This window comes from Pseudophryne corroboree, chromosome 4 (assembly GCF_028390025.1).
Source record: "Pseudophryne corroboree isolate aPseCor3 chromosome 4, aPseCor3.hap2, whole genome shotgun sequence".
In the NCBI taxonomy this organism is placed as follows: domain Eukaryota; kingdom Metazoa; phylum Chordata; class Amphibia; order Anura; family Myobatrachidae; genus Pseudophryne; species Pseudophryne corroboree.
In genome coordinates, this window is record NC_086447.1 from 412,336,020 (window position 1) to 412,408,108 (window position 72,089).

General features: G+C 45.5%; 3 pseudogenes; 2 read left to right on the forward strand and 1 right to left on the reverse strand.

The window, feature by feature from the left end:
• The first annotated feature begins 27,207 nt into the window (after positions 1-27,207).
• Positions 27,208-27,325, forward strand: LOC134912860 (5S ribosomal RNA; annotated as a pseudogene).
• A 151-nt stretch (positions 27,326-27,476) lies between these two features.
• On the forward strand, positions 27,477-27,594 carry LOC134912537 (5S ribosomal RNA; annotated as a pseudogene).
• Positions 27,595-34,431: 6,837 nt separating this feature from the next.
• On the reverse strand, positions 34,432-34,550 carry LOC134912422 (5S ribosomal RNA; annotated as a pseudogene).
• Positions 34,551-72,089: the final 37,539 nt, after the last annotated feature.

Consider the following 72,089-nt stretch of genomic DNA (forward strand, 5'->3'; position numbering starts at 1 on the left):
GGGCTTTAGTGTTGGATCTTGATCCGAGGAACCAACAGGCTAAAACTTTGACTGTTCCCAGGATGCATTGCACTGCCTCCTCTATAACCCCGCCTCCGGACACTGGAGCTCCGTTTCGTTAACCAGTCCAATGCAGTAGCAGGTAAAAGAGACGGCAGATGTTAATCACATAGAACCACATTCTCACAACAGGATAAGGGACCAGCGGCTAATGCTATACAAACCCAACGAAGCTAAGTGCGTTAGGGTAGGCATCCTGTGGAACCCAGTGTACCTCGCAGAGATTTAACTATGGCAAGTCTACCATAAATCTCCTTTTCTTCAGCGGGGTACACTGTGTTTCACAGGGAATACATCGGGGATGTCCTAAAGCAGTTCCTCATGGGAGGGGATGCACCGTAGCGGGCACAAGAACCCGGCATCCAAAGGAAGCATCCTGGGATGCAGAAGTATCAAAGGCATAAAACCTAATGAACGTGTAGAATGGGCCTTGATAGCAGCAGGAGCTGGAAGACCAGCCTGTGCATATGCTTGTGCAATCACCATTCTAATCAATCTGGCCAAGGTTTGCTTATTCGCAGGCCAGCCATGTTTATGAAAACCAAAAAGTGCAAAAAGGGTATCTGATCTCCTGATAGAGACAGTCCTCTCCACATAGATACGGAGAGCCCGTACCACATCCAAAGACCATTCTGTGGAAGACAAACCAAAATAGATAAAAGCCGGAACCCCAATCTCTTGGTTAAGATGGAAAGAAGATACCACTTTTGGTAGATAACCGGGGCGAGTTCCGAGAACTGCCCGGTCACGGTGAAAAATAAAAAGGGTGGACGACAGGACAAAGCGCCTAAGTCCGACACCCTCCTAGCAGAGGCAATAGCCAGCAGGAACTCGACCTTAAGTGTAAGGAATTTAAGGTCCACAGACTCAAGAGGTTCAAATGGAGACTCTTGTAGGGCATTTAAGACAATGGACAGATCCCATGGAGCCACAGAAGGGACATAGGGAGGCTGAATCCATAAAACACCCTGAGTGAAAGTATGAACATCAGGAATAGATATAATTTTTCTCTGAAACCACACCGACAAGGCAGCTATATGAACCTTGAGGGAGGCCAGACAAAGGCCTAAATCTAGGCCTTGCTGCAGAAAAGCCAAAAGCCTGGAAGTTCTGAACGAATAGGCATCATAATTCTTAGCAGCACACCATGTGAAGTAAGAATTCCAGACCCTGTAATAAATTCGTGCAGAAGCCGGTTTGCGGGTTGAATAACCACCTCGGAGAATCCTTTGGCCCTCAGGCGTGAAGCTTCAAGAGCCACACCATCAAAGCCAGTCTGGCCAGGTCCGGGTAGACACAATGGCCCTGAAGAAGGAGGTCTGGGCGTTGAGGAAGTAGAAGAGGACACTCTATCGATAGACCTTGCAGGTCTGAGAACCAATGCCATCTGGGCCATGCTGGAGTGACTAGAAGAAGTATTCCTCTTTCTTGCTTGAACTTCCATAGTACCCTGGACAGGAGTGACACTGGAGGGAACACATATGGCAGCCGAAAGTTCCATGGAATTGCCAGTGCGTCCACGAATGCTGCTTGAGGATCCCTTGACCTTGATCCGAAGACCGAAACCTTGTGATTGTGTTGAGACCATCAGGTCTACATCTGGTAGGCCCCACTTGTCCAATAGGAGTTGAAAGACTTCCAGATGAAGACTCAACTCTCCAGGGTGAATGTCCTGATAACTGAGGAAATCCGCTTCCCAGTTGAGGACTCCGGGAATGAACACTGCCGATATTGCTGGCAGATGGCGTTCTGCCCAACGGAGGATTTTTGTTACTTCCAGCATTGCCATGTGGCTTCTAGTGCCACCTTGATGATTTATGTATGCCACCGTGGTGGCGTTGTTTGATTGTACTTGAACAGGCCTGTTCTGTACCAGAGACAGGGCAAGCGTCAACGCATTGAACACTGCCCGCAATTCCAGAATGTTTATCAGGAGGAGAGATTCCTCCCTGGTCCACCGACCCTGGAGAGAGTGTTGCTCCAACACCGCGCCCCAACCCTGCAGACTGTCAACCGTTGTCAGGAGGACCCAGTTGCAGATCCAGAAGGGACGGCCTCTGCTCAACTGTTGGTCCTGTAGCCACCAGCTCAGTGACAGACAAACCTCTGGAGTCAAGGAGATCATTTAAGACTTGATCCGATAGGGCAAGCCATCCCACTTGGATAGGATTAACCTCTGCAGAGGGTGGGAATGAAATTGAGCGTACTCTACCATGTCAAAAGCCGACACCATGAGGCCTAGTACTTGCATCTCCGAGTGTATCGACACTCTTGGGTGAGAGAGGAAGTATCTGATCCTGTCCTGAAGTTTCAGGACATTCTCTGGAGACAGAAACAATCTCTGGCTGTGTGTGTCCAGCAGTGCCCCCAGGTGCACCATGCTCTGAGCAGGGACAATTGAGGACATTTTCCAGTTGATGAGCCACCCGTGGGCCTGTAGGAATTGGACCGTCAGTTCCAGATGACTGAGGAAAACATCTTGGGAGTTCGCCAGGATCAGCAAGTCGTCCAGACACAGCAGGATCCTAATTCCCTGATGACGGAGAAGGGCCGTCATCACGGCCATGACCTTGGTGAAGATCCGAGGGGCCATGGCCAGTCCAAATGGCAGAGCCTGGAACTGATAATGGAGGTTGCCAATAGCAAACCGCAGATATTGTTGATGCAATACGGCAATAGGTATATGTAGGTAAGCATCCTGTATGTCCAGGGATACCATATAGACGTCGGGTTCCATGGCCAGTACAATAGAGCACAGAGTTTCCATACGGAATTTGGACACTCTCACAAATTTGTTCAATGCTTTGAGGTTGAGTATAGCCAGAAGGACTCATTTGGTTTCGGAACTAGAAACAGGGTCAAATAGTATCCCCTGCCTCTCTGGGACAGAGGTACCGGCACTACCACTCCTGTGTCCAGGAGGGATTGCACAACCAAGTGTAGAGCTTGCGCTTTCAACGAATCCAAAGGGATAACTGTCGAGCAGAACTGGCGAGGTGGACGTCTCTTGAAAGATTGCATACCCGTGAGAGACAACTTCCCGCACCCAGGCATCCGAAGTGGTCTTTAACCAGGCCTGGGCAAACTGCAGAAGTCGGCCTCCTACCCTGGGGTCCCCCAGGGAGAGGCCCGCCCCGTCATGCAGCAGGCTTGTCTTGTTTAGAAGCAGGCTGATGGGCGGCCCAGGATTGTTTAGGTTTGGGCTTAGTGGATTTGGAAGTATGAGCCTATCTCTGGTACGCCTGACCCTTTGCTTTCCCTGGAAGTTTAAAGGAACGAAAAAAGTGGTATTCTTTGCCTTCAGTGCAGCAGGATTAGTACTTGGGAGAAACGCAGTCTTAGCAGTTGCCAAGTCAGTCACAATCTTAATCAGATCCTCCCCAAAAAGGATGTCTCCCTTAAAAGGGAGCACCTCTTAGGTCTTTTTGGAGTCTAGGTCCACCTTCCAGTACCTCAACCACAGAATTCGGCGAGCCAGTATAGGCGGAGTAGACACATTGGCTGCCATTACACCTGCCTCAGAAGCCGCCTCCTGAATATAGTGGGAGGCTGTGGTAATGAGACAGATATTGTCTGGCAGTGTCAGAAATATCCTGAGGTAGCTCATCCTCAATTGCCTGAAACCATGCTTCAATTCCTTTTCACTGCCCAGGAGGCTGCTATAGTGGGTCTATGTACAGCACCAGTAAGAGAGTAAATAGACTTCAGGCATTCCTCCACACGCTTATCTGTCAGTTCCTTCAGTGAGGTGACAGTGGTGACAGGCAGAGTAGAGGACACCACAAGACGGGCGACATGAGAGTCCACCGACGGTGGAGTTTCCCACTTGTTACTCAACTCCACAGGGATAGGATAATGAGCTAGCATCTTTTTAGACAGGGAAAATTTATTTCCTGGAAACAACCAGGATTCCTGACGTATGTCAATTAATTGGTCAGAATGTGGTAAGACTACTTTAGTAACCTTCTGACGTTTGAACTTATCAGGTTTCTTATACGCAGTAGTGGGATCGATCTCATCATCAATTTGGAGAATCAGCATAATAGCCTCCACTAGGTCAGGAACATCAACCTGAGTTGTAGATTCCTCATCAGACGCGACCGTATCAGTGTCTGACGGATCAGTATATTCCCCATCCTTATCAGAAGTATTATCCAAAATATTAGTGGATTGTGAGGAAGAAATGGCCCGCTTAGATGACCCCTTGACCCCAGAGGGGCGCAGGGTAGACTTTTGTCTAACCAAAGATTAATTTAATTGTTGTAACTGGGTAGACATAGTGTCCGCCCAGGGTGGATTAACTACAGGGACAATATGTGGCTGCAATGACACAGGAGGTCCCATAGGGGGCGTAAGACTTGTCACAAGCATATTCAGCATACTTGAGAATGCTGCCCAAGGTAGTTCCTGATTGGCCACAGGTGCTGCGGGCTGACTGGGAGATGTATGGCACCCAGTGCTTGAACAATCAGCTAAAACTTCCCCCTCAGGGAAATCCTTGGTGCCAGCACTGCATGATGCAGAAGCGTCTGCGGATTTCCCACCCTGTGTGGCAGACATTATAGGGAATGTAGCCTTAGAGCGTAACAGTACAATATAGCCAGACAAACACAATACCTGCAAATAACCCCCTAATTTATGTGACAGTAAATACAGGACACAAACAGACGATTAAAGCGGTATGAGGTGACTGAAATACACAGTAAGAAATACAAAACAGTATATACTGTGTAGCACTATATATATATATATATATATATATATATATATCCCAGGGTACAGAATATAGTGATAGCAAGCAGTGTGATACACAAAAATGTAATCCACACAGCAGCTACAGGCACACTCAGTCACAGGTACAATGCAGAAGTTATTACAGATAAACAATAATACTGCACTGGACAAGTAAAACTTCATATATATGTGTATATAGATATAACAATGCACAGTAGATACTGGATATCTATCTCAGAATACTTGTACTAAATATTCAGGTAGAAGTACACTTGTTCTTAACGAACACTTTCTAAAATGACATGTAGAATACTTAAGTGTCTGTAAAATCACATCACCGATGAGACAGGCGGATTAACAGAGGAGACAATGCCCTGCAGTACCGGAGACCAGCCGCAGGTACTTGTAAAGATGGTGCCAAAATCTCTTCAGGGAGTGAGGGAGAGTGAAATGCCGCTCCAGGGCGGGAACACCAGCAGTAGATAGCGTCCGGAGCTGGGGAGCGCTTTATCCCCTATGCTGGTCCTCACCATGGGTACTGTGGAGCCTATGTAAAACGGATCTTTGTTAAATCTGACCTGTGCTCCCTGCCCTGGTGGATATAGTGGGGTCCTTGTGCAGTACAGTGTCCACGCCAGCGGCGCGGTCCATCTCCTGGGACCGCGACCGGACCGCGATTTACTGGCGGGTCGCACTTGGGGGACCCTCTTACCTCCACCCTGATGTGCAGTCACGCGATCCAGGAGAGCGTCAGCTGTGGTGTGCCTGAAGACGAGTGCGCCTCCGCTGCACGTACCCGGTAACTTGGCCGCGGGAGTATGCAGCGCTGCTGGGGAGGTGATGGAGCCGCACCACAGAATGTCAGAATGACAAACAGTGCTGTAGCCCTTGAAGTCTTCTTAAAAAGCTCTTTTCAGGGCTACCTAGTGCAGCTCCACCTGTTAGTGACGTGCTCTGCAGGCACCAACTTACAAACTGAGCTCCAGTGTCCAGAGGCGGGGTTATAGAGGAGTCGGTGCAATGCATCCTGGGAACAGTGAAAGCTTTAGCCTGTTGGTGCCTCGGATCAAGATCCAACTCTACACCCTGATGTATTCCCTGTGGAACACAGTGTACCCCGCTGCAGAAAGAATGGTCACCGCTGTAAATTTTACTTGGTTAAGCTTAGTAAGAACTGCTGGCATATAATTAACCGTCAAACAGTAACAATAAAAAGATACCTTCAAAGCAAATTACATAACATGCAAATCACAGTACTGCAAATAAAATATGCACGTTCAGTTACAATGGTACTGTCATACCCTAAACTGTCCATAGGGTGGCACACTAAGTAACTGTGTCCTTAATGTCCACAGGGTGGCTATTAAAGCTGTCACAATAGCTCAGTTTCTGATCCTGTAAAACCTTTCCACATGAGAATGTTCCTCACAAATAAAGTCTATGGCCTATGGGAAGAAGGCACTGTTCCTTTGTAGTTAGTTTAACAAGGAGTGAGACAGTAGTTAGGATAGAGTTAGTGGCACCCTATCCATATTATCTGAATATAGGTTCCAATAAACTATTTGTAGATACCAATTCTGTCTCTGTTTCCTTTCTTGTGTAAAGTTCTTGAGTATAACCTCTCCCAAGGTACTGGCAAAGTAGCACGGCTTTGGTAGTAAAAGTAATCAATCACCCACTCCAAGTGTCACTGACTTAGAAAACTTCACTGTGATTCCTCTGGCTGATCACTAGAGGGCAGGATGAGTTTGCACTGCAGATTAGAACAGGCAGCTTGCACACTGCCTAATGCCTGACTGCAAAGTGAGTACTACAGTTCTCTCTGCCGGTTGTATAGTAAATACAGTTCTCTCTGCTTGCTGGCTGGGATGCAGGTAATACAGTTCTCTCTGCTGGCTGGCTGGGAAGCAGGTAATACAGTTCTCTCTGCTGGCTGTAAGCTGGCTGGCTGGGAAGCAAGTAATACAGTTCTCTCTGCTGGCTGTAAGCTGGCTGGCTGGCTGGCTGACTGGGAAGCAGGTAATACAGTTCTCTCTGCTGGCTGTAAGCTGGCTGGCTGGGAAGCAGGTAATACAGTTCTCTCTGCTGGCTGTAGGCTGGCTCGGAAGCAGGTAATACAGTTTGCTCTGCCGGCTGTAAGCCAGTTCTCTCTGCTGGCTGCTATGTGGCTGGCTGGGAAGCAGGTAATACAGTTCTTTCTGCTGGCTGTAAGCTGGCTGGCTGGGAAGCAGGTAATACAGTTCTCTCTGCTGGCTGTAAGCTGGCTGGCTGGGAAGCAGGTAATACAGTTCTCTCTGCTGGCAGCAAGCTGGCTGGCTGGGAAGCAGGTAATACAGTTCTTTCTGCTGGCTGGCTGGGAAGCAGGTAATACAGTTCTCTCTGCTGGCTGTAAGCTGGCTGGCTGGGAAGCAGGTAATACAGTTCTCTCTGCTGGCTGTAAGCTGGCTGGCTGGGAAGCAGGTAATACAGTTCTCTCTGCTGGCTGTAAGCTGGCTGGCTGGCTGACTGGGAAGCAGGTAATACAGTTCTCTCTGCTGGCTGTAAGCTGGCTGGCTGGGAAGCAGGTAATACAGTTCTCTCTGCTGGCTGTAGGCTGGCTCGGAAGCAGGTAATACAGTTTGCTCTGCCGGCTGTAAGCTGGCTGGCTGGGAAGCAGGTAATACAGTTCTCTCTGCTGGCAGCAAGCTGGCTGGCTGGGAAGCAGGTAATACAGTTCTTTCTGCTGGCTGGCTGGGAAGCAGGTAATACAGTTCTCTCTGCTGGCTGTAAGCTGGCTGGCTGGGAAGCAGGTAATACAGTTCTCTCTGCTGGCTGTAAGCTGGCTGGCTGGGAAGCAGGTAATACAGTTCTCTCTGCTGGCTGTGAGATGGTTGAGCTGGCTGGTGCTGTTTGGGGTGAACCCCCTCACACACCTTGGGGCTAGTCTGGGGTATTAGGCTGCCTTTTATCAGTGTCCTCAGCTGGGGGCTAGGTGGCTTCTTCTGGCTGGCAATTCATGACTGAATTCTCTTCATTCTCTTGTAGGCTTACCCTCCAGTCACACAGCACAGGTGCTCCCAGGTCCCGCTCTCAGATCCCTCTTAGGGCAGCAGCTCCCCGGCGAGTCTCCTCAGGGCTTCTCCGCAGCTGCACCGTCCATCTTTCTCACAGGCGTTTCATCACACTTCCTGACTCTGTCTCCTCAGAGCTCTCTGCTCTCTCCTAGTGTCTGACAATGCTAAATTCCTTTGTCGTATAACAACCCTTTATGAAGTCTAAGAACACTGTACGCTGTTTACTTAAGAAGTACCGTAATGGTACGCTATTTGCGTAACGATCGCTCAGCAGTAAGCGAGACGCTCAAGCGTCACGTTCGCTCACGGCCCAGTGATCACAGGACACGTTATTGGCTATGACTAGGGGAATGATTCGCTGTAGCGTAGCGTGCGCTCGAGACCACGAGGAGGTCACCAGCGATGCAGACGCTCACAACACTATACCTTTATGATAAAACCTTATACCAATGAAATACACTGAATACCTTAATGTGAGTACAGGGTGTAAGTGCAACCTTGTGTAACCTGACTAACTACAAAGCTGCTTGAGCGTCACCGACGCTCAAGTGAACACTTAACACTATAGGAAATACACAGATGCTGGTTTAGGTTCCAAAGCCTATTAACTGTATTATATCTAATATACTTGTAAAAGGGGATAACAGTACAAATGATACACTACAATATAACAGAGACTTCCTAACCACAGAACTAAAATACAAAAAGACAATACTACTCTGACCTAAATGAAATACAATACAATACTATAATACTATGGGAGATATAAGAGAAAAGAGGAGAGAGAGGGAGAGAGAGAGAGAGAGAAAGATAGAGAGAAGTTGGCTCACAGAAAGACAATGATTACGGAGAGAAACTTACGCACAAAGGGTATGATCGCCTGCGCCTCGATATCCAGCTCCCGGCTATCAGCAGATAACCGTTGATGAGAGAGTGAGAGCTGGATGTGGTCGGCCTGCCTATTTATGCCCCACACACAATGCAATCTCCTGGTCCTACAATCCCATTGTCCATTGGCCGAAGGAATTCGGCCCTGCATCATAACAAAAGGTCATAGGGTGATTCATACAGGTGGGCTGTGACGATTTCCAACAGCTCAGGTGGGTGGGAAACTGGGTTTCCCGCCGCATACCTGAGTATGTGTAAATAATAGAAATGGACATAAACTTCTTATGTCCATAACTATTCGCACGAGCGATTAATACGCTCCAAACCAACACCGGAATATTGCTAATTAAATACTCTTCCGATGGGTACCAAACACTGCTGTATGATTCCTGTTAGACCCTTCGTACGATATAAAGAGGGATTCCTCAGCTCTGGGACATTGTATTTTAACCAAACTTTCAGAATCTATCAAAGGGACCATGATCTATAAACTACATTAATTGTGAAAATATGTAACGAATGAGTCGCACGCTACGACTATATAAACTCTACCGTAAATACGCATACCGCGCCTGCGAGTGCACGCTATTGCGGGTATGCGCCTCCACGGGAGAGCGTACGCACGCGCAGTGCGGACCAGTGTGCGGTGCAAATATGGCAACGTGCATTGAGACATTTTTCTGACTTTGACATGTCTGACAGTGTGTGTCATGATCACTGCTCCCTTCAGCGCAGTCTCTCTCCACAGGGCTCTGAGTTAACTCTGAGGTAACTGTCCTTCCCGCCCAACAGGCTCCTCCTCCCAGTTCAGGGGTCTGCCAATCCTCCATGACCCAGACTTCTCACTCTGCCTGGCTGTGGTCATCCACTCCAGGGTCCTAGTGCCTGTCAGATGGCTGTCACTGCTGATGCTGCTGCCGACATCACCCAGCAGCTGGGCAAGGTAATACCCCACAGTTTTAGGACAGTTTGTTGCAGGGTCCTGCGGATAGCGTTGGCTTCCATAGGGGCTCACTTGTGGGGTGCCATACAAGGACATAGCAAACACCAGAACAAGATCTCTGCTATGTGGATGGAACACATTCTTGTCCATTTCTGATGTATGTCAAACCTTTGTCTCTTTCTCCTTTAGAAAATTCCTCTTCTGCTACTGAGGATTACATACCTCGCAACTTCTGTGACAGCCGAGGAGGGACACTAATGCGCTCCAAAGGTGCGCATCTGAAATTGGGGGCATGGCCTCGCGGTAAGGTGGCATGGCCTTGTGGCAAGCACCGCAATTGCAAGCCACACCCCCATTTTTGTCACTATGGGGGCATGGACAGTGCTCAGTGAGCTGCTGGCCATGCGCACAGCATCTACTCACCTCTGCTCTGCTAATGGCAGTGAGTGATGGGGGATCTCCCAACTACCCCCCTCCACCGTGGGACACTGCGACCAGCAGGTGGGACAGCAGGACAGACCATGAAAAATGGAACTCTCCCGTCAAAATTGGGACAATTGGGAGGTATGGGATTATGTTGATCTGCCAGCACTGGTTATACTAGTTCTAATAAGGGGTGTAGTATGGCTGACCGGCGGTCTCCTGACCGCCGGTCAGCTTACCGACGCCGGGACCGGCAGCATACCGACACCAGGATCCCGGCGGGGAGGGGCGAGTGCAGCAAGCCCCTTGCGGGCTCGGTGGATTCTATTCCCACTCTATGGGTGTCGTGGACACCCACGAGTGGAAATAGTCCCTGTTGGTCGGCATGCCGACCATCGGGAAAGTGAGCCGTCGGGCTCGTGGAGGAGGTCATGTGACTGTCGGTCAGCTGACCGGCGGTCACATGAATACCACCCCTAATAAGAGCACATTTTGAACCTGAAAATGAAAATAATTATTTTACTTACTTTCCAAGTCCGTCCTGGTAACTTGTGAGAAGTGGTGCTTATCATGGGCTGAGAAGCTGGTAAAGTATTTATCCATTGGACACAAGAGCCTCATGCAGGAGCAAGGTTTCCACATTATTGGAGCACTTGAATGACAGCATACAGTATATACCCATTTCACCATACACGATGTATAAAAAGGTTTCACACATAAGGGGGTACACAATTACCTGCAATGAAACATCAGGAGCAAAAAAACAGGACTTTTTCGTGATTTTTCCTGATTTTCTTTACGGGGTATTTAATTAGATCTCTTGTAAAAAAATATTTTTCTTGTGCGAAAACACACAGGTTCAGTAAAACCTGTGTGTTTTCACAATCGTAACTCTGAAAAGCTGGCGCTTATCAGAGATTTTGATCCGTCTGCCTGAGGCATGTGAAACAAAATCCCTGATAAACTGCGGCTCATGCCAGCTTATGGAGGCTATCACCAACACATTTATTGATATATTATAGAGATAATACTCTATGCATGCATGAGACCTTTCTCATATGTTAATGAACCACACTGTAAACCCAGAGTGCCCAATCAGCTGTAAGAGAATTAGGGGTATGCGTACTAAAGGGTTTTGGGGTTCTTGGGCATATAAATGTGGCTTCAGCTGTGCCATTTTTCTAGCATAGGTCCTGGTTCAGAGGTAGATGCAGTGCAGATGTTTGTGCAGTTGAGTGATTTTGTTTGTAAACAGTGGACACATAGCGGATTCATTCGCAAGTGAGTGACATGTAGGGGTAAATGTAATAGGGTGTGAGAAGCTGGAGATGCGGGAGTTTGTGCGAAAATGCCAACCTGTTTTTTCCTTTCAAATGATTTTGACTTTAAAAATACAGGCATTCTCACACAAACTCCCGCACCTCCAGCTTCTCGCACCCTATTACATTTACCCCATAGTAACCATTTGGGAGGAGGATTTAAGGTGCCTACCGCATCATTTTTTATTGTCACAGTAAACGGTGGCACACCACTTAACATATTCGCCTACTCCAAAATAGCTACTAAAGGCCCATATAGACGGGCCGATGCAGGAGAGATGTGTGCTGAGCGAACCGCTCAGCACACATCTCTCCCGCCGCTCAGCACAGCGCAATCTGTGCTGAGCGTGCGGGGGGAGACGGGGTGGGGGCGCTCACTTCAACCAGCGGGTGAAGTGAGCGACCCGCTAGATTGGCCTGCATGCAGCCCAATCTAGCACCAGCGATAGCGATACGTGTGGCTGCGCATCGCTATCGCTGTTAGGGCTACACACGGAGCGATCTTGCTGAAAATCTAAGCAATCTAGTCAGATTGCTTAGATTATCGCTCCGTGTGTACCCCCCTTAAGAGAGTGTCTGACTTTTGAGTGTGATGGGTTACCATCAGGCACTGTGAATTGAAGGACCGCACAACCAGGCTGCATGAGATTAGCTTATGTATATTCATCTAACACTTACAGGAAGCAGTGGAGAGGACCATTGGGTGGCTTGGACAAAATTTATAGCATAAAACTGTGCTCTTGTAGCAGTTGTTAGTGGAAGATATGGGACTAGACAAAAACTGTACATACTGTATGTACATAGGGAGATTTGGTGGGAATCATGGGATCAGATGACAGAGCAGTCATAAAGGGGTTCTCAGCTCTTGGTTGGGTTATTGCACCCATTTGGAATATAGCCACCTGGATAGATGTAGCATCAGGCGGCTGGTGAATGGGTACGATTAGCATTATCCTTAGATTATGGATGATATGACGACGTGGTACGTGACCTGTAGGCAATGTCGGACTGGGGCATGAAGGGCCCACCGGGGAATGCAGACGTAGCTATCCAGTTTTAGGGGTGTGGCCTGTCTCCAAAGGGGGTGTGACCAGCCTCCATATTAGTTTGCCTAACCATCAGAAAGTGCATGTTCCTTCGTAAACGTATCTAGTAAATACTACTACTGCATGCATGATAATATACCAGATTAATAACAGAAATGCACTGAGGAGAATACACCATAGTCTTGTTTAATATATAATTCAAGTGCACAGTCTGGAACCTGATCCCTAGAGGAGTAGGTGGGGGCCCTGGCAGTGGGGCCCACCGGGGTTTGCCCCTGTGGGCCAGTCCAACCCTGCCTGTAGGACAAAAACATTTGTGCTGATAGGCTTCTCCATTTATGGATTTAGAATCTGAATTTATAAATAAAAGGTAATTTTTTTCTTCAGTGTTTGGAGTAATGTATATAAAAGTGGAGTTATTCTTTAAACCAAGATTACATTATGTCAGCACATGTACCAATTCAACACTGCAGCTTTTCTTTATACAGTATGCTATGGGTACATCTTAGTAATGCGAGACATGAGCTGGAAAATGTTTTTTTGTCAGACATGGTGTAAATAAGATTATTGGGTGGCAATTTGCTATTCCACTAACTGGTTAACAATTTTAATTAGTCTGTGTGCACAGCAGATGCTGCTGTTGATCTGCTCAGCATGTTTAGCAGCTGAGTGATAAATTGCAATTTTTTTGTGCTGAACATGATTTTATATTGAAGCTGTGCTCAACAATAAATAAGCCTTCCATTTTATTATATGTGTGTAATTTGTAACCGGAATACAGAATTATGTGTCATTTCTTGACTGGTTTTGACAGTATTGCAGGATAAGATGCATAATTGTCAGTGAAAGTAAAAAAAAACCTATATGTGAATGTCATGTCTTATTCACTGACTATCTGAGTGTACTATACAAGAGAGATGGCAAAATATAAGTGATACACTAATCTCTTTGCAAATCAATCCAGTTTTACCCACAATAATAATCTACACTGCATAGGAATAAGGCAAAGTGTAGTGCATGGAGCACAAAGAGGTCATATTCAATCAGTAAGCATCAACTAATGTCACACGCCTATAATGTTAGTAAAGGACCACTCTTGCCCAGGCACTTTATCTTCCAGGATTGCTCTAGGGGAAAATGTCTGTGAAGGATAAAATTTGTGAATGCGACCTGAGAGTTGTGACATCAATATCTTGGTCTCTACATTATGTAGTCATCTTTACTCCTGTTCTGTGTATACTTGGTACATAGCAGCATTGCCAAATTTGTCTTAATTTATTTTCACTAACGTCCTAGTGGATGCTGGGGACTCCGTAAGGACCATGGGGAATAGATGGGCTCCGCAGGAGACTGGGCACTCTAAGAAAGATTTAGTACTACTGGTGTGCACTGGCTCCTCCCTCTATGCCCCTCCTCCAGACCTCAGTTAGAATCTGTGCCCGGACAGAGCTGGGTGCATTTAAGTGAGCTCTCCTGAGCTTGCTAATTATTTTCAGAGAGCTTCTGCTGGCAACAGACTCTGCTACGTGGGACTGAGGTGAGAGAAGCAAACCTACTAACTGCGGATAGGTTGCGCTTCTTAGGCTACTGGACACCATTAGCTCCAGAGGGATCGAACACAGGAAGCTGACCTTGTCGTCCGTTCCCGGAGCCGCGCCGCCGTCCCCCTCGCAGAGCCAGAGAAGCCGGCTGGTTGAAGCAAGAAGACGTCAAAATCGGCGGCAGAAGACTCCTGTCTTCATATGAGGTAGCGCACAGCACTGCAGCTGTGCGCCGTTGCGCCCACACTAACCCACACACTCCGGTCACTGTAGGGTGCAGGGCGCAGGGGGGGGGCGCCCTGGGCAGCAATTAAGTACCTCCTGGCAAAAGCAGCATATATACAGTTGGACACTGTTATATGCATGAGCCCCCGCCATTAATTTTACACAAAATCGCGGGACAGAAGCCCGCCGCTGAGGGGGCGGGGCCTTCTTCCTCAGCACTCACCAGCGCCATTTTCTCTCCACAGCTCCGCTGAGAGGAAGCTCCCCAGGCTCTCCCCTGCAGACTCACGGTAGAAAGGGTAAAAAGAGAGGGGGGGCACATAAATTTAGCGCATTAATTATATATACAGCAGCTACTGGGTGAACACTAAGTAACTGTGTGATTCCTGGGTCATATAGCGCTGGGGTGTGTGCTGGCATACTCTCTCTCTGTCTCTCCAAAAGGCCTTGTGGGGGTCCTGTCCTCATATAGAGCATCCCCTGTGTGTGTGGTGTGTCGGTACGCGTGTGTCGATATGTTTGACGAAGAGGGCTATGTGGAGGCAGAGCAAGTGCAGATGAATGACGTGTCTCCGCCGACGGCGCCGACACCTGATTGGATGGATATGTGGAAGGTGCTAAATGATAATGTAAACTCCTTACATAAAAGGTTGGATAAAGCTGATGCCTTGGGACAGTCGGAGTCTCAGCCCATGCCTGATCCTACAGCGCAGAGGCCGTCAGGGTCTCAGAAGCGCCCACTATCCAAAATTGTTGACACAGATATCGACACGGATTCTGACTCCAGTGTCGATGACGATGATGCAAAATTGCAGCCTAAAATGGCTAAAGCCATCCGCTACATGATTATAGCAATGAAGGATGTTTTGCACATATCAGAGGTAAACCCTGTCCCTGACAAGAGGGTTTATATGTATGGGGAGAAAAAGCAAGAGGTGACTTTTCCCCCTTCACATGAGTTAAATGAATTCCCCCGATAAGAAAGTGCTGATTTCCAAAAGGTTACTTATGGCGTACCCTTTCCCGCCAACGGACAGGATGCGCTGGGAATCCTCCACTAGGGTAGATAAAGCTTTGACACGCTTATCTAAGAAGGTTGCCCTGCCATCACAGGATACGGCCGCCCTGATTGATCCTGCAGATAGGAAGCAGGAAAGTATCCTGAAGTCTGTTTATACACATTCAGGTACTCTACTGAGGCCAGCAATTGCGTCGGCCTGGATGTGTAGTGCTGTAGCAGCATGGACAGATAATCTGTCTGAGGAAATGGATACCTTAGACAAGGATACCATTTTATTGACCCTGAGGCATATAAAAGACGCTGTCCTATATATGAGGGATGCCCAGAGGGACATTTGCCTACTGGGCTCTAGAATAAATGCAATGTCAATTTCTGCCAGAAGGGTCCTGTGGACTCGGCAATGGACAGGTGATGCTGACTCCAAAAAGCACATGGAGGTGTTACCTTACAAGGGTGAGGAATTGTTTGGGGACGGTCTCTCGGACCTAGTTTCCACAGCTACGGCTGGGAAGTCAAAGTTTTTGCCATATATTCCCTCACAGCCTAAGAAAGCACCGTATTACCAAATGCAGTCCTTTCGATCACAAAGAAGCAAGAAGGTCAGAGGTGCGTCCTTTCTTGCCAGAGGCAGGGGTAGAGGAAAGAAGCTGCACCATACAGCTAGTTCCCAGGAACAGAAGTCCTCCCCGGCTTCCACTAAATCCACCGCATGATGCTGGGGCTCCACAGGAGCCAGGAGCGGTGGGGGCGCGTCTCCGAAATTTCAGCCACCAGTGGGTTCGCTCACAGGTGGATCCCTGGGCTATACAGATTGTGTCTCAGGGATACAAGCTGGAATTCGACGTGATGCCCCCTCACCGTTACCTCAGATCGGCCCTGCCAGCTTCCCCCATGGAACGGGAAGTAGTGTTAGAGGCAATTCAGTAGTTATATCTCCAGCAGGTGGTGGTAAAGGTTCCCCTCCTTCAACAGGGAAGAGGATACTATTCCACAATGTTTGTGGTACCGAAACCGGACGGTTCGGTCAGACCCATATTGAATTTAAAATCCCTGAACATTTATCTGAAAAGATTCAAGTTCAAAATGGAATCGCTCAGAGCGGTCATTGCAAGCCTGGAAGAGGGGGATTTTATGGTGTCTCTGGACATCAAGGATGCTTACTTGCATGTCCCCATTTATCCACCTCATCAGGAGTACCTCAGATTTGTGGTACAGAACTGTCATTACCAATTCCAGACGTTGCCGTTTGGGCTCTCCACGGCACCGAGAATATTTACCAAGGTAATGGCGGAATGATGGTGCTCCTTCGAAAGCAAGGAGTCACAATTATCCCATACTTGGACGATCTCCTCATAAAGGCGAGGTCCAGAGAGCAGTTGCTAATCAGCGTAGCACACTCTCAGGAAGTGTTGCAACAGCACGGCTGGATTCTGAATATCCCAAAGTCGCAGCTGATTCCTACAACGCGTCTGCCTTTTCTGGGCATGATTCTGGACACGGACCATAAGAAGGTATTTCTCCCGGCGGAGAAGGCTCAAGAGCTCGTGACTCTAGTCAGAGACCTCTTAAGACCAAAACAGGTGTCGGTGCATCGCTGCACGCGAGTCCTGGGAAAGATGGTGGCATCATACGAAGCCATTCCCTTCGGCAGGTTCCATGCGAGGATCTTTCAATGGGATCTGTTGGACAAGTGGTCCGGATCGCATTTTCAGATGCATCGGCTGATCACCCTGTCCCCGAGGGCCAGGGTGTCTCTTCTGTGGTGGCTACAGAGTGCTCACCTTCTCGAAGGCCGCAGGTTCGGCATACAGGACTGGGTCCTGGTGACCACGGATGCGAGCCTCCGAGGGTGGGGGGCAGTCACTCAGGGAAGAAACTTCCAAGGGTTGTGGACAAGTCAGGAGGCTTGTCTGCACATAAATATCCTGGAACTAAGGGCCATATACAACGCCCTGAGTCAAGCGGAGCCTCTGCTTCGAAACCAACTGGTGCTGATTCAGTCAGACAACATCACCGCAGTGGCTAATGTAAACCGCCAGGGCGGTACAAGAAGCAGAGTGGCGATGGCGGAAGCCACCAGGATTCTTCGTTGGGCGGAGAATCACGTGCAAGCACTGTCAGCAGTGTTCATTCCGGGAGTGGACAACTGGGAAGCAGCCTTCCTCAGCAGGCCCGACCTCCACCCGGGAGAATGGGGACTTCATCACGAAGTCTTCACTCAGATTACAAATCGATGGGAACTGCCACAGGTAGACATGATGGCGTCCCGTCTCAACAAAAAGCTACAAAGGTATTGCGCCAGGTCAAGAGACCCTCAGGCGATAGCTGTGGACGCACTGGTAACACCGTGGGTGTTCCAGTCGGTCTATGTGTTTCCTCCTCTTCCTCTCATACCCAAGGTGCTGAGAATCGTAAGAAGAAGAGGAGTGAGAACAATACTCATTGTTACGGATTGGCCAAAAAGGACTTTGTACCCGGAACTGCAAGAAATGCTCACAGAGGACCCGTGGCATCTGCCTCTCAGACAGGACCTGTTGCAACAGGAGCCCTGTCTGTTCCAAGACTTACCGCGGCTGCGTTTGACGGCATGGCGGTTGAACGCAGGATCCTAGCGGAAAAAGGCATTCCGGAGGAAGTTATTCCTACGCTGATAAAGGCTAGGAAGGACGTGACAGCAAAGCATTATCACCGCATATGGCGAAAATATGTTGCCTGGTGTGAGGCCAGGAAGGCCCCTACAGAGGAATTCCAGCTGGGTCGGTTCCTGCACTTCCTACAGTCTGGAGTGACTATGGGCCTGAAGTTTGGGTCCATAAAGGTCTAGATTTCGGCCCTATCCATTTTCTTTCAAAAGGAACTGGCTTCTCTTCCTGAAGTCCAGACGTTTGTTAAGGGAGTGCTGCATATTCAGCCCCCTTTTGTGCCACCAATGGCACCTTGGGATCTCAACGTGGTGTTGGGTTTCCTGAAATCCCACTGGTTTGAGCCACTTAAGACAGTGGAGCTAAAGTATCTCACGTGGAAGGTGGTCATGTTATTGGCCTTAGCTTCGGCTAGGCGTGTGTCAGAATTGGCGGCTTTGTCATGTAAAAGCCCCTATCTGGTTTTCCATATGGACAGGGCAGAATTACGGACTCGTCCGCAATTTCTGCCGAAGGTGGTGTCATCTTTTCATTTGAACCAACCTATTGTGGTGCCTGCGGCTACTCGTGACTTGGAGGATTCCAAGTTGCTTGATGTAGTCAGGGCTTTGAAGATCTATGTAGCCAGGACGGCTGGAGTCAGGAAGACTGACTCGCTGTTTATCCTGTATGCATCCAACAAGCTGGGTGCTCCTGCTTCAAAGCAAACCATTGCTCGCTGGATCTGTAGCACGATTCAGCAGTCTCATTCTGCGGCTGGTTTGCCGCATCCAAAATCAGTGAAAGCCCATTCCACTAGGAAGGTGGGCTCTTCTTGGGCGGCTGCCCGAGGGATCTCGGCATTACAGCTTTGCCGAGCAGCTACTTGGTCGGGTACAAACACATTTGCTAAGTTCTACAAGTTTGATACCCTGGCTGAGGAGGACCTTGTGTTTGCCCATTCGGTGCTGCAGAGTCATCCGCACTCTCCCGCCCGTTTGGGAGCTTTGGTATAATCCCCATGGTCCTTACGAAGTCCCCAGCATCCACTAGGACGTTAGAGAAAATAAGATTTTACTCACCGGTAAATCTATTTCTCGTAGTCCGTAGTGGATGCTGGGCGCCCGTCCCAAGTGCGGATTTTCTGCAATACGTGTACATAGTTATTGCTTAATAAAGGGTTATGTTATGTGGGCATCCATTGGTTAATGCTCTGTTGTTGTTCATACTGTTGACTGGGTAAGTTTATCACAAGTTATACGGTGTGATTGGTGTGGCTGGTATGAGTCTTACCCTGGATTCCAAAATCCTTTCCTTATAATGTCAGCTCTTCCGGGCACAGTTTCCTTAACTGAGGTCTGGAGGAGGGGCATAGAGGGAGGAGCCAATGCACACCAGTAGTACTAAATCTTTCTTAGAGTGCCCAGTCTCCTGCGGAGCCCGTCTATTCCCCATGGTCCTTACGGAGTCCCCAGCATCCACTACGGACTACGAGAAATAGATTTACCGGTGAGTAAAATCTTATTTTATATACTACTTATATCCCTATAGAAGCTTATTACTGGTTATTACACGTGCACAAACAGCAACCCTGGATTTTTTCTTAGTGTGAAAGCAAACAACCTGATGACCCTGCTCTTACCATGGTCGGGACTGAGACCCGGGTGTTTGCTGCCTCCTAGCTCCTGCAAATTCCCGGTTCTGAGTCTGAAAGAAGCATTAACCATCTCCATAGTGACTCACAATCTACTGGATCCCAATTTATGCTGGGATCAACCATCAGGCTGAGTACAGTCAGCGGCGGCAGCTACCCCAGAGGAAAAGACACATGTGAAGATACGGGGTTGCAGATCACTCGGACACAGCAGGAGATGAAAATCAATGGTGGTTTATTGAACAGAACGGGTGATAAACAGCACAGCACACATTGGTAATACAAGCCAATAATTTCACACAATAGTTCCCACAACAAATCCCTGGCAGAGTATCACCTCTTAGCAGAGGCGGATGGGCCTACAGGGAAGATTCCCGGTGGGCCGACGCACCCGTGGGGCCTGTTTTGTTTGAGGACATGTGGTCCTATTTATAGACATAATGAATAAGATGCAAAACAATTTGCATATATGAAAGTTACTTTGCCACTTATCCTGTGATTGCAGATGATCTAGTGTATGCTCTGTCTGCCTGCTTGGCTGACATATAAGATTGAGTGAATAGTGATTGGGATACGGTTGGTGTAATAAGCAAGAAAATATATCTTTCTAAAGAATGATATAGTTTCCTAAATTCTGAAGGTGTATCATATAATGTGCTCATAACATTTTATTTTATTTCCTTTTAACTTCCACTTTGATGCTGGACATGCCCACTATCTGGAAAGTCTTGGGAAGAGACCTTACACCTCTGGTGCTGCCCATGTGGGGCCACTAGTACAAATTTTTCCAGGGCCGCTTTTTGTTCCCAATCCGGCCCTGCCTCTTAGCCTAGGGTTAGTGTCTAACATAGGTAAATAAAGAGGGTGGGAAGGCGCACTGGTTTTCACCTACTATTACGGTGAGTCAAAATGACACAAAGACTGGCATACTGTGGAACTGTATAACTACATTCAGGTAATGCAAAAGCTGTTTTTGCGGTCAATAAGAGGGAAAATTGACAATGTGGCCAGTGATTCTCCCAAGAGCACCTCTACTTTTTTATCCTTTATCACCTTCCTAATACCACTATGGGAAGGATCTGCCCATTAAAGTTACAAAAGTTCAAATTGGTGAGGTCTTCACACTATCCACTACCTCCCACAAGTGTCATCTCTCAGATGACTCCCTACTGGGTTACAACTCCTTGCTGTCTCGCAATGCTCACTTTTGGGCAATAGGGAGTAAATAGAAAGGACAATGATACCTTAATTCACTCAACCCTTGAGTGACCACTGTGGAGCGAGAATTTAACCCGTGAGGTGCTTTTTCCAGGGAGATGTCACTTATCCCTCACAGGTACTTCTGGTATGGTCAATTTCTAAGGGCAGGGGAACACACCCAGATCATCAGGGAGAGAAATGTAACCCCCTCTAGGGGTTAAATGAGATATTATATATAAATACAGTATCACCCAAATGGCGAGCGCAGTAGATTCCTGTATGTGTATAATAGGGTTAATTTCTAATTGGCCCATTTGTGATCATAGCTCTCTCATGGACCCCTTTCTAAGTTAGTTGGCAGGTGAGCTCTAAACCAGGTAAGCACATTTGTGGAGTGACTGGGAGAACATTCTAGCAATTCCTCTCACTCCTAGCTGTCAATCACTTAGTGGGGTGATTGCCAGTGGGAGGGGCTTGAGATGGAGCTGTCAGTTACAGCTAACAGCCAGTCCGGTGATCCCTCCCTCTAGTGCTTGCCTCCCCTGTGACCTGGCTGCCATAGCTGTAAACATTTGGGAAGGAAACATGCAGTCGGGCACAGGGAGGTTAAAGCCAGAGAGGGAGAAGGGAATCGTGGCTGGAGCCACAGGTGGCAGCCTGCAGTCTCCCTATGCTCACTTCTCGCTCATAGTGCTGCTTCAGTAGAGCTGGAAACAGGTAACAGCAGTGAGCAGTGGGAGAGTGGTGCCAGGATGGGTGCTGGCTGCCTGAGTGGAGGTGACAGCTGGTGCAGCTGCGGCAGAGAGTGTCCCAGTGCTAACAGTGAAAGGAGAGATCTGTTGATGAAAAAAAACCCGGCTTCAGTGACAGGAGTGAGAAAGAGCATCTACTGGCCACCAGTGGCGTGCGGGGAGGTCAGTGGCTGGGGAGGCACAAGCAGCTACCCATCCCCCCCATAGAGTGGGGGGGGGGAGTGTAGCCCCCCAAATACATTGGTAAAACCAGCACCAGGCAGAACCAGCCAGGGTGATAATGCCTTAGCAGGGGAGACATTCGGTATGGGGTCCCCCTGCCATAGCATTAATCTGCCCCCCCCCCCACCCCCGCCCCCCAAACTAGTCAGCCCAGGGCTGGAATTCCTCAGAAGTAGGGACCCAAAGAATTAAAATGGGGTCTCCCTCCCGAGCAATAACCAGCACTGGGCTGATAGCCCAGTGCTATGCCCCGCACCCCTGGTGGCGGTGGGTGCAGGGTTCATTGTTAATATTGTTCTTTACAGGTGGCCTACCGGTCCCAGCAAGCCTGCCCCTGCATGATGGCACTTGGAGAACCACAAGTGCCAGCATGCCCGGACATAAATGGCCCGTTGGCACCTGTAGTCTACCTGTAAAGAATAGTAATATTGTTCTTTAAAATGAAAAGGGAGAGTACACTGCTTTCTGTACTTCACAATCAACCAAGGCCACAGATAGTCTCAAATTGGTATTTCCAGACAAAGGTGTGTCAGTATGATTCTGAGTGTCTGGGATTGATAGAGGTGTAGTGTGGTAGGTAAAGTTTGGCAGATAGTGAACTCTCATGAAAATGCTGAAAAATGATATGTGTGGTGTGTGTGTATATCTTAATCCTTTGGACTGAGAGAAAATATAATAACTGATAAATAAAAAATAATAAAAAATAAAAAATTAAATAAAAATCCGAGCTCAGAAAAAGGCTTATAGATGGTTCAATGATAGTAAGCACAATACTTACTGGCCCCCTGAAGGGAACTCAGATTAGTAATCATAGAACAGAGTTAAGAAATAACTCAAAGATAATTAGATGACAATTAACACAATAATTGCTGGTCCCCTGAAGGAAAACCAGGTGAGTGATCATATGCTGGTAAGGAGCTCAAGGCTGGCTCACAAATGGTACTATTAACCTTATATTCAGAGTGGAAATGATTAATACCAAATATCAAATAATCAATGATTAATGCCAACAATTAGAAAATGCTACCATAAATACACTTGTGTGTTGAAATCACAACAAATAGAAAATGCTACCATAAATACACTTGTGTGTTGAAATCACGGTTGAATACCTAAATCTAATAAATAAACCTTGGAGGCATGGGCGGGTATTAGGACAAAATTGTGCAGATTTTTATCCGCAAATATAGTGTAATTGCTGCAGATAGAACGCAGTTCTAAAACAGAGGAGAGTGTGGTGGTACACAGAGATCTAGTATCTGTTACCACTGCCACTGTGTATGCGGACAAACCTTTTTATAAAATTGGTAATGTGTATAAGCACAGACTTAAATCCTGGTGGTCTAATGAAAATTACCACAGCGCTGAAATCAAATATAGCAAAAAACGGGTATATGCTCGAGTATACAGTCGGTGTTAGGCAACGGATTAATTCCCATTGTGCCCTATTGGTTCCCGCTGCACATTTGAAACCCTGGTGGTCTAGTGTCAGTTACCGCGGCTGCAAGGTATGCGGCGAACGTTGTCCAGGTCTCCTCTGTTCACAGTCCCGCTACAGTGATGAGCGCGGCCGCCCGCTTCCGGACTGGGCGTGGCCGCGATGACGTCACTACGGACGTTCTCTCGATGTACGTTTCACCTGATTGGGCTTGGTCACGAGAGCCTCTCTCTACTACTCTCCTGTGGCCAGTACTTAAATGTTGAGATGACCAATGAATTTGTCACTTAGATTTGACTGACTGATGGTTGAACCTATCAGATCTCGAGTAGGATGACCAGTGGAATCCATATTGGAAAAGGGAAAAGGGAAGGGAAAAAAGGAGAAGGATGGGGAATGTAATGGAGGAATGTGAGTGTGGTCATTGTAAATGTGAGTGAAAGTAGGAGGAAAATAAATAAATGAATGAAGAAATGAAAAATGGAAATGAGATAGATAAGAGATGAATATAGAATTGAGAAATAAGGAGATGATATTTGAATTAAAAATAAAGTGAATGTGGATAAAAATAAATAAATGTAAATATAAAATAAATATAAATTATAAAAATAAATAAATATAAAAATGGAAAAAGTAATAATAAAATGTAATGAATATAAAAAATATAAAAAATATATATATAAAAAATATATGAAATAATGAAATTAAATAAATGGATAGATTGAGTTGGTGAAATGAGGATGAACTGAAATGGATGATTGTGAATGAAATAGAAAATAGAAAAGGGGGGTGAGTGAGGGTGTGCTACATAGATATATGAGAATAGCGCTGTTAGTAGGTGAAAAAGGGGAAGGGGTTGTAGCTTAGGTGTGAGGATTATAGTGCGGAAAAAGGGGTGTGATGTGTAGAAGGAGTGGAGGATGGAATGATACTATGAATGTGGGTGTGTAGATGGGAGAGTGCGTGAGTATTGTGTTGAGTGTTGTCTGAAGAGAGGTATTGAGTGTGAGGGGGAAATGTAAGCAGAATTAACGGGGTCTGGAGGGCCATGGAGGAATTGTGGCAAGTGAAGGGAGGGAGTGGGGTTACGGGCTGTCGGGAAAGTGAAAAAGAGGGAATGAGCAAAGGGACACACAAAACGTTTATGTGCTGTGAATGACTGAGATGAAAGGAGGGGGGGGAAAGGGAGGAAAGGGGTAGATAGGAAGAAGAGAAAGAAAAAAGAAGGAAAGGAGAAAGAGGGAAAAAGAGTGGGTGGGTGGTTTGGAATGTGATGGGGAGTTGTGAAAAAGGAAAAGAAAAGGAAGCAGGAAAAGGGGAAAGAAAGAATGAGTAGTAGAAAGAAAAGGAGAGAAGGGGAAGAAAAAGAAGGAGAAGGAGAGGGAAAAGGAGAGTGAAAAAGGGGGGTTGGAAAGAAAAGGAAAGGAAAAGGTGGGGGTTGGGGTAAGGGTGTGGAAGAGGAACAGGGAGGGGATGGGGGATGGACAGGAATTCCTGTCAATCCCCCATCCCCTCCTTGTGGAAGAGGAACAGGGGGGGGGATGGGGGATGGACAGGAATTCCTGTCAATCCCCCATCCCCTCCTTGTTCCTCTTCCACACCCTTACCCCAACCCCCACCTTTTCCTTTCCTTTTCTTTCCAACCCCCCTTTTTCCCTCTCCTTTTCCCTCTCCTTCTCCTTCTTTTTCTTCCCCTTCTCTCCTTTTCTTTCTACTACTCATTCTTTCTTTCCCCTTTTCCTCCTCCCTTTTCTTTTCCTTTTTCACAACTCCCCATCACATTCCAAACCACCCACCCACTCTTTTCCCTCTTTCTCCTTTCCTTCTTTTTTCTTTCTCTTCTTCCTATCTACCCCTTTCCTCCCTTCCCCCCCCCCCCCCCTCCTTTCATCTCAGTCATTCACAGCACATAAACGTTTTGTGTGTCCCTTTGCTCATTCCCTCTTTTTCACTTTCCCCACAGCCCGTAACCCCACTCCCTCCCTTCACTTGCCACAATTCCTCCATGGCCCTCCAGACCCCGTTAATTCTGCTTACATTTCCCCCTCACACTCAATACCTCTCTTCAGACAACACTCAACACAATACTCACGCACTCTCCCATCTACACACCCACATTCATAGTATCATTCCATCCTCCACTCCTTCTACACGTCACACCCCTTTTTCCGCACTATAATCCTCACACCTAAGCTACAACCCCTTCCCCTTTTTCACCTACTAACAGCGCTATTCTTATATATCTATGTAGCACACCCTCACTCACCACCCTTTTCTATTTTCTATTTCATTCACAATCATCCATTTCAGTTCATCCTCATTTCACCAACTCAATCTATCCATTTATTTAATTTCATTATTTCATATATTTTTTTATATATATATTTTTTATATTTTTTATATTCATTACATTTTATTATTACTTTTTCCATTTTATATTTATTTATTTTTATAATTTATATTTATTTTATATTTACATTTATTTATTTTTATCCACATTCACTTTATTTTTAATTCAAATGTCATCTCCTTATTTCTCAATTCTATATTCACCTCTTATCTATCTCGTTTCCATTTTTCATTTCTTCATTCATTTATTTATTTTCCTCCTACTTTCACTCACATTTACAATGACCACACTCACATTCCTCCATTACATTCCCCATCCTTCTCCTTTTTTCCCTTCCCTTTTCCCTTTTCCAATATGGATTCCACTGGTCATCCTACTCGAGATCTGATAGGTTCAACCATCAGTCAGTCAAATCTAAGTGACAAATTCATTGGTCATCTCAACATTTAAGTACTGGCCACAGGAGAGTAGTAGAGAGAGGCTCTCGTGACCAAGCCCAATCAGGTGAAACGTACGTCGAGAGAACGTCCGTAGTGACGTCATCGCGGCCACGCCCAGTCCGGAAGCGGGCGGCCGCGCTCATCACTGTAGCGGGACTGTGAACAGAGGAGACCTGGACAACGTTCACCGCATACCTTGCGGCCGCGGTAACTGACACTAGACCACCAGGGTTTCAAATGTGCAGCGGGAACCAATAGGGCACAATGGGAATTAATCCGTTGCCTAACACCGACTGTATACTCGAGCATATACCCGTTTTTTGCTATATTTGATTTCAGCGCTGTGGTAATTTTCATTAGACCACCAGGATTTAAGTCTGTGCTTATACACATTACCAATTTTATAAAAAGGTTTGTCCGCATACACAGTGGCAGTGGTAACAGATACTAGATCTCTGTGTACCACCACACTCTCCTCTGTTTTAGAACTGCGTTCTATCTGCAGCAATTACACTATATTTGCGGATAAAAATCTGCACAATTTTGTCCTAATACCCGCCCATGCCTCCAAGGTTTATTTATTAGATTTAAGTATTCAACCGTGATTTCAACACACAAGTGTATTTATGGTAGCATTTTCTATTTGTTGTGATTTCAACACACACGTGTATTTATGGTAGCATTTTCTAATTGTTGGCATTAATCATTGATTATTTGATATTTGGTATTAATCATTTCCACTCTGAATATAAGGTTAATAGTACCATTTGTGAGCCAGCCTTGAGCTCCTTACCAGCATATGATCACTCACCTGGTTTTCCTTCAGGGGACCAGCAATTATTGTGTTAATTGTCATCTAATTATCTTTGAGTTATTTCTTAACTCTGTTCTATGATTACTAATCTGATTTCCCTTCAGGGGGCCAGTAAGTATTGTGCTTACTATCATTGAACCATCTATAAGCCTTTTTCTGAGCTCGGATTTTTATTTTTATTTTTTATTATTTTTTATTTATCAGTTATTATATTTTCTCTCAGTCCAAAGGATTAAGATATACACACACACCACACATATCATTTTTCAGCATTTTCATGAGAGTTCACTATCTGCCAAACTTTACCTACCACACTACACCTCTATCAATCCCAGACACTCAGAATCATACTGACACACCTCTGTCTGGAAATACCAATTTGAGACTATCTGTGGCCTTGGTTGATTGTGAAGTACAGAAAGCAGTGTACTCTCCCTTTTCATTCATATTTTCCTCTATACTGGCCCACGGCCATACTATCCTGAATACGCCCGTTCTTGTCCAATCTCGGAAGCTAAGCAGGCATGGCCTGGTCAGTACTAGGAAGGAGAACCTCCTGAGAATACCAGGTGCAGTGGGCCCCCTTTTAAAGGAAAAATCTTATCTAACGCTTTCCATACTTCTGCTTCTGGAAAAACACTCCCGGACTATTCATGGTTTTGATTTATGTACAGTACAGACAATAGGAGTGGATTTCCTCTCTCATCTCTTTTCTCACATTTCCAACGACAGGCCCACGGCCATACTACCCTGAATGCGCCCGATCTTGTCCAATCTCGGAAGCTAAGCAGGTATGGCCTGGTCAGTATCAGGAAGGGAAACCCCCTGAGAATACCAGGTGCAGTGGGCCCCCTCTTCTTTCTCAAGAGATTCTGTTTGCCAACTCAACCTTGCTACCACATCACGCTTCTATTGAAACCTTAATTCCAAGGCATGTACAGTGACTGCTCTGGATACACCTATTTCATCAGAACATTACGGTATCCATCAAACACATTTCTTCTGATATTTTCACCTTCTTTTAATAACTTGTACCTCATTTGCTAAAAAGGTTAAACAAGTTCCTTATTTCAAATATTAGACACAAGTCTCAAAATTATTTCACATTTATTTCTTTTTATTCAAGAAACAATTAAAGGTTAAGTTTTATTTCATTTCATCACTTATTCTACTTACATTATACCAATCATTACAAACGAGTGCTTCCAAACAAGGTTTTTTTGTCTTTTCTCTCTTTTTCAATTGTCTTCCAGCGTCTTCACCTGGTGGGCGGCGGCTGCTAAGCTCTTTTGCATAGCCGCAGCCCATCCAGGACTTCCGGCGTCTTCTGCCTTCAGGAGCTCTTCTCTGCTCTTCCTCCGCAGAGGGACTGACGCGCCATTGCCTCGCGCTGACTTATATGTCAGCCGGAGGGGGCGGGGCGATGATGCAACGAGCCGTGATTGGCTTGCAGCGGCCATCTTGAATTTAACAAATTACGCTGAGGCGCCATTTTTGAAATTGGTACCACTACGCTGCTAAACTCTGCACCAACACCCGCACCTCCACCGCCGCCCGCACCTCCGCCGCGCCCACACAGTGATGGATTTGCTGGCCAATCACTGTGGCCTCACTGACAGGGGCGTGCTTTCATGGGTTGAAAGCACATCCCTGTATGAAAGCGGCACCTCTAATGGTGCCACTTTCCCATGTATTTTCACTGGCCCCGCCAGTGCCCACCCCCTGCTCCCATACCTTTCCCCATTCACATGTGCCTCCCAACCCCATTTAGGCAGGGATAATGATTACATTAATATAAAGGAGATACTTATATGACACAGAATATGTGTCATAAGTATCTTCTTTATATTATTTTAATCTTTAATGACAGGGGAAGCGCTGCCTCCCCTGACTGCACGTCCCTGCTGGCCACCAATAGGAGAGTGCACGGTGGAGTCGGGGGAGTGGCTACAGGCAGCAGCAGCTAGCAGAATGAGCAGCTGAGAGAAATGAGGGACTGAATAGCTGGAGGGTGAGTTCTAGGCAAGCACACTGCACCCCTCACTTGTAACCAGAGTCTAGGGATAAGGCTGCCAGTACTTAACATTTCAAGCAAGGTCAGCCATCCTGCATACACATACAGAGGCTTAATACAAGCCTCCATGAATGGAAGAAGTTCATTCTAGAGCTGCCGACAACAGACTTAACTCTTAGCAAACCAGCGCCATTTATTGGCCACATGCAGCTTTGCTGGATAGTGGTTATCTCTGCTACAGATTCTCCAATATAGTTATATAACGGTTAGGGAAATCAGAGAGAGTGAGGGACCCAGTGCGTTCCCTGTGAGAACTGTAACAATACAGACAGCTGTACCTAGGAAGGCTACCAAGGAGTTGGAAAGAGGACACTTAGGGTCGAATTCAATTGTCTGAAAAGTCGGTTGGGTGTCTGTTTTTTCCTGTCTATTAGATTTTATCCCAACTGACATTTCAAACAATTGCATACCCTCATTTATGTTTAGTCCAAGATTGTTCATCAGTATCCACTAAAGGATAAGTGAATGCGACCTACTGGTGGAAACTTTCATTCATGGTTAACAATTATTTGGAACTAGCTACATAGATCTTCCCTCTAATGATAGCGCCCATGGATGTTTATTTGCTTCAAAGGACAGGAGTGCTATTAAATAATACAAACCAGCTGGATCTATTATTTATATATATATATATATATATATATATATATATATATACCCTCCAATTTGTATTTCTGCCTGAGGAAGGGGCTGAGACCCTGAAACAGCTGTTGCTGTGAATACAAGTTTTCTACCAGCTAAAAGTGCTCTCAGTGCCGTTCTTCATTGGAGGGTGTATTTGTCTATATGAACTGGCACGGGGGCCCATTGTTGCTTTTGTACCGAGGAGTGCCGACTGATGTGTATATATATATATATATATATATATATATATATATATATAGGCACTCCAGGACTTTAAATGGTCAAATTTCGTGTATTTGCAGCATCAGAAGATACAGCTCAAACCTTGAAAAGGGGGCTACGCGCCCCGAAACGTCGGTTTGAGCTGTATCTTCTGATGCTGCAAATACACGAAATTTGACCATTTAAAGTCCTGGAGTGCCGCTGTCTTTTTCCATTGCTATACACATCGTCTCCACGGAAGGCACCTGGGCCGTTTACTCTCTTAGATAGAGTGCCGGACTATACACTGCATTATATATATATATATATATATATATATATATATATATATATATATATATATATAATATATATATATATACCCACACCACACCACACCACACCACACCCCACACATACATATTACGGTCATTGAGGACTAATATACTGTAACTGTGCTTATGGAAAAGGACCACTTTATTCTTTGGAAGACACATATGAGCTCATACAGTAAATGTGATACCATGTACATATTTACAGGGAAAGTGTTTCTCATTCATGATGGGGGGGTATTAACTAGGGGATTGGTACGAGATCCTGGCGGTCGGGATGCCGGCGGTCAGGGGGCCGACGCCGGGAGCCCGACAGCTGGGATCCCGGTGGTGAGCGCAGCGTGTCCCCTTGTGCGCTCGCTATGCTTCGGGCCCAGTGGCAACCTTCGTTGCCACAGGGTTCTATTCCCCTCTGGGTGGTGGCGTAGACAACCACCCAAGAGGGGTAACCAGCCAGCGGTCGGGATTCCGACCACTGGTATTTCAGCTGGTGTAGGGATTCCAGCATCGGTATCCTGACCGCCGGGATCCCAACAGGCGGTAAAGTGACTGCCTCCCTTAACTAGTTTGGAAACTATGGACCCTCCCCGGGATTCATAGGTACCTAAGGTTACTAGTGGACTTTGTCCTAAGTAGCATTCACTGTACATCTAGCCTACAGTGCCTTGCTAAAGTATTCACCCCCTTTGCATTTTTCATGTTTTGTTGCCTCACAACCTGGAATTAAAATGGATTGTTTGAAGGTTTGCATCATTTCATTCACAGAACATGGCTACAACTTTGAAAATGTTTTTTTTATTGTGAAACAAACAACAAATAGGACAAAATAACAGAAAACTTCAGCGTGCATAACTATTCACCTCCCTAAAGTCAGTACTTTGTAGTCAATACTTTTGCGGCAATTACAGCTGCAAGTCACTTTGGATAAGTCTCTATGAGCCTGCCACATCTTGCCACTTGAAATTTTTTACCCATTCCTCAAGGCAAAACTGCTCCAGCTCCTTTATGTTGGATGGTTTCCGCTTGTGAACAGCAATCTTCAAGTCTGACCACAGATTCTCAATTGGATTGAGATCTAGGCTTTAACTAGCCATTCCAACACATTTAAATGTTTCCGCTTAAACCACTCAAGTGTTGCTTTAGCAGTATGCTTCGGGTCATTGTCCTGCTGGAAGGTGAACCTGTCCCAGTATCAAATCACAGGCAGACTTAAACAGGTTTTGCTCAAGAATATCCCTGTATTTAGCACCATCCATCTTTCCCTCGACAGTTTCCCAGTCCCTGTTGCTGAAAAACATCCACAGAGCATGATGCTGCCACCACCATGTTTCACTGTGGGGATGGTGTTCTTGGGATGATGGGATGTGTTGGGTGTGCACCAGACATAACGTTTTCCTTGGTGGCCGATAAGTTAAATTTTAGTCTCATCTGATCAGAGCACCTTCCTCCATACATTTGGGTAGTTGTCCACATGCCTTTTGGCAAACTCAAAACGTGCCTTCTTATTTTTAACAATAGTTTACAACAATTGTCTCACGGCACTAGTGATGGATTACTTATTTCAAAAACTTAGAATAGAAAACATGTACTCATTTGTTTTTCAGCTGCTGAGTGTTATTATGCTTATGTGGGCATAAACTAACCGGGTCTCCAATTACATAGGAGAACCAATTGAAGAAATACTGCAAGACACTCTGCGCTTATCAAATCTAGCAGGCTTGAAAAATTAGAGTGAATTCACATGTGTAAAAGTAAAAAACATTTATTCAATAAGTTGATCATATAGACCTTTAAATGACCTTTATATAGACCTTTATATATACACTCACCAAATACAATTCATTAAAAACTGTATACATACACAAATAACCATATATGAACCTAATTGGATCCTATTTCTAATAGCCGGCTATATAGTAAAAATCCGTATGAAGGAGGATCAGATAATGAATATAAACCGTGTCCACAGTCTTATCATGTGAAGAATATCCTCATTCTTAGTATATCCTCATGGTGGTTATCAAATATACTAAGAATGAGGATATTCTTCACGATAAGACTGTGGACACGGTTTATACTCATTATCTGATCCTCAGATAATCTTTCAAGCCTGCTAGATTTGATTAGTGCAGAGTGTCTTGCAGTATTTCTTATTTTTAACACTAAGTAATGGCTTTTTTTCTGGCTACTCTTCCATAAAGCCCAGCTGTATGGCGTGTACGGCTTATTGTGGTCACATGCGCAGATACACCAGTCTCTGCTGTGGAACTTTGCAGCTCCTTCAGGGTTACCTTTGGTCTCTGTGCTGCCTCTCTCATTAATGCCCTTCTTGCCCGGTCTGTGAGTTTTGGTGGCCGGCCCTCTCTTGGCAGGTTTGTTATGGTACCATGTTCTTTCCATTTGAAGATGACAGATTTGATGGTGCTCCGGGGGATCATCAAAGATTTGGATATTTTTTTATAACCCAACCCTGACTTGTACTTCTCAACAACTTTGTCCCTGACTTGTTTGGAGAGCTCCTTGGTCTTCATGGTGCGATGCCTCCTGCGTAGTGGTGTTGCAGCCTCTGGTGCCTTTCAGAAAAGGTGTGTTTATACTGACAGATCATGTGACGCTTAGATTGCACACAGGTGGACTTCATTTCACTAATTATGTGACATCTGAAGGTAATTGGTTGCACCAGAACTTTTGGGGAGCTTCACAACACACACATGCACATGCCAATTTACAAATTTTTATTTATAAATATTATTTTTTTATATACATTTTTCTAATTTCACTTCACCAACTTTGAATTTTATGTGATGGATATGCACAAAATAGTCTGATAAAAAAAAATTCAATTACAGGTTGTAATGTAACAAAATAGGTACAAAGCCAAGGGGGGTGAATACTTTAGCAAGGCACTGTACTTAAAGAACACGGGGCTAAAAAGTACAGTCCGGTAGGGATTGGACTAAGGCGATATAACTTTAGTCCCCTACACAACCCTGTTTCTTTACAACGCACTTTGAGCAATACAATTACTGGTGATGTAATGCTGCATATGCAAGATAACATTCCTCTTTTTACTTTGCTCACCTATGGAAGTGTAAGGTAAAATAAGTGATGTTGTGCCGCAATCTGCTGCCATTAAATCACCTACATCGCTTTTAATTGCCCCGTCAGTAGTTATGGATATAGAGGGTCCATCAGATTTGGTATAGCTACTGTATGTATTACCCCCAATACAGTAATGTGAAAGTTTCTGCTAATCTTATTTATAGGAGAGCCCTCATTCTCCCCAAATTTCAATGTTGGGGGCTATGGGGGTAATTCCAAGTTGATCGCAGCAGGAATTTTTTTAAGCAGTTGGGCAAAACCATGTGCACTGCAGGGGGGGGGGGGGGGCAGATATATAACATGTGCAGAGAGAGAGAGATTTGGGTGTGGTGAGTTCAATCTGCAATCTAAATTGCAGTGTAAAAATAAAGCATCCAGTATTTACCCTGCACAGAAACAATATAACCCACCCAAATCTAACTCTCTCTGCACATGTTATATCTGCCCCCCCTGCAGTGCACATGGTTTTGCCCAACTGCTAAAAAGTTTGCTGCTGCGATCAACTTGGATTTACCCCCAATATCTGACCCATTCTACCTAAGATAAAATTACCAGTTTTGCAGTTACCTGAGCTAAGTTTAATGAAAATATGTTTAAAAATTCACTCAGTTATTTCAGCCTAGGTACACTAACTGCAATAAAAAAACAAGTGTAAAGTTTGGCAGGAGTACATTTTGTACTAGGGGAAATAAGCTGTTGGAGTACTTGCCATTGTTATTCCCTGAAAGGAACACAGGTTGTTGATCTTGCACCGAACTAGATTCAAAAATACAGAGAATTAAGTAAGAGCCAGAGATGGACGATCATAAATTGGAGATCCCTATCTGTCCGTATGGCGGTGCGCCCAGGGTCATAAAAACGAAGTACACATATGACTACAGAGAGAAAAAGTATGACACTAGTTTGGGCGCACTCTTATTATTGTTTTCTTTTAAATTATGAACATATGAGAAATAATGACAACTTAGACTTGTACTCTACACCTCATTAGAAAACTAAAGAATAAATATATACTGCACGTATCATCTGTATGACAGTGGTATCAGGGAGGAACATCTATGAATGTATATAGGATGGTGTATGGAATGTTCAGATCCTTAATTATGCCTGGATAATTGCATAATGGAGGATGGCTACATCACAAGCAACCTCCGTCTGCCAAGGATCTGTACAAACTTGGTTTGTATTAATGCAACCCTGGATGGGGTAGGATTAGTGAATGAGAGAGCCCACACACTATATGTGATGATATCTGGTAGTTATCCACTGTCTTAAATTGATGAACTTATTGGAAAAATAGTTGGAATCAGTAAAGTAGTGATACTGCTGTTGGCGTTCTTGCCCAAGGTGGATCTTCCTACTTCACCGGGTATTCCCTAGTGGTCACCCGTCTAGGTACTTACCCAGCCCACCTCCGTTTAGCTTCCAAGATCGGACGAGATTGGGCGTGAATGGAGGGGTATGGTCGTAGGGAGAAAATGTCCTACCTCGCCAATGAGAGTGCACCGAAATGGAAAAATGGGTTCCTTCTAAGAAGGAGAAATTTTGTAGAAAAAAGACGTGAATCTGCTGTCCACGTTAGACTGACGGGACGTGTCCTGTGGTGGACTAGTCCGCCTGAATCGTGGATGAGAGTTCACAGAAGGAAGAAAAGCAAGAATGAAGAAAAGGAATAACACAGTTATATAAGACTCCAAAAAGAAAGGCATATGGTGCCGAAAATTAACAAAAATGCTGTGTATTTACTTGTGACAGTGGAAAGATTTGAATTTATTACAAGCAGTGGTGGGCATACAGTTTTAACCTAGAAAATGACTGTATTTTTGTGTGTTAGAGAAGTAAAAATACACACTGATAGATTGAATATACACTCCTATACGAAGGTGTTGCAGATAGTGTTCCTGCTTGGAATACCTGATGGTCTTGCAGAAAATAAGTAAATTGTTTTAATATACACACAGAGTCGTTAGTATATCAATACCTATGTAAGGGTTTTTGAGAAAAAGGATTTTTTTATGTTTTAAAGAAAAAGTCTGATTGTGTGCCTGCTGGAACAGCAGGAAGACAGATTGTTAAAGGATGCACCTCTTAGCGGGGTCAGACATAGGAGGTGCCCCTTGGACAACACACCTGTAACAAGGAATAGGATATGCACTATAACAATGACAGATGTGTAAAATTTACCCTAAGCAAATATCAGGGTATTGCAGGTACCGTTCCTGCTTACCAATAATATTTGAAGCAAAAAAAAAAGGATGGTTAAGGAATATATATCACATATCCAGATGTCAGACATAAGAGGTGCCCCTTGAAAGACACACCTATTGTAAGAAATAGGTTATTCCCTGTTCACTTCTTAATTTTAGGGAGCACAGAAATAAATCATAAAGTTAAAAGTCTTAGGATCAAAAAGCAGGAGGCTTAATAAAGGGAATCCACTCAGGCCAAACCACTCTCTGGTGGGAAAGCCCACAGGTAGCGCATCTGCCAAGAAATCTGAATTCGGCAAATTGACTCCAGGCTACACAAGAGCTGGGAGAAGCATTAGCTTGTGACATGCCAGGACTATCTGACAAGAGTCAGTCTCCCACATGTCTCTGAATATACCCATGTTTGGACCCTTTCCATCACTAACACAAATTCTGCATTATAAAGTCCAAACATCATTACTAAAACATGAGTAATTGTTTTTCAGACAAAGATTAATCAATATTGTATCAGAAAAATTGTCATGCAGTCTACATATTTGCAGATCGAAATGAGATTTACTTTAGGTAAAGTATTAATAGGAATGAAAATAATATCATCTTGTTTAATACATACACCAGCACCCAGTCAAGTGCCCTTGTCTATAATATGAGACACTTATATCAACATAGTTGCAACAAGCCTGTGTTTTCTGAAAGACTTCTAATTATTTTCTCAGTACTGATGAACAGTAGATATGGATGTGCACAATGATATCTCCTTAAAAGATTAACAATGTTTTCATTTGAGTGGTCTGCTATAATAATGATGCACTTAAAATAAATTGCATAGATGGTACAGTGGAATCACCAGTCACACAATAATCTTTTTCTTACAGCATTAACACCAATATACTGTATAATTGAACATTGCATTCATATTTGACTATATCATTTATTGTTATTTATATAGTGCACACATATTCTGCAGAGCTTTATAAAAACTAAGGAGGTCATTCTGACCTGTTCGCTCGCTGCGTTTTAACGCAGCAGAGTGAACGGGTCCCTGCTGCGCATGCGCCAGCGCCTTAGTGCTTCGGCGCATACCAGACGGCCTAAGGCCGTAGCAGGGATGCAATCACCTCTGCCTGATTGACAGGCAGAGGCGATTGCTGGGCGGGAGGGGGCAGAACGGCGGCATTTGGCCGCCGTTTCGTGGGTTTGGTCCGGCCTACGCAGGCGTGGCCGGACTGAACGGAGGGCGGGCAGTAGCGGCTGCGTGACGTCACACGCAGCCGCTGTGGGCCGGGGAGTGATGAGTAGCTCCCGGCCAGCACACTAAAGCTGCGCTGGCCGGGAGCTACTCTTGAAGTGCAAAGGCATCGCCGCTGTGCGATGCCTTTGCACTTCTGCGAGGGGGGGCCGGACTGACATGCGGGGCGGCTAGCCCTGTGCTGGGCGTCCCCCCGCATGTCAGGGAAGAAGATCGTAGCTGTGCTAAATTTAGCACAGCTACGATCAACTTGGAATAACCCCCTATATCAGTCATTCACATTATCCCTGCCTCAGTGGAGCTTACAGTCTATGGCAGTGTTTCCCAACCTCGATCCTCAAAGCACACTAACAGTCCTGGTTTTAGTGCTATCCCTGATTGAACACAGGTGACTTAATTAGTACCTCAGTTATTTATTTATTTTTTAATTCTTTATTTTGCGTGGCAAATTACAATAGATAAACAGATATCGAGAGGGGGGACTGGTGGTCAGAAGGACCAACGTCCAACGGAAGCCACAATTTTAGAATAAGCCGTAAAAGCAAACAAAAATAACATAGCAGTAATTAAGTATCCAATTTGGGGGGGACGGGAAGGAGGGGGGAGTAGGGTAGGGGAAAGGGAAGACCACGACAGAGGAATCCTATCACAGTATATTTGCTGAGACTAGTGGGTATAGGGTGGGACCCCATTAATTAGGACTGTGGCAGAGGGGGGGGAGTATAGCGCCAGGACACCAGAGAGGAAGGCACCAGACAAGCCGAAGGCCTCCAGGGCGGCTCTTAAGAAACTCCAGGAGATCCGGTCGAAAGCTTTTTCAGCATCCAAGGAGAGCATGATAGTGGGGGATCCCCTGGAGTTCGAGATATGTATAAGATCCATAGCGCATCTGGTGTTGTCTCTCGCTTGGCGGCCCGGGACAAACCCCACTTGGTCGTAGTGGACTAGGGAAGGGAGATACGGGTTGAGGCGGTTAGCTACAATCTTAGCAAAAATTTTAAGGTCCAGGTTCAGGAGAGATATAGGGCAGTAGCTAGCGCAGTTGAGGGCGTCCTTGCCTTCTTTAGGGATCACCACAATTCTAGCCTCCAACATCTTGGATAGAAGGGGGTCGCCATGGATGATCTTATTAAACAGGGATTGAAGGTGGGGGGAGAGGAGATCGGAGAATTGTTTGTAGTAAAGAGCTGTAAACCCATCCAGGCCAGGAGATTTACCAATCTTTTGTGAGAGAATGGTCTGGGTAATTTCTTCCACCGAGATCTCCCTGTTAAGATGGTCCATGGCGTCTCGAGGCAATTTAGGCAGGTTGGAGGCCGAGAGAAAGTGAGAGATCAAGTCAGAGTGGGGCTGGGAGGAGGGACCTGGCAGGGGGGGGAGATTATATAAGTTATTGTAATAGGATTGAAACGCCGCCCTAATGGCGGTAGGGTCATGGACTAACCGATTAAGAGGGTCTCTAATGGAAATAATATTAGTTTTGGCCCTAGCAGACCGGAGTCGTGCCGCCAGGATCTTGTCCGCCTTATCCCCCTTCTCATAAAAAGACTGGCGAAGCCATTTAAGATGTTTAGCCACCAGTCTGGAGAGAAGGAAATCAAGTTCCGCTTTAACAGTACGGAGTTCGGACAAGATGGTCTGGTCGGAGGACGCCTTATGCTGGGTCTCGAGGGAATGGAGTCTGATAGAAAGTCTATTAAGCTGGGTGAGGGATTGTTTCTTGGCCCGTGAAGCTAGGCTGATGATGTGCCCCTGGAGGACCGCCTTGTGTGCCAGCCAAAGAGTGGACCTGGAAGTGTCGCGGGAATCGTTCAGGGTAAAATAGTCAGAAAGCTTATCCCGAAGGTGGGAGCGTGTCTCCGGGTTGTGAAGGAGGGAGTCGTTGAGGCGCCAAGTCATGGGGCGGGGGTGAGAGAGAAGACCCGAGAGATCGCAGGAGATCGGGGCATGGTCAGACCATATCAGTGGGTGAACATGGGCAGCCTGGAGGTTCAAGGCAAGTTCGTGGCTGAGCATGATCATATCGATGCGGGAGTAAGAGTTATGAGGAGCGGAGTAGAAGGTGTAGTCACGTGCTGCGGGATCTTTGATCCTCCAGGAGTCGTAGAGAAGCTGGGATCGCATGAGACGGAGGAGGGATCTAGAGTGGAGAGAGTCCGACGGGGAAGCAGGGGAGAGAGAGGGAGAGCGGTCTATGTTCGGATTTAACACAGCGTTAAAATCTCCAGCTAGTATGAGGTCGCCCTGCCGGACTTGAGTAAGGAGCGTGTCTAGTTTCGCAAAGAACCGCTCCTGTCCCTGGTTAGGGCCATAGATGTTGACTAAGGTGCACAATTTGTGATTAAGTTTCCCCACCAACACAAGGAACCGGCCTTCCCTGTCCTCGTGGGAGTCGAGGAGTTCAAAGGTGAGATGGCTGGCAAATAGGATCGCAACTCCCCGCTTTTTAGCCAAATGATCACAGGCATGAAACACGTCAGGGTACGGTTTACATGGTAGGGTAGGGTGGGCATCATGTAGAAAATGAGTCTCCTGGAGGAAGACCAAGTCACCTCTGTGAAGTTTAAGGGTGGCAAAGAGCTTACCTCTCTTTTGAGGGATATTCAGGCCCTTCACATTAAAAGAGAGTACCCGGAGACCCATGGGCAAGCAGTAAAGAGGAAAGCAGAATAGACGAAGAAGCAGAGCAGAGGATAGCGTGGTCAGAAAGGAGGGGGAAGGAAAGAGCACCGGAGGGGTGGGGGGGAGGGTAGGTGATCGTCCAGCAGTAGAGGCCAGGACCAATGGTGCTGACAGGGGGAAGGGATGCTAGGCGGTGGGAGGGCACCTAGGTCAGCAAACGGGCTCGAAGCGCGTAGGGGGCGCCGCCTGGCATCCAGGCGATGCATCACCAACCGCATGGTGATGTCCAATAAGCGGGTCCCCCCTGGAGGGACCTTCAAAAAGAGGTTGGAGAGAAAACAGGAATGAAGAACGGGTGGAGCGCCAGCTCCAGAGAGGTAGTGAAGAAGAGAGAGAAAAAGAAGCAGGAGAAAGAGGAAAAAGGGAAATAAGAACCATAAACAGGGTCACATCGCAACAAAAGGTAACAATAAAACAGTTGAGAACCGACTAAGGGATCTAGGGGTGAGAACATGGGAGATCTAAAGATAAACAGCTCCCCAGGTGGGGAGTACGACCAGAAAAGGCCGGCATAAACATAGGCAAAGTATAACAACTCAAAGAGCTACAAGTCCATCAGGGAACTGGTGGAGGAGTCCGAGAGGTCGAAGACGCTGGAACCGTGAACCACTCCGAGCTGGGGGGCGGAGGCAGGTGCCGCTGCGTCCGGGGAGGTAGAGAGGAAGCAGAGGGGTCCTGTACGTCGGTGTGGATGCCCAATTTGGAGAGCAGCGATTGAGCCTCGGGTGGATTTCTGGCTGTTAGTAGTTTCCCCTGATGCCAGACCAGGATACGGAACGGGAAGTCCCAGCGATACTTGATATTGTGCTGGGAGAGCAGGGAAGTGATGGGCTTAAAGTCCCTACGCTTGGCCAGGGTGAGGGGGGATAGGTCTCGTAAGATCTGCAGGTAGACATTTTGGAAAGTCACAGACCTCAATCGCTGTGCTTCCCTCATGACGGACTCTTTTGCGGTGAAGAAGTGCATTCGGAGAATGACGTCTCTAGGCTGAGAAGAGTCTTGGGAGCGGGGCCGAAGAGCTCGGTGTGCTTGGTCCAGGAGTAGGTGGTCTTCGGGGGTATCAGGTGACAGGAAGGTGAAAAGGCGCTTGAGGTAAAGTTCAAGGTGGGCCGCTTCAACGTCTTCTGGAATGCCCCGAATCCTTAGATTATTCCTCCTCGCTCTATTATCCTGGTCCTCATGCTCCTCCTGCAGCCGGGCAACATCCTGTCGGAGTTGGTGGAAGTCAGTCTCGACAGTTTGCTGGAACGTCACCATCTCCTCCACTCGCCGCTCGAGTTGGTCCGTTCTGGAGCCAATTTCGGCAATATCAGACTTCAGGGAGTGGAGAGCTTGAACGGAGGTCTTGACATCCCGCATCTCCTTGAGGAGGGAGAGGAAGTCTCTGCGGGTAAGAGGCGTGAGATCGTCGTCTTTGGGGTCAGAGTCGGGGGTACCCTGAGGGTGGTCGGGAACGTCAGGCCTATTCTTGGCAGGGGTGCTCTTTTTGGTAAGGAATGGTGTGAGGTCCGATCCCTGTGGTTTTTTGCCACCTCTAGGCATCTTGCACGGTTGAGAAGGAGGGTAGACCGCCGGAAAGGGGGTAGAGATGGCGCTCCAGCAGTGTGGCTCAGGCCCAGGGGGGGTAAGGCGGGAGCATTAGAGAGATATCATAGCGCGGCCAACAAGGCAGCGTGGGTGGGGCAGGGCCGAGGGGCCCCGTCAGCCGGGAGGGCCCGCGCAGTCCCGGAGGGGAGACCACCAATCAGAAATCACCGGAGACAGGCTGGCGCAATCCGCCCGTTAGCCCACACGCAGGGTCTGGGAGGAGGGAGCCCGGCCACGGACCAGCCAGTGACCGGGGCGGTGCCAACCTCCGGGGAGCGAGGAGGGGTAAGAGGTCCTGGCAGCGGAGAATGTCGTCCCAGGTGCCGGGAGAGGCAGGGGGCCGCAGGTAGAGCCGGCGTTAGAAAGGTCGGAGGGCCGCTGAGGTGTGGGCTCCTAGAGGCTCCAGAAGGAGAGCCAACACAGGGGGCCCGAGGCCAGGTGAGATGCAGGCTCCGCTGGGTCACTACAGGGGGCCCCCAGCGCGGATAGTATACCGGGCACCGTAGCACTCCGAGGGCTCATCCAGCAGGGCCAGGGAGGGTGGACAAGATGGCCCAGGGCAGAGGCAGGCTGGTGCTACCCGCTAGCCTCCACCGTAGGGCGGGTGTCCTATCATCTATAGCTCTCCCCCCAGCCACTCGGCGCCCCTGGCCCTCACCTCCACTCCGGCGGCGTCGAGAGGAGGATGGAGGTCCGCGGCATCAGCGATGCTACACTTCGGGCAAGAGTGGATGCAGGGGAGCTCCGGAGCAGCTCGGAGGGACCAGGCTGGAGGTAGGCGGCAGGGGTCCGGCCTGTGAGGCACCGCTCGGCACCCCGAGACCGGAAGCAGGAGCTGCGTCTCGGCTCTCGGCGGCAGGAGAGGTCCCAGCTTCACTGAGACCTGCAGGCCGCAACCCGCACAGACACAGGAGGTGTCTGCCGGCTCCGCTGACCTTGCAGGTCAGGGCAGGGGGACCCCAGGAGCAAGGATGGCGGGCTGTGGGGGGTCCCAGGCGAACAGCAGGGTGCGGGAAGGGCAAGTTTCAGAGGCCCGGGCAGGAGCTCCAGCTCCACACGTCTTGCTGCCTCAGAAGCCAGGCCACGCCCCCAGTACCTCAGTTATTTTGATTTAACAATCTGTGCTGAAGCCTGGATATCACTAAAGCCTGCACTGTTGGTGTGCCTTGAGGACCGCTGTTGGGAATGCCTGGTCTACGGGCTTTACTCAGACATGACGTTGCCTGTGTTTCTTGCGGTTGTGCCCCGCATTGTGGAGGAAAACTGCACCTGGGGGAAACTCACCCAAACACAAGTGAGAACATACAAATTCCATACAGATAGGACCTTGATGGGAATTAAATGCAAAACCTCAATACTGTGAGGCAATAATGCTAAACAATATGCTAAACAAGCTGCCCAAAATATTGCATATTTTACTAGGTGAAGCACCTTATGTTTTAAGGGAGGGTGTTACTACAGTACAACACAAAATAGCCGCAATGATTAGCTCTCAGCATTGGCATATATAAATACATTTTCAAAGAGTAAAATGATGAATGAAACACAGCGCCATAAAGCCCTGTTCCAGCCACATCCCCTGAGTGAATGACATTATGATGTCCTCAGTTTGCTCTGGGGGCTGTACAGGCTGCAGTGTGCAAATCTGGAGCATCCAAAGGATATGGCACTGCAGCAGTGATTCTGGCTGTAGGGCCCTGTTTCAGGCACCTGCCAGATGCAAGGACTGTGGGGTAGTGATGGTGCCGCCCCCAAAGCCTTAGACTCTGTGCAACAGCATTACTCGCACAGCCCTTTTTAAGGTGAGGTATTAAGAACTTCACATCTCAGATATAAGGGGTCAGTTATAACACAGAAATACTACACCCACATACTTTTTCAGGTAATTTTCCTCTTGACGGTAGGCTAGAAGGGTGACGGTTCCTAAGGTGCAGACTAACACCCAAAAACATCCTATTTTTGAGATCATCTCATCATTTTTCATATCTTGGTTTTTCTCACTCCGCTCCCTTTCTCTGAGACATAATGGTAAGAGGTGTGCTTGTATACTAATGTCACAATATCAATGTACAGTAAGTAACTTCAGAATAGACTCCTGTAGCAGATGTAGTTGGTGATATGCAACTGGAACTGAGCAACCAAGATGTTAAGTTTGTGTTACACTAGGGTATACAGAAGCATAGGATTCACCAGCATGGCAGGTGTCAACAGAGAGATAGCTCATAGTTAGACAGTCCAGGGGATAAATTTACTAATAATCGTGTTTGACTTGTAAGCCAAACTGCTGGTCATCACTGGCAGTTTAGAAGCTCAAATTTCCATATTTACTAAGCATTGTTTTTGAGTGTCTATTGTTTTCCATTGGCAATACCCATCCTTTTTTTCTGTTTAAAACCCAGTTGTATTGCCCCTTTACAATAGACAGCACTGTCAAATAGATTGAAATGAGACTGATTACATTCGAAAATAACTTCCTATTTTTTTCCTATTGGTAGAAGGCATCACATGTAACGGTGTCACCAAAAAAATGATCCAAACCATCCAAACACATGCACTGTAGTGGCTTCAAAACCTTTTTCAGCCATTTCTAATGCAGCCACATTGCTACAGGTGGTTTGGGCTCCATTTATGTGCATCATGAAAGGCTGGGTGAATTGGAGATCTTTTCACATCCAAACACACCACTAATTTGGTCTCCTACTTAGTTCTTCTATTGTGATGCAATTTTTCTGCAAGTTCTATCAATTGCAACAACATTATTCTTAGTAAATCCGGGTTTTATATTGCTGTCTGTGTAATGAATACATAGGGTGGGATGTAATGTCGCCGAGTTCGGTGCAGGATACCGGCCGAACTCAGACATTTTTGTTAAGGGGCAATCACTTACAAGGCAAAGCCATATCTTGTAAGTGATTGCCGCTTTAAAATAAACATGCCGCATGGCCGCTGAACTCGGGTGGCATTACATCCTGCCCAATGTTTGGTCCAAATGTCTAATGCAGTCAGGATGCTAAACGCCGGGATCCCGGCCGCTGGTAACCCATACACAACCCATAAATACATGTAAGTTGCTTAATACACCACTGCTACAAGTACCTTTATACACACATTCACTTCTTCTAATGTAATGGTCCCCATACATCAGCAATCACGATAAAACAATTTGCAAATTCTGAGAATTTTTTCCCAGATTAAAAGATTCCCCAGTACACCAATCTACGCCCATACATTACAGCAGTGACGTGCGGTGGGGTGAGGCAGAGCCTTTCCTGTCATACTAACATTTGTGCCAGAGTTTTGACTGTATAAAGTATATAAATACAAAGAATATATTATAAACATTGGGGTAAATTTACTAAGGTGGGAGATTTTTAGATGCTATTAACAGCTAGATAAATGTTAAGTAGAATCTGATTAGTTGCCATGGGCAACATCACCAGTTCTAAAAATCTCCCACCTTAGTAAATTTACCCCATCTTCTTTGTATTATTCTAATCATTTTTATAGTCAAAACTCTGGAGTAAAAATTCTATGGCAGGTGACACAGTGCCTCCCCTGTCTATCTTTTCTGCACATCTCTGCAAACACACCAAATTTCCAGCACTATCTACTGCTGCACCTGTGTATAATGCCCACATGAACCCTTTGGCTCTTACAGATGGAGCTGCGCTCATCTGAGGCGGCTCCAATGCAGGCGTGCGCTCCCGGCGTGACTAGGCGATCTGTTTGCCTGGTCACGTTGGGGGTGCACAGAGACACTCCCCTTCATAGAATAGGAGATCGTCGCCATCTGGGCGCTCCTAGGCACAGACGGAGCCACGACTAGTGTGGCTCCATCTCTATATTGTGTGCAAATCTGGTTCTTGTATTGGCTCACAGAACATCCTGCATTACAGATATTTTTCAGTGATTTGCAGATCATTTTGCAGATCATTTTCAGCAAATACAGATCTTGAAAGCCTCATCACGTTAGCAGAAACAGTCTGCAAATCTGCTGATTGTTACCATACACTAGCAATCCACAGCCCCAATTGATCTATGAAATCAACATGTTGAGCAACATGATTTAACAATCCCAAATCTATTTTTGGTCTGAATCCACAATCTGTGAACCCCATACACTGCAGATTTATTTATACAATCGTCTGCAAATTGCCCCAATAGATTGCTGATGCATAGGGGCCTTATGCGTATTGAAACACAATAGATAATCTTCTAGAGCCAGGTGAACAACATTAATTCACATATAAAACCTTACCACACGGAATCATTGCTAGTTTGAAGAATCTGCTACTTGTACAAATGATTGCATTTCTGAAGTTCACAAGTAAATCCAATTAAATATCATATCTGTGGGGTCAATTAAATTCAGCGCGGATTGAATAGTGCCGGAAGGGAGCTTCCGGAGTTATTCAATTTAGCGTGATGTGATGCCAGACACTTTCTGCCCTTAGTGCAGAGGAAACAGTATCGCGTTGGGCACTTAAGTCAGAGAATGCTGGTTCTCGAGACTAAACACCCTGTTTAGTCCGCAAGAACTGGCCTTCTCCGACATAACAGCGCGCTGAATTAAATAGCACCAGGAGCTCCTACCTGGTGCTATTCAGTCCATGCTGAATTGAATTGACCACTATGGGCTTTTTATGATATTTTATTTTTACAAAAATGTTTAAAAGTTACGAGACACTGAGATTACACGCCCACAGTGAGAAAACTGTGTGCAAATGTTGGTAACACATCTAGTTTACAAAGGAAAAAAACAGGACCAATCACAGATATAGGGGTATATTCAACTCCTGTTGGATCCTTTCCGACAGAAAGGATCCGACAGGTCAGTATTCAATGCCGCTGCCTAACCCGACAGGTTTGGCCCGTTCCCGACAATGCTAATCTGACTTTTATTAAAGACGGATTGACATTGTTGGAAACGGGGCTAAAACCTGTCGAGGTTGGCCGTGCTTCCGACAAGATACGTGGATTCCGACAATCCACATGTTTTCCAACAAGTCGGAAAATTCCCGACTTGTCAGAAAAAAAAAAAAAAGCAATGTCCTTCCGACATAAACCTGTCGGAAACTGCCGTCTTTCCGACAAGACGGCAGTTTCCAACAAGAATTGAATCCCCCCCTAAATTAGGATGATTTAAGAAAGTTAATACAATTAAACCATATCCTGGCAGGTTTCTCAACTCCTCTTAGTAAATGTCAGAGACAGTAATATTGTTTACTTGTGGTGACAGAAGGTAAGCTGGGAGCTCCAGACCTACAACATACATAAATGTTGGAACCTGTCACTTGACAGCACAAACTTATTTACAAACATGATTTTTGGCATATTAAAGGCCAAAACAATGCTTTTGCCTGTTTAAATATTAGGTTTCTCGTAAACACGCTGAGAAGTAGCAGCTTATAAAAGGTGCTGCTTAGTAAAAGAGCCTTTAAATCTAGTTTGGACTTGTTTGAGTTTGTTATGTCTACAGTTTTAGTAGGTGTGGGGTGAATATAAATCCAATTTGGTCTACAGCTACAGTATAATGAAAGTCATCTTTCCGCATATCAGTCAACCTTCTTAATTAGTGTCTTATGCGTACTGCCTTTTATCCTTCTTTTATCCTGCTTACACCCCATATTTGATAAACTGTAAAAATAAATGAAATAATGGGGATGTGTAAAATGAAACTGGATGAAAAAACATAAATTGTATTTTATTCTGAATTCAAGCATACTGTATGAAACCTAAACCATATTGTGTTGGTGTGCCATCTACTGTCCAGACATAAGAAAACAGCTTGAGATCAGTTTTGCAGATAGGATTAGCTGTGAACACAAAAAATGGGTAGTGTACCTGTTGTGTCATCACTGGTGCTGGGGAGGGTATCCCTAGAGGAGGTTTAGTGTGTGTCCAAATGTACAAACCCTGAAATAGTGTGCTTTATAGTGTGTAATTAGATTATTAGCAGTTACTTTAAAAAAAAAAAAAAAACTATGTAGTCTAGATTTTTTGTGAGACAGAAATGCTGAAACAACTTCCATATGGATTTAAAATAGTAGTAATCAGATGTTTTCTTTTTATATTACAGACTACGAGCTGAAGTACCCGTGATACCCGGGTTTAACTCTTCCAGTTATTAAATTATCAATGAGTTGGATGTAACTGTCAACCTTTTTTAAGACAGAAGTTTAGCAGCTCTTCTAACACAACCATGTTGTGGCTTGCCAGTGTCTTTTTTTGGGGGGCGGGTGGGGGTCACCAGTTTTATAGTCCCTTTTATATTGCAAGATTGGTTTAAAGTGTTCCTTCTGTTATCAATGATGCTACTCCAATGCTTTTTGGTACACAATATATTTAGTCTTCCCACCTCCATTGCTGTCAATTATTTTAGTTCAACACTAACAGGATGTCCAACCCCCCTAGCATGTTTAGGATCTAATATTACCACTCGCTGCAGTTTTTGTCCAAATCCATCCAGAGGAAGCCCAGCGTACACTAACAGGAGGTCCGACCAGGACCTCAACCCCCTAGTATGTCTTTTGGGATCCAGTGTTACCACACTGTGAAGTTTTCATCCAAATCCATCCAGTGAAAGGCTCAGAACAGGCTTCCCAGGTCAAAGTTCTTCCCAGCGTACACCAACGGGAGGTCTAACCGGGACCCTAACCCCTCTAAAACCTGGCCAGGATCCAACTGGACCACCTCACTTTGCTTTCATCCCAAATGGTGCAGGGGTGTCAGAATGCATTAACAAACAAACAAACAAACAAACAAACATATCAATGAATTTTATATATAAAATACAACTAGATCATTGATTCCGCACAAGACTGTGATGTTGGCGTAAGAATATAATTAGACCAATTATGTAAAAATTGTGACAGAGGGTTGTGCCTAGAATATCTTGGTGCGTTGGTGGTGCACCCCAGGAGTTTGAGTACAATAATACTCCAAAAACGTGGAAAGATTTGCAGAGTTTAAATCTAAAGACCTCTTCTTGGAGGAACTCTTTAATTAAGTTAAAACATGGTTTTTAATAATCTCAAAAAAAGACTCACAAACATAAATCATCACACGTGTGGAGGTTCAGCCATGGAGGACTGAGAAACACTGTATTTAACAAAATCTTGTAAGAATTTTAGTGGCAATGGGCTGTTATACAATAGGTGAAATAATAAACGGTATCACAAATATAGTATTGTTGACCCAGAATATTTAGATAATACTAGCCCTGGTTTGGATCCTTTTAAGTGTTGTCTAGCAGTAATTATCCACAATTATAATTCATGACACCATCCAACATCTTGAAGGATTAATAATACAAGCAACAGTGTTATTTATAGAGTAGTACAAGTTATGTTTTAATTAATTACTTAAAGAGCCCCCAAAAAGAAGTTTATCTTTCCCCATTTTTGAGGTTCCTATGATCAACACCTCTACTTTTCCAATGACTGGATTGCCAATGCATGCAAGCCCAAGTACCTATTAACACCAGAGCCCATTGAACTTCCTGCTTTTAAATCTGTCAAACTAATTAATTTATCACTTTTTTTACCTTTTCCCAATTTCAGAGAAAAAAAATCTCAAATTCTGAACTTATAATATAATGCACCCTTAGGTGTTACTCTATTAAAGATACATTTTAATGAAACCAATTTATTAAAGAAAAAAAAACGACCAAGATTAAGATGGTAACAAGTCAAAAAAATTGCCAACATTTTACTTTATAATTTTTCATATATGTTACTATAATAGTTACTAGAAGTACGTGTACATGATCTTAAAACCTAGTCATGTGGTATAGCAAATTAAATTATATCACGTTTTGAATAAATATATTTATTTTATACTGTATACATTGTTTCTTGCATATATTTAGAAAGCAGGATTTACCTATATAATTTTTTCTTAGCCCTGGGAATTTTACATCTGCTTTGTTGTACAATCCACAGTGCCATCTTGTGGTATACATTTATTTTAAATTTTTTTATGTTTATTATGGCAATTAACAGCATTCACTGTCATCCATATAAGAAAAAAATGTAAACAAACAAAATGAAAATTGAATAAAACTTGAATTGGGGATAAAGTCCAGTAATTAGGAAATAGAGTCAGAAAAAAATAATGTAGGTAAACATTAAACATAGAATCAATCAACAGCATTGTTGAGCACTTTGTCGCATGTCAATGTAATCACTAGCATTATGCTATGACCATATGGAGATCAGGAAATGTAACTATAATTCATCTGATCATTATAAGATTGTTTCACCTTATTTTTTAATAATAATAATAATAATAATTCTGAAAATACTGTAGAACCTTATAAATTGCATTTTCTAAATGTAGTGGTATCTACACTGCTACACACTGGTGCTTAAATAATCCGTCACCAACGGAGGCTGTCATTGCTGGCTGAATTACCATTTAAAAAAGCAGCATACGGTACAAGACATTAAAGAACAAACCTGTAGCTGTGACATATCAGGACCAATGTTTTACCCTGTAAGAAAGATTTATAAAACACAATTTTTATTTTATTTTTCAGATAAGGCTCATTGCTGTGGTTATGCTGTGAGACATAGTGGAGATGTATTTGTCAGCGTCCGGAGTCTTACCGCTGGGGCCGCGGGGCTGGCTTCCTTGGCGTTGTGCGTGCAGTGGCTGAGGTGGGCTGCTGCGCCGGATCCGTGGGCAGCAGTAGCGGCGCTGACGGGGTCCGCTCGTGGCGGCGGGACGCCGCTACTGCAGGTCGCTCTTGCTGAACCGTTGCCTGGAGACCAGGGGCAGTGAGCAATGTGGCTTTGCAAAAAGGTCTGCATTACTGGGCGCCGCCATGTTGGAGACCAAGTTTTAAGCATAGTTCCTGTTTCCTGTTTCTTCCAGCCAATCCAGGGGAAGCTCTCCCTATAAAAGGGGGCCGGTTTAGGACAGGGATGCCAGTGCTTCAAGTTACAACACTGTTCTAGGTGCTTTAGCCTGTGCTCCCAGGATTCCTGCTGTATCTTGGTTCCTCCTGATCCTGCTTGGTCGGTTCTCTGTTGCTGCTGCAGCCCTGCCGTTTCTTGCCTGCTACTGCCTGTGGAAGCGCTCCTGGAAAACCCGGTCCAGTAAGACTCTTTGGGCACAGTCGGCCCCGGGTCTTCTGCCTCGTCTTTCAAGCCACACTCCACAGATCTCCTTCACCAGCCACGCCTTTGTACCACTGACCACAGCCTGCAGATTATTATCTTCAAGCCTCGTTTTCCAAACCACAGTCCACAGTCCTGGTCTCCAGCCACGTTTTCAGTTACCATCCACAGTTTCACAGTTCATCATCTACAGTCTCGTCTTTCGAATCACAGTCCGCAGTTCTTCACCTCCAGCCACGTATTTAACCATTGTGCTTCAGCCTCGGTTCTCTACCTCAGCCCTGTACATAATAAATACTTTCCATTGACTCTCAAACCTCGCCTACGTTCTTCATTGCTCCGTGTCCCATGCGAAGGAACTATATCCAGCCCCCTCATCTGGTTCATTCACAGCCTGCTACCTCCTCGGGCAAATCTCAGCTGCCGGATCCTCAAACCCTGCCAGACGTGACAGTATTGAGATGTGGAGAGAGACAGGAGGGAGCTGTGCAGAATGATGGGCAATAATGAAGTAATAAGCACTTGCTCCTACCAGTCTATGCTGAGGAAGGAAGAGGACAAGCAGGATATAGATAGAGAGAAGAGATTAGTATTAGAATGGGGCATAATTTAGATCCCACCAGGGGAATGCCATGGCCAGCCGCTGGAGTGATTGTGGCCTGCTGAAAACAAGGGGTGGAATGGAAGAAGAACTCTCCCAGTCAAATCACCAAAGTGATTCTTCCTTGCTTATAGTGCAAGGGGTGTGGGTATAATTTTAGCTAGTGTGAGGCCATTCTGCAACCTCTACCCAACCACTTTAAATACCACTCTTACGTACATATATAACTGTATAGCGTTTTTAAAAAGGTATGTTCAAACATAATTTAAAATACAACCATAAGACCACATAATTACAAAATCATGCATAAAGATGTAGCCAGCTTCATCTACTGTGTGACTAGTCGCACCTGCGATTACTTTTTCGCATGTAGCATGCCCCACATGGGCATCATGTGTGTATAATCACCCCTGCTGCCCATAGACATTGTATTATCTAATTGCAGGTATAACCAGTGCATGGTAAGTTGCTTCCGCGATACGCGCGCATGTGTATGCGCATTGCGGGATAGATGAAGGTGGCTACATCTGTATTTAATGCATAATTAAAAGCAATTATAAATATCTTTGTCATCTTTGTAACAAGAAAAAAATGGAAGAAAAAAGAAATACTCTGTGCTGGGGCACTCTTAATGAAAATTTATTGACATTAAAATTTAACTTTCTGCTGCGGGGTACACTGGGCTCCACAAGGATTGGACAATGCGGTGTACAGTAGGATCTTGATCTGAGACACCAACAGGCTCAAAGCTTTGACTGTTCCCAGAATGCACAGCGCCACCTCCTATATCATCCCGCCTCCCAGCACAGGAGCTCAGTTTTGTAAGTTGGTGCTGCAGTAAGCAGTCACTTAACAGAGGGGCTGCTCCAAGCAGCCCTGAGAAAAGCTTTTTATGAGGTAAAAGTGAAGACTTCAAGGGCAGCAGCGGTGGTAAATGTCTTGTGACATTCAGTGCTGCAGCTCCAGCTCTCCCCAGCGGCGCTGTACACTCCCGAGCCCTGGTTGCCGGGTACCTACAGCGGAGGCTCCGGTTTTCTTCACGTTAGACACACACGGCTGGGGCTCTCCAGGATCGCGTGGCCGCTTCGGGAGGTGGTAAGTGGGTCCCGCTTGCGGGACCCGGTCTTTATCGCGATCCGGCGCGGTCAGTGGGAGGCGGGCCGCGCTCGCTGGCGGTGGACACTGTGGCAGTACAGGCGATCCCACTAGATCACCAGGGCATGGGCGCAGGTCAGGTTTTCTCTCTAAACCAATTCTTATATCGCCCACAGTACCCGGTGGTTTTGCCAGCAGAGGGGATAAGGCTTAGACCTGAAGCCCCTCCCCAAGCCCCAGGGTGCCATTTCTAGCAAGTGTTCCCACCCTGGAGCAGCATATCTGTCTTTTCCTCACTCCCTGTCAGTGTCTGCGGCGCCATTATCCCTCAGCTCACTGTTCCTGGGACTGCTTGGGCAAATCCTACTATGTAAAGCCACCTGGTTGTCAGCGCTGTGCCTTTACATGACACTTAAGTATTCTACCTGCCTTTTTAGACAGTGATAGTTAAGAAAGAGTGCACTTAGTCAGGGTTTTATAGTACAATTACGCTGTGATATACATCCGGTTCTTACTGTGTACTGTTATATCTATTGTTATATAGCTGTGTAAGCTAGTCTAGTGCAGTATTATTGTCAGTAATAACCTCTGCATTGTACAAACTGTGACTTTCTGTGTGTGCATTTAAAAGCTGAGTGGTGTCCATTTCGTGTCTTTCACTCAACCTGCTATTAGAGATGAGCGGGTTCGGTTTCTTTGAATCCGAACCCGCACGAACTTCACTTTTTTTTTCACGGGTCCGAGCGACTCGGATCTTCCCGCCTTGCTCGGTTAACCCGAGCGCGCCCGAACGTCATCATGACGCTGTCGGATTCTCGCGAGACTCGGATTCTATATAAGGAGCCGCGCGTCGCCGCCATTTTCACACGTGCATTGAGATTGATAGGGAGAGGACGTGGCTGGCGTCCTCTCCATTTAGATTAGATTTAGAAGAGAGAGAGAGAGAGAGATTGCTGTGATACTGTAGATTAGAAGAGAGTGCAGACAGAGTTTAGTGACTGACGACCACAGTGACCAGTGACCACCAGAGACAGTGCAGTTGTTTGTTTTATTTAATATATCCGTTCTCTGCCTGAAAAAAACGATACACAGTCACACAGTGACTCAGTCTGTGTGCACTGCTCAGCCCAGTGTGCTGCACATCAATGTATTGTATATAAAGCTTATAATTGTGGGGGAGACTGGGGAGCACTGCAGGTTGTTATAGCAGGAGCCAGGAGTACATGATAAATAATATTATATTAAAATTAAACAGTGCACACTTTTGCTGCAGGAGTGCCACTGCCAGTGTGACTAGTGGTGACCAGTGCCTGACCACCAGTATATTAGTAGTATTGTATACTATCTCTTTATCAACCAGTCTATATTAGCAGCAGACACAGTACAGTGCGGTAGTTCACGGCTGTGGCTACCTCTGTGTCGGCACTCGGCAGGCAGTCCGTCCATCCATAATTGTATTATAATATATACCACCTAACCGTGGTTTTTTTTTCATTCTTTATACCGTCGTCATACTAGTTGTTACGAGTATACTACTATCTCTTTATCAACCAGTGTACAGTGCGGTAGTTCACGGCTGTGGCTACCTCTGTGTCGGCACTCGGCAGGCAGTCCGTCCAACCATAATTGTATTATATACCACCTAACCGTGGTTTTTTTTTCATTCTTTATACCGTCGTCATACTAGTTGTTACGAGTATACTACTATCTCTTTATCAACCAGTGTACAGTGCGGTAGTTCACGGCTGTGGCTACCTCTGTGTCGGCACTCGGCAGGCAGTCCGTCCATCCATAATTGTATTATAATATATACCACCTAACCGTGGTTTTTTTTTCATTCTTTATACCGTCGTCATACTAGTTGTTACGAGTATACTACTATCTCTTTATCAACCAGTGTACAGTGCGGTAGTTCACGGCTGTGGCTACCTCTGTGTCGGCACTCGGCAGGCAGTCCGTCCAACCATAATTGTATTATAATATATACCACCTAACCGTGGTTTTTTTTTCATTCTTTATACCGTCGTCATACTAGTTGTTACGAGTATACTACTATCTCTTTATCAACCAGTGTACAGTGCGGTAGTTCACGGCTGTGGCTACCTCTGTGTCGGCACTCGGCAGGCAGTCCGTCCAACCATAATTGTATTATATACCACCTAACCGTGGTTTTTTTTTCATTCTTTATACCGTCGTCATACTAGTTGTTACGAGTATACTACTATCTCTTTATCAACCAGTGTACAGTGCGGTAGTTCACGGCTGTGGCTACCTCTGTGTCGGCACTCGGCAGGCAGTCCGTCCAACCATAATTGTATTATAATATATACCACCTAACCGTGGTTTTTTTTTCATTCTTTATACCGTCGTCATACTAGTTGTTACGAGTATACTACTATCTCTTTATCAACCAGTGTACAGTGCGGTAGTTCACGGCTGTGGCTACCTCTGTGTCGGCACTCGGCAGGCAGTCCGTCCATCCATAATTGTATTATAATATATACCACCTAACCGTGGTTTTTTTTTCATTCTTTATACCGTCGTCATACTAGTTGTTACGAGTATACTACTATCTCTTTATCAACCAGTGTACAGTGCGGTAGTTCACGGCTGTGGCTACCTCTGTGTCGGCACTCGGCAGGCAGTCCGTCCAACCATAATTGTATTATAATATATACCACCTAACCGTGGTTTTTTTTTCATTCTTTATACCGTCGTCATACTAGTTGTTACGAGTATACTACTATCTCTTTATCAACCAGTGTACAGTGCGGTAGTTCACGGCTGTGGCTACCTCTGTGTCGGCACTCGGCAGGCAGTCCGTCCATCCATAATTGTATTATATACCACCTAACCGTGGTTTTTTTATACCACCTAACCGTGGCAGTCCGTCCATAATTGTATACTAGTATCCAATCCATCCATCTCCATTGTTTACCTGAGGTGCCTTTTAGTTCTGCCTATAAAATATGGAGAACAAAAAAGTTGAGGTTCCAAAATTAGGGAAAGATCAAGATCCACTTCCACCTCGTGCTGAAGCTGCTGCCACTAGTCATGGCCGAGACGATGAAATGCCAGCAACGTCGTCTGCCAAGGCCGATGCCCAATGTCATAGTACAGAGCATGTCAAATCCAAAACACCAAATATCAGTAAAAAGCCTCTTTTTTTCTTTGCGTCATGTGCTGTTTGGGGAGGGTTTTTTGGAAGGGACATCCTGCGTGACACTGCAGTGCCACTCCTAGATGGGCCCGGTGTTTGTGTCGGCCACTAGGGTCGCTAATCTTACTCACACAGCTACCTCATTGCGCCTCTTTTTTTCTTTGCGTCATGTGCTGTTTGGGGAGGGTTTTTTGGAAGGGACATCCTGCGTGACACTGCAGTGCCACTCCTAGATGTGCCCGGTGTTTGTGTCGGCCACTAGGGTCGCTAATCTTACTCACACAGCTACCTCATTGCGCCTCTTTTTTTCTTTGCGTCATGTGCTGTTTGGGGAGGGTTTTTTGGAAGGGACATCCTGCGTGACACTGCAGTGCCACTCCTAGATGTGCCCGGTGTTTGTGTCGGCCACTAGGGTCGCTAATCTTACTCACACAGCTACCTCATTGCGCCTCTTTTTTTCTTTGCGTCATGTGCTGTTTGGGGAGGGTTTTTTGGAAGGGACATCCTGCGTGACACTGCAGTGCCACTCCTAGATGGGCCCGGTGTTTGTGTCGGCCACTAGGGTCGCTTATCTTACTCACACAGCGACCTCGGTGCAAATTTTAGGACTAAAAATAATATTGTGAGGTGTGAGGTATTCAGAATAGACTGAAAATGAGTGTAAATTATGGTTTTTGAGGTTAATAATACTTTGGGATCAAAATGACCCCCAAATTCTATGATTTAAGCTGTTTTTTAGTGTTTTTGGAAAAAAACACCCGAATCCAAAACACACCCGAATCCGACAAAAATAATTCGGTGAGGTTTTGCCAAAACGCGTTCGAACCCAAAACACGGCCGCGGAACCGAACCCAAAACCAAAACACAAAACCCGAAAAATTTCAGGCGCTCATCTCTACTTAGAATATGCCTCCATTATTTAGATTGTGGATATATTTTACAGCCTTCTATGAAATCTTACTTGTTGGTATTTGAATTATATAGTTGCAGTACTGCATTGATTTTGTGGGTGTTGTTAAGAAAAAGCTGCATTTTAGAATAATAGGTTATGTCTTAATTATAAGATATTATGGGAGGCACATTCTGATAACCTCTATCTACTTACAAAGAATATCCAATATAGCAAGTGTAACTACGAAAGTGTTACTATGTATTGGTGCTTGGGATTATACGGGCAAATGTCTTTGCTACACTGTTTCCTAGGTAACCTGGACGGCTGCAGGGAGCCTGACGCCGGGCACTGTGCAATGACGTCACGGCAACTGCACGCTGCCGGGGAGCCGCGCTTTGGGTGTATTCAGTTCACTGGTGATCGGTATCTATTTAGGTAAGTGCATTTACTGTGTTTTTTGTACTCTGATGAAGGATTAAATTATCCGAAACGTTAGTACTATACGTGGTGGTATAGTGTCCTTTTGTGGTTACAAGTCCAGAGAGTGCCGCCTCTATTGCTATCTATCTATCTATCTATATATATTCACATATATAAATATGTATCTCTCCTTCCTCCCCCACACACACCACTGTCTGTGTCTCCCTCTCTCCTTCCTCCCACACACCCCACTCTGTCTCTCCCTAATGACTCCATGCTGCATTCCCAGCTCCTCCACCCCATCCCAAAGCTCAGTATGTCTGTATCTCCTCACCAAGTCATTCTTACTCAGGGAGAGACTCCCCTGCACTGCAATCCCCAGTAGCCAGACCCGAACCCCACACAGCAGGCACCATGTGGAGCTCATACCCCACAAGAAGAGGCCGGAACAGGGCACGGGAATCCCGGCCAATGGAGCTGCTGCCATGTCCATGTAACTGCCTGCAACAGAGCTGGACCCAGAAGAGTGGGCACACACTCCCGCTGCACAATCACTGTGTGTGGGAGGCTCCAGTCACTCTGTAGTCATGCCCACATTGCCTACAGTTCTCTGCCCTATTTGGACACTAAGCTGCATATCCTTGGGGCCGCCCTGATCCTTGGGGCCGGTACAGGTATCCGCTTTGACCCCTCCCCCTTCCCTGGGTAGAATTTTGCCAAAAAATAATGGGGGTACATTTATAGCTCAAACAAGTTTTGGTAGTAAGATTAGGATTCCTGTCAATTGGCATCATCAGTAAATTTTTGAAGTTCTGTCTCCTCGTAATGCTTAGTGGCAGCACTTTGGGGCACATTTCCAAAAGTTGGATCAATTGAAATCAGTGGCTAATATTTCCTTATAACCTTGGAAGTATGCTGGATTTAAAGGTCACACTGAATGTCAATAATCATTCTGTTATCTTTGAGCATCTTTATATAAGGCCACTTTAACTTTTTTGCCAACTTCTTTCTGGCCTTGGTAAGACAACAGTCAATGATTTTCTAACAGCAGCTTATCTGTCCAAATCAAATTTCCTCTTCTTTGGGTTGAGCTGCCATCAATGTCAGAATTGTTATGTGTAACCCGGAGGAACTGAGACACACGTAAGTTGTTTTTTTTAAAGCTGATGAGTGATGACTGGCTTGAAGCAAATTCACGTTGTGGTTTGTGGCCTTCCTAAAAGTACTGGATATCTGCCCATTATCAACAGTAACAGAAATGTCACCGAAGACAATGGTTTTGTTATGTATCTTGAATGCAAATCACACTGGACTGTCCAAATTATTGAAATCCTGCATCATCTCTTTAAAGTCAGCTTCTTTCCCTGTCCAAATAAATGAACAGGTGTCTCCCTTAACCTTTTTAAATATGCAGTATCTTTCATACTTGTGTTTATATCAGTGCATGCTGGTGCCAAGTTAGAGCCCATTGCCATCCCTAACAGCTGCATAAAATATTCAAAAACAAAAGTGTATATAAAGAACTTATTTCAGGCGCTAATTTGGTATATAAAACACATTAAATATTAAATAACAACAGCTGCAGCAGTCTAATGGGCGATTGTGGCTGCTCACTAAAACGTTTAATAAGGGGGGGCGTGGCCTGACGGGATATGGAGTAGGACGTGTTCTCCTAGCTCCCCAGCCGACTACATCCTGAATATATCCTGCACCCCCTGAGTGACTGCACAAGTGGCCCTACACGGTACCTCAACATCTGCTGCCCGTTCTGGACCTCACTTTGGGAGGATACAGTGCCTGGTGTCCCTGCTGAGACCATTGGAAGGGGTGAGCTGCCCCAGATCTGCATGCAGCTGGCGCCATCTTGAATGCTGCTGCGGGGGAACTCCACCATCCGCCTCCTACCCGGCTTGCCTGATATACCCCGCGACCGGTGAGTGGACAGAGCGGGGGCCCCGCCACCCGAACAGCGCCTCAGTTTGCTCCTCTCCCCCGCTGGATGACCAGGGCGCTTGTCGCGGCCGTGCTGTGCGGAGAAGCCGCCGGGCGCCATCTTGCGATTGGCGGGCGGGCGCACACACGGAGCTCCGCTGCCCGCTCCTGACAGCGCTGGACATATATTGAAGAGGCCTGGGAGCTGACCGGAGGGCACTTCCCCCTGTCCAATACAGGAGCCCTTGCACCCCTAAGAATATACTACCAGCTGTGCTGACTGTGGAGGATCCCGGGCGCCATCTTGGGATTGGCAGCAGGCTCAGTTCTGTTCCTATCCATACCCCCCCTGCTGGAAGTGCCTGGTAACTGACGCCTGTTAAAGTGAAAACCTGCTTTGCTTTGCCTCAGGAAAGTGCTGGCTGTTAAGGAGGGAAAGTGCCTGACTCCCTGATCCTGAGTACAGCTCCCACACCCATAGTGCCGACACGCAGCAACACAATCAACAACACTGGTCCTTTTATATATATATATATAATTGTCCCGTGCCTCTTGGCCTTCACACGGCGCGCTGGTGCCTGCGTCCCTTCTCTTGGTCTGCATTGCTTTGATACATAATTAGAAAAAATAATACGGCGGCACTGTGTTGTCCAAGATGGTGAAAGGCCGCCAACAAAACGCGGCGGCGGGCGCAATGGAGAAGTTTGTCCGTAACCCCGGTCCCCAACAACAGAGGAGGGAAATTACGCAAACTGAGTCTTCGCCCCCCTCTCCTGCACACAGCTCTGCCTCATCTGAACCGCCGGATGCTGCGTTACAAAGAGTGTTGGACGCCGTGACAGCTAGTGAGGCCCGATTGGCCGACAAAATTGGGCAGGTGCAGTCTGATCTCTCCATTATCCATCAGGACCTGCAACGGGTGAGAGAGAGGGTGGGTGAGGCCGAAACCCGTATCTCCAATGTCGAGGATACTATCACTCCACTGGGACGGCGTACTGATACTTTGGAGTCTCAGATGACTGATGTGCACAAAAAACTGACGGATATGGAGGGACGCTTACGTCGCAATAATGTCCGTTTCATTGGTTTGCCCGAGAAGGAGGAAGGCTCATCTCCTGAGGAATTTCTAGAAACATGGCTTCGGAAGGCATTTGGTCCCGATGAATTCTCGCCTCATTTCACCATAGAACGAGCTCATAGGGTTCCGATGCGCCCATTGCCTCCGGGGGCTCCACCTCGTACCTTCATCGCCAAGTTCCTTCACTTCCGTGACCGGGATACTGTTCTGAAACTTGCTCGCACGAAAGGCCCCCTAAAATGGAACGGGTCGCCAATATCGGTCTTCCCAGACTTTGCGGTGGAGGTGCAGAAAGATAGAGCTCAATTCCTGCCTGTTAAGAGGAGACTCCGGGAACTTGATTTGCCGTACGCCATGCTCTTTCCATCACGATTACGAGTGGTAGCTGATGGCGAGACTAAATTTTTTGCGACTCCTCGAGAGGCGATGGTATGGCTGGATAGACGCTTCCCGGCGAGACGGGCTCTGGCTGATCCGTGATTAATTCCTGTGACTATGGGTGCAAGAGATTTTATGTACAGGATAAGATTATCTGCATATATATTGGGGGAATGCAGGATGTGAAAAATGTTTAAATATCTCAGCGCTGCTCCTTGAGGGTGGGGGGGTGGTGGGGGGGATAAGTGCCTACCCTATTTTTTATCATGGTACTTTTCTCACGCAGGCCTATCACTATATGCATATCGCTGGGATGCTGGGGAGGGGTGAGCTGGGGGGAGAGGAGGAATATATTAGTAGCCTGAATATGCACGATCATATTTTGTTCTTAAGTCCCGGGGGGTGACTTTGTATGCTTTGCCCCCTTCTTTTTATTGTAAGGGGGCGATTTCGTCTAATGGCTGGGGATATTTTGTTTGTGTTTTGTTCTCTTTATCTTAGGGCCATTACATAATTGGCTCCACCCAGAGTGAAACGGGTTGTGTACTCTGGGTCTGAGCCGGTGTTAGGTTAAGGGATCCAAGTATGCTGCAGGTTGGGAGTAGTGTACAGGGAGGGGGGAGGGGGGAAGTTAATAGCTGCGGTTGTATTTGGTATGGATACTTAGAATTTGTGTGTGTGTGGCTTACGAATCTATTAATTGAGCGGTGGTGCCCTTTACTTATATTCAAAGAGGATGGATCTGGCTGGCTGTGGGCTGCAGCCTCTATTATTGCCAAAATGACCACTCATGGCTGGGCTTAGGTTGTTGTCATGGAATGTACGGGGCCTCAATGATAAGATTAAGAGATCTCTGGTGCTTCGACAAATTAAGCAATATGCCGCTGATGTGATATGTCTTATGGAGACCCACCTGGCGGGCAGCAAGACCCTAGCCCTTAAAAGGCCTTGGGTGGGGTGGGCATTCCACTCTACACATACTTCTGCCTCTCGGGGGGTCTCTATTCTTGTAAAAAGGACTGTTCCCTTTGTGCTGGAGTCAGTACAAACGGACCCATGGGGGAGATATGTTTTTTTAAAGTGCAAGATCCACTGTACCCCTTTGCTTTTGCTGTCCGTGTATGTGCCTCCCCCGTACTCCTCAGATGTCCTGAAAAAGGTTGCAGGGTTTATGGCCTTATCACCGGGAACGCCCGTGGTTTGTGTGGGAGATTTTAACAATGTGTTGGATAAAGCGATGGATAGATTCTCAGCTAATTCCTCCGGTCCACACTCCGGTAGAAATGATTTTGCTGATGTCGTGTCGGGGCTGGGTCTGGTTGATCCCTGGAGACTGAGACATCCTTCTGTTAAACAATATTCATGTTTCTCACACTCCCACTCCTCGTTCTCTAGGATTGACCTAGCCCTTCTCTCGAGCGATCTGATTCCTAAGGTCCGGGATAGCAAATATGAGACTAGGGGTATATCGGATCACTCCCCTTTAACATTGATCCTGGATTTTAATGGCTCTAGAGGCCAGACAGTGTGGAAGTTCAATCCGTTCTGGCTAATACATATGGGAGATGGCTCCGATCTGGTGGCCGCGTGGCGGGAATTTTTCGAGATGAACAAGGTTGGGCAGCCTATCTCTAATTTATGGGATGCGTTCAAGGCCTATTTGCGGGGAACCCTAATTAAACGAGTGGCTAATTTAAAAATATTTTTCAGACACCGGGAGTCCGAACTAGAGACCATAAGTGTTGCTGCAGAGGCACAATATTTACAGGATTGCTTGGATAGTTCCAAATCTGCATGGTTGTCAGCCCAGGGGGAATGGAGGGAATATCTAATGGAAAAGACTCAGCATAGACTTCTCTTCTCCTCTCACGCCTTTTACGCCTCCGGGGATAGGCCAGGTTCATATTTGGCCTCCCTGGCACGGGGTGAGAGGTCCGCTAATACCGTGATTGAAATAGAGACCTCAGACGGTACCACTTTATTGCAGACCCCACAGATTGCGTCGGAATTCGTGTCGTACTATAGGAGGTTATATAGTTCTAAATTAGACTGTACCCCGATGCAATTAGAAGAATATTTACAGACTATACAGCTCCCCTTGCTGACTTGTGAGGCACGTGACTTCCTAGAGGCACCTATTACACCTGAGGAGATTGCGATTGCGATCAACGCTGCCCCCGGTGGGAAGGCGTCGGGGCTCGACGGCATACCGTCTGAGTTATATAAAAGCCACTTAGATTTTTTTGTCCCCTAATTACTTGAGCTATATAATCAGATATTTACACAGGAATCCCTCCCATTATCTATGGCGGAGGCTTTGATTATTGTCCTTCCGAAACCCGATAAGGACCATAGGAAAGTTGAGTCTTACAGACCTATCTCCCTTCTTCCGACCGACATTAAAATTCTGGCCAAAATCCTAGCATGTAGATTAAATCAGGTCATTACGCAGCTCATACACCCAGATCAGACGGGATTTATGCCCAATAAATCAACATCCATTAATCTTAGACGATTATTTACCCATCTCCAGATCTCCCGTGAGGCAGCCTCATCCATAGTAGTTTCATTGGATGCCGCTAAGGCCTTTGATTCCGTGGAATGGGAATATTTGTGGAGTATCATGCGTAAGTTTGGTATAGGCCCCAGTTTTATCAAATTTGTCCGTTTGATGTACTCCTCTCCCATGGCTAGGGTGGCGGTTAACGGCTTTGTGTCGCACTCCTTTCCATTATCTAGAGGTACTCGTCAGGGATGCCCATTGTCCCCTACCCTGTTTGCGATGGCCATTGAACCCCTTGCTTGTCTTCTGCGAGCGAACCCTGAGATTGCTGGCTATACAGTGGGCACCAGAGAGGAGAAAATAGCCTTATATGCCGATGACATCCTGCTATTTGTGGATCGCTATGCCGAGTCTATGCCGAAGATTTTAGATATTATTAATAAGTTCGGAGGTTACTCTGGGCTCCTGATAAATTGGGAGAAATCCTTCATTATACCGCTACAGGGCGAGGTCCCGGCCTCCCCAATGGTAGCTCTCCCTCTAAGGTGGGTGAATTCCTTTAAATATCTGGGCATCTGGGTATCCAATGACCCTCATAAATTTACCTCTCTTAATATCACACCGCAAATATCTTATCTCCGCAATAAAGTGAAAGTCTGGGGGAAACTGCCCCTGACAGTCACAGGGAGGGTTAACTTGGTGAAAATGGTTTTTCAGCCCAAACTCCTGTACATCCTACAACAATCCCCAATATATATCCCCCAGAAAACTTTCAAACAGATAGATGGTTTGATGTCCTCTTTAGTCTGGGCTAGTAAACGGGCACGGTTGAAACTTACTACTCTGACCAGGCCCAAAACGTCAGGGGGGCTGGCTCTTCCCAACTTTCGTTTTTATTACTATGCAGCACAATTAGCACATCTATGGGAATGGGTTAATGAATCTGACACCTCAAGTCTGCACTCGCAGGCGGTGTTGCGGGAGTATCCAGGTGGCTCCCCACTGAGACTACTTCTCTGTGGAGGCGTCAGGGGGTCGGCACTACCACTGATTAAACAATCTATCACTGTTTGGAGACAGGCACACCGGATATTGCAGGGGCAGGGCATTGACCCTGACACTCCGCTGGACAATAAATTTGGATTGCCGGAGTTGTGTCAGCTTCAAGTCAGGGAGGTATGGGAACCGTGGGGAATAACTTCACTGGGACAATTATACACTGGCGGGTTTTTTAAATCCTTTCAGCAGATTCAACAGGAATTTAATGTCCCTTCAGCGTATTTTTTTCTATTCCTTCAACTACGACATGCTATGACTGCACAATTCCCCGATGGCCCGCCGGCACTCACTGATTCCCCGGTCAAACTGCTGATGCAGACGGTGGGATCCAGTCATTTAGTCTCCAAAATATATGGCCGTTTACTCCAAATGCACCATATAGACCCTCTTGGCGCCCTTAGGACCAAGTGGGAAACTGATCTAGGTCCAATATCGGATGATATGTGGGAGGGTGCTATGGGATCGAGCCGGCTTTCAACATCGTCTGTTAGATATCAACAAATTCAGTTGTTCGTGCTCCACAGAGTATACATGTCACCTCTGAGATTGTCACATATAGGGGGATCCCATAGTTCTAAATGCCCCAAGTGTGGCAGTCTGGGAGCAGACTTTTGGCACATGATATGGCTATGCCCCTTGGTGTCATTCTTTTGGGAGGCGGTTATACGTGCCATTGCAGCTACGGGTATCCCCTCCACCGTACTTACACCTATATCTTGTATATTGGCAACTATAGATGATGAGGCTCTAGATCCACCCAGTCGACGCTATGTTGTAAGCCTCTGTGCTCTGACCAAGGTTTGCATAGCCAGACTGTGCATGGCTAATGAAGCCCCAACACCACAATCCTGGATTGCTCTGGTTAATGCCTCTGTTATACATGAAAAATTTGTATATTTGGCCAGGAATGGGGAAAAAAAGTTTATTGCTATATGGGGAAAGTGGTTGAGCTCACGATATTTCGCTTCACGGTTGAATAATGCTGATCCCTAGATTTATTTAACTAACCGATGGGGGTGTTGACTGTGCGAGGTCCCTGGGGTGGGTGGCCCATGGCTGGCCGGATTCAAAGATTCTAAGGCACGTTACTGACATGACAAAAGATAATAAGATGTGTGTATAATATTTAGAAGGTTCGGGTCATCACTGCTCTATCGCTATTTATGACTTTGAATGTGATACATAACACCACGTCACACTGTTATTGACGAAATACCGTAAGCATGTTGTTGTTTTATTATTTTTTATTTCTATAAGAGTTTAAGCCTAGTTGAGCTATGTTTGTTATAGCTGCCCTAGGCAATGTTTAAATGTTAAAGCATTGTAAAAATCAATAAAAACTTATTGAATTTAAAAAAAAAAACGTTTAATAAGGAAAATATCAAAGCAAGGCACTGCGTTCATAAAAACAATAACAATCAAGATACATGTATTAAAATAAAACATTTACAGTGCATCTGGAAAGTATTCACAGCGCTTCACTTTTTCCACATTTTGTTATGTTACAGCCTTATTCCAAAATTTATTTTTCCCCTCAAAAAATTCTACACACAATACCCCATAATGACGACGTGAAAAAAGATTTTTTGTGATTTTTGCAAATTTATAAAAAATAAAAAACTAAGAAATCACATGTACATACGTATTCACAGCCTTTCCCATTAAGCTTAAAATTAAGCTCAGGATCATCCTACATAAGTATTCACAGCCTTTGCTCAATACTTTGTTGATGCACCTTTGGCAGCAATTACAGCCTCAAGTCTTTTTTTTGAATATGATGCCACAAGCTTGGCACACCTATCTTTGGGCAGTTTTGCCCATTCCTCTTTGCAGCTCCATCAGGATGGATGGGAAGCGTCGGTGCACAGCCAATCTCTCCAGAGATGTTCAATCAGATTCAAGTCTGGGCTCTGGCTGGGCCACTCAAGGACATTTACAGAGTTGTCCTGAAGCCACTCCTTTGATATCTTGGCTGTGTGCTGTGTCCTGCTGAAAGATGACACGTCACCCCAGTCTGAGGTCAAGAGCACTCTGGAGCAAGTTTTCATCCAGGAGTGGCTTCCGTCTGGCCACTCAACCATACAGGACTGATAGGTGGATTGCTGCAGAGATGGTGGTCCTTCTGGAAGGTTCTCCTCTCTCCACTGAGGAATGCTTTATCTCTGACAGCGTGACCATCAGGTTCTTGGTCACCTCCCTGACTAGGACCCTGATCGCTCAGTTTCTATGGCCAGCCAGCTCTAGAAAGAGTCCTGGTGGTTCCGAACTTCTTCCATTTACGGATGATGGAGTCCACTGTGCTCACTGGGACCTTCAAAGCAGCAGATATTTTTCTGTACCCTTCCCCAAATTTGTGCCTCGAGACAATTCTGTCTCGGAGGTCTACAGACAATTCCTTTGACATCATGCTTGGTTTGTGCTCAGACATGCACTGTCAAGTGTGGGATCTTGTATAGACAGGTGTGTGCCTTTCCAAATCATGTCCAATCAACTGAATTTACCACAAGTGGACTCCAATTAAGCTGTAGGATCATCTCAAGGATGATCAGTGGAAACAGGATGCACCTGAGATCAATTTTGAGCTTCATGGCAAAGGCTGTGAATACCTATGGTATGTTTTTGCAAGTTGTCGTTATGGGGTATTGTGTGTAGAATTTTGAGGGAAAAAATTAATTTATACCATCTTGGAATAAAGCTGTAACATAACAAAATGTGGAAAAAGTGAAGCGCTGTGAATACTCTCTGCATGTACTGTAATTACTGTCAATACAAAGTAGTTTTCCTTCTGAATGGAAGCTTTATCACTGATTTGCAATATGTTGTTAATGCCAATAGCAAAAGTCTTTCTTTTTTTGTATGCATATTCTGTATGGCAGGCATTCCCAACCGCGGTCCTCAAAGCACACCAACAGTGCAGGTTTTAGTGATATCCGAAAATGGGGGGCATAGCCAGTTTTTCTGGATGGATAAGGCCAGGGTCTGTGTGGCTGTATGCATATTTCCTGGCCTTGCAAGCTGCCAGGAACTGGCCAGGCTGAGTAAGCCTCAATTTACATAGCCTGGCCACACCTGCAACCATCATAACCAATGGTCGCAATGGTGATCTGAGGCAACATCTATGAATGCTGCACCCGGATCGCAAATGCAATGCAGAAGGTTCCTATTTCATATGCTGCATTTGCATTTTGGTGGACGGAATTGCAAAGCCGTTTATGCACGGCTCTGTAACTCCGTTCATCTATGAATCAGGCCCAAAGTATCAACCAATCAGCATCTAACTGTTGCAGGCTGTGTTTGAAAAATGACAGGAGCCGATTGGCTAGTACTTTATCTCTGTCCACTTTACCTCTCTCCAAGACTTAGCACATAGTGTTTTGTAAGGATAACCTGAAACCGGTATTTGGTATTAACTTTTAATATACCTGGTGGTAATGAGCGAACATTTAACTAGCAGCTCAATCTGCTGGTTGATATTAATGGGTGAGTTCTTTACAAAGGTCCCTGCTGGGCCAAAATGTTGACCTAGTGACCTACTATATTTTGACCTGCCATGTTGCAAATACTAGTGAGTGATTTCTCTAATCATTTATATTATATATAATATCATAAATAATGGTAAGCAATGTTGATTTTGAAAATAGTTATAGTGAAAATAATTGTTATTAAAAGATAAAATGTTCCCCATCATTACAGGTCGCAGTGTCCTTGGTAGCAGTGCTCTATTGCCAGAATGTCTTGGTGAAAACGTTCTTCCTGCTCCTGAATGTAAAAAGTGAATTTTAAGTGACACTCTACAACTCATATTCTTGTAATTGTCCGATAGGACATGAAGTTGGCCTTTTTTTCTGTTCCCTAAGAATCCACGCAAAGCAGCCTTGAAGGAGGATCAAGCAACAAACTAAATTTTCGTCTATTTAGTGTTAAATATTTAATCTATAAACAGTTTCCTTATTTGGGAGCCAACAAATAGCTTTAGCTTTGCATCACTTAACTTTGGAAACTTTTCCTTCAGGTAACTGAAAGCCTTGCCTTCTTTATCCATAGATTTCATCAAATTCTTCATTAGACCCAACTTAATGTCAAGCAGAGGTAAAATTATTTTATGTGGCTCGACCAATGGAGTGTGCTTGACGTTTTTCTCTCCAGCAGCATAAATCTCTCTCTCTCTGACCACTTCTTTGTAATATAGTGGGGTTTTTGCAGAGGGTATTTGGGTTTGTTTAATTGTTCACATTGTCCCTGATGAAAAGGACTACATGTCATGAAAACATTGGAATTATAAGAACTGTATTGTTCTGCTTACCTAAGTCTGAGTGCCACCTCCTCTCATCTTGTTCTGTTGTGGGGGTGTATATAAGGACTGGGAGACACTACTGTACTTGTGCTACAGTAAATATAATCCGTCCGCTCAGATATAAACAAAGCACCACCAAAACAGGTTCAATATTAATGAGATTTGAAAAATGTGAAGTGTTAAATGCTCTCTGTCAGTCCCTAAACAAATGTTTCCTCAGTTTAAACATACAAATGCATCATTCCTCATCTAGCCTCTGTAATAATGAATCGTGGCACACATGGGGCATGAGCCCTGACAGCCAAACAGACCTTGCTGATTAAAATGATATATGGCATGTATACAGTATATTCTGTGTGCAACTGCGGCTGTAGCTTCATACAAAATGCTACACTAGTGTTTTCCAAAAAAATAGTGTAACGTACCATTTTGTATGCAGATACAGCCGTGGTCACACACAGAATATAAGCATGCCACATATCATTTTAAGCAAAGTCCTTGTGAGGGTCTTATTAACATAGGGATGTGAAAAAGATGCATTTTCGGGGGAAAATGCATGAAAAACGCTCTGCGTTAGTAAGCTCACATGACTAGGCGTGACTAGAAGGGCTGTTTAACGTGAGTGCAGCAACGATGAGAGTAGACAGACATCTGTATGAATAAAAAATGAAGTTGAAAAAAATCTCAGTGTAGTAAGTAAATCCTCCAGTGTTTACACCAGTTGTGGCACATCACACCCTTACTTCTCAAAGGAAGTACAAAAGACAGACACCAAGTGGAAAAATAGCGATAGTTTTATATATATATATATATATATATATATATATATATATATATATATATATATATATATATATATACACATACATACATACACACACACACACACACACACACATAGCCTTATTATTTATACATAGTTCCTTATGGGATTATCCTTACAGAAAAGAGGATTGTTTTTATTACATTCGGATATTCAAATAATCTCTGCAGTTCATTCCTATTAGGTGTTCGTGTTTTTACAGCATTGACACTTAGGGGTATATTCCATTAGAGTTGGAAACGGCCGTCTTGGCAGAAAGACGTCAGTTTCCTACTGAAGTAGGTTGGAAGGGGTTCCGACCTATTCAATCCAGCTTCATTTTTTCCAGCAAGTCGGGAAACCTGACTTGTGGGAAGCTGTCAGAAAGCACGTGGATCGGCAGAATAACCACGATCCGCGTGCTGTTGTCGGAACGGGGCCAAATCCGACAGGTTTTAGTCCCGTTTCCGACAATGTTAATCCAACTTTGAAAAAAGTCGGGTTGACACTGTCGTGACTGGGCCAAACCTGTCTGGTTTGACCCGGCAACTGTAGGGACCTGAGAGGAGATAGGGGAGAGCAGGAACCCAGCTGCTGCAACAGCGTAGCAGGAGGATGAGGCACCGCCGCCGCTCACGGCAACATCCACCCAGTTCCAGCAAGAAAGGTCCCGCTTGCTGGAGCCGGGTGGATGCTGCCGTGAGGTCTGGTAGCGGTGCCCCATCCTCCTGCTACACTGCTGTAGCCACTGGGTTCCTGCTATGCCCGCTGCTCTATCCCCTCTCCTCCTCTCAGCTCCCTCATGTCCTCAATCTGACTTTTTTTAAAGTCGGATTGAGATTGTCGGATTTGTCCATTCATTGAATAGGTCCTGTCGGATCCATTCCGACAAATGCATGTCGGAGTGGATCCGACTTTAATTGAATATACCCCTATGTGGTTATAAATGTAGGGAAGACTAAAAAAACATTGCACTAGTGCATTAGTCCTATACTCTTTTTTTTTTTTAAATACTTTAATGGTTACACTTACAAAAAGTACATAAATACAAGGTACATTACAAAACAGTTGTTAAAATTATGCACTCAAAGGAGAAGTTAATGGTTCGTTAGTACCAGATCACTACTTTTTCAGGCATAAAAGGAAAACAAGTCACTGGTGGGTCTCCAGAAAATCGTCCAAATCCTCTCTCCTCCAGGGTGCTTATAGTCTATTTCCCGACAAGTTTCAACTTTTAATCTGACATTTATTTCATCATGTGAAAGTCACGCCATCATAATCACTGTGAAAGTGCTAGAAATGTTTTCTTATACATATTGTGACTGATTCTGAGACCATGGTACGTGGCTGTAGTTGCTTGATGCCATGAAAGGCTGATTACAACCTTCTGTCGATGTGAGGATCCGTGCAGCTCAGCATACTATTTTTCTGTCTATAACCATCATTATTTCCACTTGTACAAGCCATGCTGGGTCTGTCTGAAAAAGGCTTCCCTTCTCTGTAAGCATGGAACTCGAGTTACATGCCCATGACACTCGCACAAGGCAGAACAATTCCACGTGACTGCATTGACACTGCATAGTTCCCACCTCAAAATACCAATTTCATGCAAAGATTGATCTGGCCTACTCTGAATTGGCTAGAGATATGCAGACATGCGTAAAAATGCACTTTTGCACATGCACTAATACTCACTATTTGCATCTGTGAAGAGATGCATCCAGCTCAGCCCCGTAAAATGAAATAAGCAAAAAATTCTACGTAAATCACATTACACATTCTTCTAAAAGTAAGCCGTATTATATACAGATAACCATTTAGATATGCATTTTTGTTTTAGAAAGTGATATGGAATAGAAGACCTCCTCTTTTTTGTGTTCTTACGCGTTACACTCTAGTTAGTACAAAACAACTTGCATTGCTACTACGGTGTTCGTGTTCTTTTTATGCAGCACACTACTTCAACGTTGAAATTTACAGATTCAAACATGCAATACGATAGCCTTGAAACGTTCTACTTTAAATCAAACATAAGAGGACAAGCTTTCTAAAAGAAGCATCCTACACACACACACACACACTGAATGTAGATGGTCCACTCTGGTTCTTGGGCACTGTGAAAACTAGTTAAAGTCAGAAACAGATAGGAGGTAGAAAATGAAATTAAATTATCTTAAAAGGTGAAAATACAGTGCAGGTTGTAGACAGTCAGACTACATAACATGGTTTGTCAGAGGGATGGATACAAATTACACTATACTGTAGTTGCTTATGCAAACCAATTTATTCAATATACAGAACTAAGATGTACAACTTCAAAGTTTCAGTTTTGTAAATTTATTTTCTAATACTGCTTGTTATTGTATGTGTGAATAAATTGAGGGTTAAACAGTTATGTGCATTTTTCTTAGTAACTATTTTTGGAAGCAGTCCAAATAATTGTTAATCTTTCTAGTTAGTGAATTAATGACGCAGGAAAGAGAGAATGTAACCATGCAGATATAAAAATGTAGGAATATAAAAGGAAATGGTACAGATTGCAGGTTAGTCATATAGTTGAAGAAAGAAGAAGGATAGAAGTGGATTTCAGTGTATAACATTCAGGTCCAGATTAACAATGGGGTGGATAGGAGCAACCAGGTGGCCACAAATCAGAAGTATTTTTATTTTTCTCACAAAATGCTACACTTTTGCTACGGTTATATTTATGGAGACATTAGGACTGATAGCGTAGTGGTATTTATGCCCAAATGACACTGCTCACAAAATGTCTTGGATCATATTTCAGCTCCAGGCCCATGTGTCCCTTAATCTGGCCTTGATAACAAATTGCTGAATAAAACCTAGCCATCGTCTGTCTGCCCATCCCCTTTAGAATTTAAGGTCTCACGAGCAGGGCCCTCTTCCCTTATGTATCTTTCCTTCTCTTACTTGCAGCATCTTCTACTCCATATTCCATACGAAGGCACCAAATCTCTTGGTTTTCTGCATCAGCAATCTTTTTTTTTTTTTTTTTTTTACTGCATCAGCAGTGTCGTCTGCTGATGCAGATATATTTATATACCATGTAGTTGTCCTACAGTATATTGGGGGTCATTCCGAGTCGGTCGCTCGGTAATTTTCTTCGGATCACAGCGTTTTTCTGCTTAGTACGCATGCGCAATGTTCGCACTGCGACTGCGCCAAGTATTTTTGCTATGAAGATAGTTTTTTTACTCACGGCTTTTTCTTCGCTCCGGCGATCGTAATGTGATTGACGGGAAATGGGTGTCACTGGGCGGAAACACGGCGTTTTATGGGCGTGTGGATAAAAACGCTACCGTTTCCGGAAAAAACGCGGGAGTGGCTGGAGAAACGGGGGAGTGTCTGGGCGAACGCTGGGTGTGTTTGTGACGTCAAACCAGGAACGACAAGCACTGAACTGATCGCAGATGCCGAGTAAGTCTGAAGCTACTCTGAAACTGCTAAGTAGTTTGTAATCGCAATATTGCGAATACATCGTTCGCAATTTTAAGAAGCTAAGATTCACTCCCAGTAGGCGGAGGCTTAGCGTGTGTAACTCTGCTAAAATCGCCTTGCGAGCGAACAACTCGGAATGACCCCCATTGTCTTGAGCTGTAAGTCACTGTTTTCTTGTTTTGTTTATGTACTCTGTAACTGGGCACTGAGGATCCCTTTCTGCCAGGGTGTCTATCAATGGGCTTCTCTAATCTCCTTTTTCTATAACTAATGGTACCAGGAAAGGGTGCCTTTTGGTCGCCCTTGATCTTTGCTTTGATTATTGAACCTCTTGCAGCTCAGATCTGCTTTGACTTTGACATTAGGGGAGTGTCACTAAGCAAAGAGGAATACAAGGTGTCTCTGTCTGCTGAGGACATTCTCCTAACTTTAGCTTCTCCCCATACTTCTCTTCCTAAATTATTCCAAACCCTGGCTGAATATGGGCCC